We start from the raw sequence: 71,581 nt of genomic DNA, 5'->3' as shown, positions 1-71,581 counted from the left end.
TGATCAAAGGGAGCATTGTTGTTCCTTGTCAGCTCACAATTTTTCACAATTTTCTCCCTCCTTTATTCATGTTTTTCCCTTTCACACACACTTTTTTTTGTGTCATTTGGGTCTATAGAGACGTACATGTGTGTGTATGACGCATTTTTTTTCATTTTCATAAAGCTAGTGTTAAGTATACTTGAATGTAAACATTGTCGTACAATTCTACACACTATACCTTTAAGTAACAAAAGCTCATTACCGTGCAGCACATTCCATACATTAATAGGATCGATTGCATCTAAGAGGATCAGAACCTGTGGAAGGATCATGGATCATCTATCGGAATGTTTGTGTGTGTGTGTGTGTGTGTGTGTGTGTGTGTGTGTGTGTGTGTGTGGTGTGGTGTTTATATCCGTCCTGTAGCTCCAGAGCTATTCCTTGTACAGCTAAGATCAAGTTCATTTCTCCTGGGACTCAAACTCCAGTTCTCACGATTATCGGCGACTCCCGTTTACACACACACACGCGCACACACACACACACATGCGCACACACACACACACACACACACACACACAGGCAGGCAAACGGGAAAATACAGGCTCACAGACTGACAAATCACCGAAGCAGAATTCAACATCACAGTCAAATAAATTGTTGTGTATGGACTGCTGTGTGCAGTGACAACACATAAACAACTAGTTTACACTGAACCACAGCCAACGAGGAACCTGGACTGAAATAAAGTTTAAAAGATAGATGGAGAAAAAACAAAAACAAATATAATGATTCTGATATAAGTGATCATTAATTATTAATAATTGCTCTTCTTAGCTAATTTTAGATTAACGGATATCTTCGGCTACAACCAACGTTAGCAGCAAAAGCAAAGACCACCAGAGTGACTTATGTGCTATTTCTAGCTTTTTCATAAGCTTGCTTTGTCAAATAATTTTGGTTTACATATCAAAATACACCCTCTATTATGTGCAGAAATTATACAATTTGATCATACTTAAAGTTTTATTACATACACCTTGGTAATTATCCCAAGATGGGATATGGGGTAGGGGACAGGACATGACTTTAAAAGAAGGTTATATAAAAGGCAGACAAAGCAACAGAGTCCTTCGCTGCCTTTATATCAATGCTACGTGTTTATTGACTTAGGTGTGAAATAAGAAAACAATTCGTCTGAGCAGCAAAGAGAATGAAGCTGCTTTATCACTCGCATCGGTTGCTCACCTGTCACCTGATTTTAACGTCATCACTCCCTCCCACTTGTTCACTGAATATTTCCTGCTGTGTTCTCACATTGGCTTACCCCAAATTCAAACGGAAAAATGGGGACGGCAGAAAAAAATTCTGGGTAAAGTCGGAGTCAAAAATTAAAAAAAAAAATCCAGGAAGTTTTCAGGAGTTTTGAGCATGTGTGAAACCACCAACATAAAGCACAGTTAGCTTTCTTCTAATGTTATGAGAGAGAATAAGAAACCTGAGATGAGATCAGCTCAGATTTTAATAAAGCGCCTTCCAGAGTTGGACAACTTTTACCCACTCTCACCTACTCCAAATACCTTTATGCTCTGATAAGACGAATCGTCTCCTAGCTCAGTGCATTTCTCTCTCTCAAACACACACACACACACACACACACACACACACACACACACAAACACACACACAAACACACAAACACACACCCACACACAAACACACACACACACACACACACACACACAAACACACAAACACACACACACACACACAAACATGAGCACACACACACACAAACACACACCCACACACAAACACACACACACACACACACACACACAAACACACACCCACACACAAACACACACACACACACACACACACACAAACACACAAACACACACACACAAACACAAACACACACACACACACAAACACACACCCACACACAAACACACACACACACACACACACACACACAAACACACACCCACACACACACACACACACACACACACACACACAAACACACACACACAAACATGAGCACACACACACACACAAACACACAAACACACACACACAAACATGAGCGCACACACACACACACACACACACACACAAACATGAGCACACACACACACACACAAACACACACACACACACACAAACATGAGCACACACACACACACACACACACACACACACACACACATGAGCACACACACAAACACACAAACACACACACACACACACACACACACACACACAAACACACACACACACACAAACACACAAACACACACACAAACACACACACACACACACACACACACACACACAAACATGAGCACACACACACACACACAAACATGAGCACACACACACACAAACATGAGCACACACACACACAAACACGAGCACACACACACACACACACACACACACAAACATGAGCGCACACACACACACACACACACACAAACTAATCTATAACATCCCTGTGATTGTCCTGTGCCAGCTTGCCAGTGCGCATGGATGAACATGATCTGTGAACTGTGTGCCACATACGAGATGGAAAACTTTACTGTGGGATACCCCCCCCCCCAAAAAAAAAAAAAACCAAACAAACAAACAAACAAAAGATTACCTTCCAAATTTTGTCATTTTAAAGTCCATCTCGTGCGTGTAGACTGCGTGTGCACGCCAGCGAGCGCGCGTCTATTTACCAACAGCAGCGTCTCCTCCTCCTGGTAACATTTACAGTCTACGGTCTCCTCCTACGGATTCTCCATTCCGGATGTCCCACCGCCGCGTGTCCAAAACATGAACACATAAGTTCGACAGGGGGGGAAGCAACCCACAAGGGTGAACTACACACAACAACTGGACGAGTTTATCTAAAGTGGAGGGACTTTTTCTCTGGTCGAAAAGCGAGACATCCCGGTGAAGACACGCGTGCTGAGCCGCTGTTTGCAGTGAGGGGAAACTGCACAGGGCTTAGTTCCCAGCCTCAGATGTGTTCGCAGGATGTTCCGCGGGACTGGGTTTGTAACCCCTCCTCTCCTCTTCTCTTCTCTCCTCTCCTTCCCTCCTCCCCTTCCTTTCCCTTATCCTGCCTGATGATAACACAACAGCAAACAGCCAGCCCTCTCTACACTGCACAACACGACTACACTTTCCCCTGCCAGTTTACACCCATAACTGGCAAAACTGGTGTGGCGTTTAAATGTAATGAGAAAAAAAACAGACACTAAGTTCATAAAAAGGTAACTGCAGTTTTACAACCATCAGAGAAAATAATGTAAAAACACAAAGTAGGCTATATAATAATAATAATAATAATAATAATAATAATGATAACAGGCTAGAGAGGCTTATTTTAATGGCTAAAACACATGATTTTAAATACTTTGTGCATTTATGATATATGACTTGCGAAATATGTTTTCAAAGGGAATAAAACCCTGAATGCAACATTCATAGGGCAGAATGATTCTAAAATGCAAACATAGGTCTATTGTTTTTTTTTTACGATGTTCTTTATTTTTATGCTTTGTTTTCTGAGCCCGCTTAAAAGGTTTTGTTTTTCATGTCTTGATTTTCATATTTTAAGAGCCGCATCACTGTTTACACACACACAGATAAATCCTCTTCATTTTCTTTTGCTTACTTTCATTGGCAAACTTCAGTTTTCACATTAAAAATGCATGCAATGCTTAGCAGGGCATTGTGTTATTATTGATTGTTGAAAGATTATTTTTGTGCATTTTTTTTATCAGTGCTAGCTGTAAAATGACTCAAGTCTACAGGATCCTTAAATACACTTTTAAGTTACTTTTATTCCAAATGTCTCCCACAGTAGATTTTGACTGTTCAGTTTGAGTTCAGATTAAGAGTTTTAAAATGTTATGTTTGTAAAATGTAACATATTGTTAAAGATTAAACCAGCTCAGCTTTGTCATTCTCCAAACACATCAACCACCCCATTGAATCCAAGCACCAAAGTATTTCTATCAAGTCACATTTCCATGTTATTCATTTACACACACACACACACACACACACACACACACACACACACACACACACACACAAACACACACACACACACCGCTCAGACTGAATGGAAAATTAAATATACTCCAACAAAAACATCAGCAGCAGTGGCCCTGTGTGGCTCTGTGCAGCAGCTGTCTGAGACAGAACAGATACATCATGCAAACACACACACACACACACATCCAATCAAGTGTGCATGCTTGTAACATGTGTGTTACACATTCACCCAGGCTGTGTTTGGAGATAAGAGTCCGAAATATTAACGCCAGCGGCCAATGTAATGTGTGCAGGTGAATAACAGTGGCCATCTGCCATCCTTAACAGTACGTGTTACAGTATGAATGTAAAGTAAATGTCGATAAGTATGATTTTAAAAACATTGTATGTTATATCTTTAATTGATTTACTTTCAGTTTATTTGTCAGGGACAATGCATTTAGGCTTTGTTGCTGGGGATGAGAGTCACAAGAGGCCCCGAGATATGATATCATCACGATACTTGAGTCACAATAAAATATTATTGCGTTTTTAAACGTTTTGCGATATGTCGAAAATCACGATACAATATGTGGCGATTTCACTTTTTGAACTGGATATTATGTCCACAAAACTAAACGAACTCAATAACTGCTTTGTCAAATAAGGAAACATTCTCAGTCTACTCATCTCACCTCAGTCTTTTTATTTCTACACAATGTGAGTCGAGCCCAAAGACTGAGCCCAAAGTAAAACCCTGTAAAAGGAACTGTAAACTATTATCAGTCTTATTTAACTTGAGCATGAATTTTTAACAATGCAACTTGTTCAAAATTAATTGTGTAACCCCTTCAAAAAATGTAAAAAGCACATTTACTATTAACATATTAATAATATCGATACTTGGCGGCCATGAGACGATATAATATCGCCACACAAAATATCCCGATTCTATGCTGTATTGATTTTTCCCCCCGCCTCTAATTGTTACGTCTAATTAAAGTGCCACCGATGCAATGCATTTACTGGACTTCTAGCTGTGGCTCATTTGCGGACCTTGTCCCTGGTTAGGCTTTCGAGAAATAATACACATGATACAACAACACTGTAAAACAGACATAAGAAATGACGATTGCATCAAACAGGAACGAGCAGCGACATAGATGCATAAAAGCAAACAGTAACGCAGACACAGGCAGGTTAATGATAATAAATAAGAATGAGGATTAAGAACAATAACTGAAAGAACAGCTATGACCAAACACAAAGAAAAGAGGAGTAAAATATGCTGTGCTATACAACACGTGTAATTTAGTGTTTATAGATTTGCCTTGTTACTAAAAGCTTTGGAGTCAGTTCATGTTTTTTTGTTTTTTTCTGACGGGAGGGTATTCCAAATCTGTGGGCCTTTAACTGAGAAGGAGGAAAGGCTAAACGCTGTCTTGAGCTTTACTGGTCTACAGTCTCCACTTGTCATGGTTCCCTCACTGGAGTATTTCTGAATCATTTGAATGACCAGTTCTGGGGCAAGAACATTCACATGCTTTAAAAAATGGCTTAATAAATGAGACATTTATGAAATTGTCAAAGCTCTATAAATTATACTTCTGTTGAATTTTGCAATGGTGCCATTTCATTGGCTTTTGATCCAGTGCTTTTAGGGTTTCTTTGTATAATGACAACATAGGCTTGAGTGGAACCAGACAGTTACACAATACGAAAAACGTGATAAAATCATAGCGTGCATGTATAGCTGGGGAAAGCCTTCATGAGTTACAAAATGTGCTTTTCAGTCAAATAATGATGAAGTTCACAAACATGAACATTTAATTGATTTCACATTATTGCACCATTGTTTTTGTTTTTGGTTGTCCTCAAATAAAAAATCTTTAAATAGGCTTCAAATAAGATTTGTTTTAAAATCCTCTAATGTTCCTGTCCAGATAGTTAGTAACTTCTGTAAATTGTCCATTGCTAACCACCTTACCATTTCACCGTCATCATTATCATCATCATCATCATCATCAACATAAACATGAACTTTCCCTCTACCAAAGCAAGGGATGCATGCAGCTCTCCCTTCCCCAAACCTGGCCTCTGTCTGCCTGTCATGTTTATTTGGAGGCTCTCTGTCTTGTGTAAACCTAAAGGCCAGCAGCACACAGTGTGTTGGACCTCTGCCTGTGCTGACAGAGCTCTGAAAGAGAGGCAGTCGCTCGGTAATCCAAAAACAGTGAACTAGAGGAAAGGACACAGAAACACAAAGGCACAGGGACAAACAAAGAGCATAGACGTTTTCAGTTTAACAAAAATGATTTAGAGTTGGATTATTGAAGGCGGACACTGTGTAAATGTTAATAAGTTGGTTGTGTAAATAGTTAGTGCTTTGTTTGTTCTAGTCGTTATGTGTCTCTATTATGTAGGAATTTGCATATCTTTGAGGTTGTTAAAGTCTATTCTTAGAGGTTTGTGTATCTTTGTCGTTATTTCGGTCTCTTTGCAGTCTTTTATGTCAATGTGTGTGTCATATATAGTGATTCATGTATTTTGTGTCTCTCTGTAGTTATTTGTGTTCCTTTTTGATCAGTCAAAATCTCCTCTTGTGTCTTTATCTTGTGTCATTGTTGCCCTTTGTGAGTCATTGTAGTCATTTTTCAGCTCTGCCATCCTTATGAGTGTCGCTCTTGTAGATTTTATTAATATTAATCAATTAATTATTAATTATTTTTTTTCTCACTTTGTTGTGTTGTGTGTGTTTTTGGTGTGGTTAGATTTCATATCTTTGTTGTATTTTCTGCACATTTGTCCTTTTTTTCATCTCTTGTTCTTAAAATGTAACAACAAATATTCTTAGTTGTGTGTTACCCTTGTAGTCCTTTTTTTGTCTCTGTAATTTTTTTGCATCTTTTTGCCAACATTTTTAGTTCTTTTAGTCATTTTTGGCTTTTGCAAGTATTTATTGTATTCTCATCTGTGTGTCTACTTTTAGGTCGATATGTTTTCTGAAGCTGCTTTTGATTATTTTTCCTGCAGTTATTTTTGATCTACCTGTTGTCAATCTTTATTTTTTTTCCTGTGTCTATCATAGAACAAATATTGACTGTCACCTTAACCAGACACCTAAATCTAAGGGCACCCTGACCCCTCAGACCTCTGCAGGCTGTTCAGTGATCCTTGCTGTCTATTATAAAGAGACAGTATAATTATATAACAAAAATAGCGTTGTGTAATGTCTAGTTATTAGGTGTTCCTTGATTTATCAGATCATAAAGACAACAGAAGGATTGATAAAACTCATCATGGTGGACCTTTTATTCTGAGTGTAGTTTAGCTCTTATTCTAATATTTTAGATTTCCTTTTTACTGGAAATGCCATTAAGCCGATATCATTTCTGTTCTGAATCTGTATTCTCTATTTTATTAAGTTACATCCGCTACACAGTCAGTTTTCAGTCAGTGATCTAACAGTGCTGCTAAGCTGAAGACATTGAGTGGATGATATGTATCCATCACAATCTGACATGTTCAGACTCACACCCAAACAGGAATGAAACCATAATACAGGTCGACAGAAACTATGACTCACATGTTAATTACACATCAGCTCACTAACTGTTTCCTTCTCATCTCACGCATCAACTGTCCTTTCAACCAGATTCACTTTTGTATTATCTTTTAATACTCATTTCATTAAGATTGAAAATAGTCACTATGGGTTCACAATAGTGATGTTGCATTCGTGTTGCGGTTTTTATGCATTCGTGTTGTGGAGTTTGCGAAGCGTTTTTCTGAATGCATTCGCCTGACCCCTCCTAGCCTAGTTTTGTACATTCGTGGACTTGCGAAAGTTTCCTCACTGTAGCACCCCTAGTGTCAGAGATATGCAGGTTCTCTCAATTAATTTGTGCTATATTGTTACCTAAGGCTGACTAAGGACTGTTTAGTATTTTTACCATATTTGGTCTTTTTGGATGTACTCTTGTCCTTTGTCTTTTTACTGTCTTGCTGCCTTGCCGCAAAACAAATTGCCCTTTGGGGACAAATAAAGTTGAAGTTGAGTTGACTGTAATTTTAGTTTATTAATAATAATAATAATAATAATAATAACTTTATTTATATAGCACCTTTTAAAAACACAGGTTTACAAAGTGCTTTGACAAACAGCAAAAACAAGAACAAAACAAACTAAACAACAGCAAGAATATAACAAATGCAAAAGACTAAAAATAATTAAATACAATTCAACAGAAAAGAACCCAAAGTGCACGATACCCAACAGACATATATAACCCGACCATCACAAGAACCATCATAAGAACCCAGGCAACACAAGAACCCAACAACAAGAGATGAGACCAAGAGGACCAAAGATTTAAAAATATGTAAGAAACTAAAAGAGCTGAAAAAAATAAATAAAAAGATAACAGCAATAAGAAGGTAAGAGCAGTAAAAGAAATAGAAACAAGTGGTTAAAGGATCAAAAAACCTAAAACTATAATATTAATAAAAATAAAAAGTAAATATAAATATGAAACATAAATAGACTAAGTAAGATAAGAAATTACCAAGTTAAAACACAAGAGGAGATTAAGATATGAGCATAAATACGAGATAAGAGCATAAATAAAAGGACAGTAAGAAGTAAAAGAAGATAAAAATAGTAAAACCAGTAAGAAAAGACATTAAGAAGACGACATCACATAAAAGCAAGTCTGTAAAAGTATGTTTTAAGAAGGGATTTAAAAGAATTGAGGGAATCTGCGCGTCTTATCTGCTCAGGGAGGTCGTTCCAAAGTCGAGGGGCCCTGACTGAAAAGGCCCGGTCACCTTTAGTTTTAAGTCTCGACTTTGGAACGACCAGGAGGCCCCCACCTGAGGATCTAAGACTGCGGTCTGGCTCATATGGTGTCAGTAGCTCTGTTATATAGCTTGGAGCCAGTAAGAAACCTAGCTGCTGCATTTTGGATTAGCTGGAGGCGAGACAGTGACTTATTTGTGATTCCGGAAAAGAGGGAGTTACAGTAGCCAAGTCGGGAGAAAATGAGGGCATGGATGATCTTTTCAAGGTCTGGTTGGGTTAGAATTGTTTTAATTGAGATTGCAATCGAATGTTATTCCTAGATTTCTGGCGGCGGGTTGGACATTGGTGAATAAGGGACCGAGGCTGCTCTTTGAAATATGAGTGGAGTTTGGCGGGTTGAATACTATGATTTCAGATTTAGAATTGTTCAGTTGGAGAAAGTTTTGTGCCATCCAGAAGTTGATATCGTTTAGGCAGTTTCTGACAGCAGCTAGGCTCCTAGCATCCTCAGGTCTCAAAGGAAGGTATATCTGTGTGTCGTCTGCGTAGCAGTGAAAGGAGACTTTGTGGCGTTCAATTATTTGGCCAAGAGGCAGCATATAAATGGAGAATATACTCTGGCCTAAATCATATACAGTCAAGTAATAAAGTTGATTTAAATGGAGTGCAATAGCGACATCTATAGTCAGGATCTGACGTCAGCCCAACGTGGGGATATGGCGTCATCCCAACGTCGGGATCTGACGTCCGCCCAACTTCGGGATCTGATGTCCGCCTAACGCCAGGATCTGACGTCTGCCAAACATCGGGATCTGACGTCCACCCATTGTTGGGATCTGCCGTCAGCCCAACGTGAGGATCTGATGTCAGCCCATCGTTGGGATCTGACGTCAGCCCAACGTCGGGATCTGACGTCCGCCCAACTTCGGGATCTGACGTCCGCCCAACTTCGGGATCTGACATCTGCCAAATGTTGGGATCTGACGTCATCCCAACTTCGGGATCTGACATCTGCCAAATGTTGGGATCTGACGTCATCCCAACGTGGGGATATGACGTCATCCCAACGTTGAGATCTGACGTCATCCCAACGTGGGGATATGACGTCATCCCAACGTGGGGATCTGACGTCATCCCAACATGGGGATCTGACGTCATCCCAACGTGGGGATCTGACGTCCGCCCAACTTCGGGATCTGATGTCCGCCTAACGCCAGGATCTGACGTCTGCCAAACGTCGGGATCTGACGTCCACCCATTGTTGGGATCTGCCGTCAGCCCAACGTGAGGATCTGATGTCAGCCCATCGTTGGGATCTGACGTCTGCCCAACTTGGGGATCTGATGTCGGCCCAACGTCGGGATATGACGTCAGCCCAACTTCGGGATCTGACGTCCGCCCAACTTCGGGATCTGACATCTGCCAAATGTTGGGATCTGACGTCTGCCCATCGTTGGGATCTGCCGTCAGCCCAACGTTGGGATCTGCCGTCAGCCCAACGTGGGGATCTGACGTCTGCCAATCGTTGGGATATGACGTCCGCCCAAAGTCGGGATCTGCAGTCCGCCCAACTTCGGGATCTGACGTCAACCCAACGTGAGGATCTGACGTCGGCCCAAAGACGGGATCTGACGTCAGCCCAACGTCAGGATCTAACTTTCATTTTGAACTCTCTAAGGGTGTCACTTGGACGTCAATAGTGACCGTTTCAAAGACGATAAAAAACGACGTCTCTTTAACGTTCAGTATCGTCGTCTACAGGACTGCCTTATATATACTGCGGATTGAGCTTTTTTGTGACATCTTTCTTGGACGTTAAAAAGACGTTTAAAAAAGACTTCATAAAAACTTTAACTCTGGCTCCTCATTGGAGGTCTTTTAAATGTACGACAAAGACTTTAAATTGACGTCTTTTGGACGTGTCTTTGCTCAGTGGGTAATTTTTTGACAAATGTGTTTCCAAAACACAACTTACAGGTAGGCTATTCTATATAATACGTCTTTTTTAGATACAGATAAAAAAAAATTATATTTAATTGTTTTCTACAAATATCTTCTTTCTGATTTGTGGGGGCACTAATATTTAAAAATATATTATTATTATTATTATAAAAGTTGATGTTTTCATTATTGAAGGTTTGCCTTCACTTTTGTTTAACAAAAACCATTGACAATTTTATAAAGTATATACTGTATAACTTACACCATTTTTTTTTCATAAATGGGCCATTCTACCGAATCGGTTCAAAGTCAGGTTGGAAATATTTTTACATTTTTTAAGTTTTATTCCCAAAGTGTTTTCCCTATATATATTGAACCATATCTGAAGTACACATATCTAGTAAAAGAACCTTCAAATTTGATATTGTATTTTTAGACTGTTTTGGAATGTATTTCCTCTCCCCAAATTTGTCACTACCGAAACATAGTATTAAACTATGATAAAAACAATATTATGTTAACCTGTTAGTATTATGTTTACTTCCCTTATGTAAAGATTATTTTTTACAATTCTTTATTGAAGGTTCTCACAATAAAATCAATATAAAAGATTTTTTAAACAAAATTCAAATTTCAAATTTTAAAATTCTTCAAAATCTATGTCCAATCTTTCTTTCTGAAATGCAAAACGCTGATCAGATTGATTTCAGAGTTAATGATTTATGAGATGGAACATACAGTTAACCAATCAGTATTATAACATTTCAGTTGATAACTCAATATATATATATATTTTTTTAAAACAACCAGTGTTTCCGTAGTGACCAGTATTTTCTTTGTAGTGTTTTATCATATTCCTTCAACCTTATTGCTTAATTTTAACTCATAACATGCCTGATGTTGGGAACATTACAAGCACGTATGTTTAGTGGTCAATAAAATAAATTATTATTGAAGAAAACTGTTCATCCATGACCATATAGGACAAATATTACTGATCAATTGTTCATTTACTGTAAATAGATGATTTGAAATTATGATACTTAAAGAAACTCACTGATTCTAAGACTTTGGAACACATTTATTTCAAAATGATGAGATTTAACTACTAACCAGTCCATTTTGTCACTACCGAAATGATAATGCCACTACCGAACTTGACCATATGATTCGGTAGTGACTGTTTCGGTAGTGACAATTCTACCTAATTTTGAGCATAATTAAAGAATGCTAGCAAGCACATGGCAAGCAAACACATCTTTGAAGAAGCATAATAATAATTTGCATAAAACCCCAAACAGTTTACATAACTGAAGAGAACGTGTGTTCGGTAGTGACAATTTTTAAAGTTACACACTGATTTTCAGACTTTGGGAACACATTTTTTTTTTAAATTATGGGATTGAGCTGCTTATCATTCAGCCATGGGGGACAGGGATGCAATGTCACTTCCTGGTCAAAAATGCAGGGGTGTGGCTTAAATCTAGGCTCAGCCAAGCCACTAAAACTCTTGTGTTTCGGTAGTGACATAGTTGAGCATAGTTTTTTAATTTAAAAATTAAACCCACAATAAATCTAAGTCTTTCAACCTCTGTTTAAACTTAATCATAAAGATCTTTTAAATTACACAGTTGACACAAATCTAGTGGTATTTACATTAACTGAAATTTAGGGGTTAGGATTGGGGACAGCTACTTCTCAATAGAAAGTACCCTATAAATGATATTTTTTTTTATTTATTTAGCTTTTCACTAACTCATTTAATGCCCTGGGTTTAAATAGATCATAATATAATCTCAGTAAATATCCATGTCTGAATACTTAATTGTTTTTGTTACAACCTTTTTTTTTTTGTAATGGGACTGCACTTTGAACTACAAAATACCTTCTTTGAAATAATTCATAAAAAAGACAGATAACAGTCTTTCTTCAAAACAAAGAGTGTAGCAATATAAAACTTTTGGACCATAACATCAGGAAACGGAAACGGAAACGGCTGTTTTTCTCAGTTATCCTTAAAATGAGGCTATAAAAAAGAAAGTCAATCTCAGTTCCGTTTTGTCGAGTCATTGTGGACATGCGCCTATTTGAGCAACACGATGCTGTTCTAAATAAATGGAAAATACCTTTTAAAACATTGTTTTCACTATATGGTTGAAACAGTGAAATATATTTTATTTTTAATTGAGGATTTAAAGTTTTGACGGAATTTGCATGCACGTTCATCTCGTATGCTGTTTGCCTATATTGACGGTGGATGGCACTGTTACATCAAATCATGACTACTTTTTGTATGGTTTAGTCAAGTGTATGTAGAAGGAGAGCGTTTATTGCCCGTGGTTTTGCTCTTTTACAAGCCCAAAATATCAAACAACCAACACAACTAACTAACTAACAGTCGTAAACGGTAGATTAAGTTTTTCCAGAGTGAAAATTGCCACTTGTCACTGACACTGCCCTGGGTCTTTAAACGCACCACACGCTGCGTCTTTGGAGCATGCGCAGTAAAGGGGAAGCAGCCAGCCACAGCCAGCCCCTATGAAAAACAACAACAATCACTACAGCAGGCCAGGAAAAAAAAAAGAGAGAGATGGCTCCGTGAAACTCAGCGCGTCTGCACACCCTACACTATAACAGCAATCCCCCCCTCCCTCCCCACCACCACCACCACCACCACCAGCCCCGACTGCTGCTACTTTCGTCGGATTGTTTTTAAACGTCGATGGTGTCGAGCCCATGAACCTGGCCAGTCTAAGCGGGGATGCCGGCGGAAGCCAGCTCCTCTTCGCCAACTTTAACCAGGACAACACGTAAGGCTGAGCAGGGGAGAGTGTCCGGGGATCGGGTGGCCTGCTGCTGTCAGGCTACCTCCGACGTTAGCAGGCTGAAGCTGAGACTTTTGTCTGGGTGACGGGGCTCGATGTGAAATAACCTTTCACACACATTCTGACTTTACGGTTATGGCTCCTTGAACGGACAAATGTTATCTGGTGAAGTCAAACTGAAAGCCCCGCTGGCTTCACTGATATTTCAGCCGTTATTAGCAATAGCTAGTTGTAGCTAACAATGATGCTGTGCGATCCGTGGCTAACTTCAGCAACAATACAGTTACAGATTTAGTGTCATGTAAGCTTCTAAGGAGGTTAAAGTAACACTTTGTTATGATTAAACTGGCAGAAGGTAGACGTGAGGGAAGTTTGTGCGGTTTTGCGCCTGCGTTATAGGTGCTTTGTATTTGTAGGAGCACAGCTGGAGGAGTTTATTATGATGTAAAAGTCTGAAACTGGGGGTCGTTGTGTTTCTTGCTCTTTGTATATTTCAAGGTGTGTTGTCCTCTGAGTTGACCCACAAAGAGTTCAGAGCACAGAGGCCTTCTTCTCCTATTGCAAAATAGCCTAAAACAGCACATTCAGATCCCCTAGTGTCCAGTTTAAAACGCCTCTGTGAGCTGTAATAACAGCACATGAGTGTGACAGTTTTCTCTGTGTGTGTGTGTGAGATAATATATTGCTGATGTAATCATTGTGTAATGCTGTTCTTGTGTCTCTTTTTTTATTATTTTATTATTTACACAGGTCTTTAGCTGTTGGCACCAAGTCAGGATACAAGTTTTTCTCACTGTCCTCTGTGGACAAACTGGAGCAGATATATGAATGTAGTAAGTATTGTATTGTGTATATCAGGGATGGGTAACTTCGTTCACAGCGAGGGGCCGCATTCATTTTAATTCTCACTGCCAGAGGGGCCAAATTGTAGCATACAAAAAAATACAACGATTACAGTCGATTATGTCTCAAATTTAACTCAACATATATGTGATTAAATATTATTATGGACATATTTCTGGTTTTCATGATTTCATGGCAGATTTTGTCATGTTTTCTTCATGTTTCCAATTAATTGATATGTAAAAAAATTGACTTGAGGGTTGATGGGTGCCGCCAGTTGCCCCCACCCCTGGTGTACATAATAGACTTTAAAGTAACTTGCTCTTCATTAACAGCATCAATTCTCTGTTATATTTTGGCTCAGTCATATTTCTAGTTTAGACAGGATTCACATTCACTTCACCATTAGAGCACTGCTGTAGCTTTAAATATGTTTTACCTTTATCAGCACTCCTACCTTTTGATAAGCCTGTTGATTTTGAATAGCCAATGCAAAGCAGGTACTAGTGGGACACTGACGTGGTTTAAGTCAGAGAAAGAAAATGGCTGTACGTACTCATCTATTATTCACAAACAGAGCTTCAGACTATGCATGTGTAATTACAAATACATAAGTTAAAGTTCCCCAGCTTTAAGAAACAGTAAATCTCACGCAAAATGTGGCACCACTCTTTTTTGCTCTTTAGTTAAACCTTCTGACGAACAAGCATCGGCTATTTAAATCTTTCCTTTTCTGTTTCAACCCAGAGCAAGTTGATGAAACCTATGAAAGATGAAGCATCCCTCTGAGTAAATGCTGTGGGTGATGACTTCTGTTTGTGTGTTCCTGCAGCAGACACAGAGGATGTGTGTATCGTGGAGCGTCTGTTCTCCAGCAGCCTGGTTGCCATCGTCAGCCTCAAGGCCCCCAGGAAGCTCAAAGTCTGTCACTTCAAGAAGGGTACCGAGATCTGCAACTACTCCTATTCCAACACCATACTGGCTGTCAAACTCAACAGACAGGTAGCTGAACCATGCAGACATGTTTGTCGGTCTGGTCACACCTTTTCACCTGACAAACATCAAAAAAATCAAACACCAGGCGTCTTATATATCCTGTTATCTTGTCATGGTGTGCATATACATCAGTTAGAGCTGTGCCCGACTCGCAATTTTCTCAGTTGAATTAGATATGGCCATCGACATTCAATACCAGCACACATAAGTCTCATGTTTTATTTTATCAGAGCAGAGCAAGCTGTCATCAAAATGTTTCCTCTCAACAACTTTCTTATTATGTCAAGTCAGGTCACCATCCTTTTATTCTGTAATATTTAGTCAGCCACGCAGACTAGGAAACTCCTCCAAAGGGTGCCTGAGAGACACTGAACTGTAATTAAAACTTAAAGGCAGGGTTGGTTATGAATTTTGAAGGTAGCATTCCCTCAATGCTCCGTCTGAGCATTCAGAGCACATTAATTATTAGAAGACAGTTTGTGCCAAAATCTTAAAAAGTGTATCTGGAGGAAATTATCAACCCACCCTGCCTTTAAATCAAATGAATAGAACAATATGAATATTGAAGAATTTTATAAAAGAGAATGTACGTTATATCTTCTTGGTTTTTCTGAAAGAGAGAGGTGATCAGAAGACAAAGAAGAGGGTCCGAGAAACACAGTTTTAAAAAGTGAAAGTGATTTAATATGTTTAATCCTCTGGCCAGAAGGTTTAAGAGAGTTGAAGTCCTCTGGGAATAATACAGCTTGTATACCTTGTAATCAAAGACCACTGCAGGGTCATTTTCAGATTGGGTTTGTAAAGCTCCCAGCCTTATAGAGCTGATCCTCCTGCATCACTTTGTGTTCAGTGACGTGGATAAACAAACTGAAAGAAAGATGTTTAATTTAAAAATCCATGCCAATTTGGGTTGATCTCCACAAATGCAAACTATGCCGTCAGTGTTTGCCCTTAACAGTGACGTGTTTGATGTTTTGTCAGAGGCTGATCGTGTGTCTGGAGGAGTCGCTTTACATTCACAACATCCGAGACATGAAAGTGCTGCATACCATCAGGGAAACTCCTCCCAACCCTTCAGGTGAGTCTGATCTCATCATGGTCTACTGCATGTTAAGTGCGACACATACTAAGGTTAAGGAAGAGCAACAGTTTAAAAAAAAAATGTTTTGTTAAATGGCTTGCGCTTCTTTTGTTGCACGGTACACGATGGGCTCACACTGAAAGCAGAACACACCCACTCACTCCGTCAGCGCTGGTGCAATAGATTATAACAGTTGTACTATTTACCAGGCATTCTTCCACTTCCTATTATCCTCCTATTAATGGAGGAATCTGATTAATCTTCATTCTTTTCTTTGTCTCCCTTTGTTGGTGTTTTTGATCGTGTTTTTCCCAGGGTTGTGCGCCCTTTCCATCAGCAACGACAACTGTTATCTGGCCTACCCCGGCAGCACAACAATAGGAGAGGTTCAAGTGTTTGACACAGTTAACCTGGTAATTAAAGCCAGCCTTTTATATTCCACCTTTCACACCAGCTCTTCTCCTCGTCCGAACTCTCCTCTCTTATTTTGTGCTGTCTTAACTCATACTGGTTGCACGGTTGTACCGCAGAGTCACTGTTTATGTGCCTCATTAAATTGTTGTATAACTAAATTGTTCTGTGTGACTGTCTCTACCCTGACAGTCATTGTTTCCTGTCTTCGGTTGAAGCTCTCCGAAGCAGCGCGTCTCTTAACTCGTGTCTGTATTTGTTTCCCAGCGAGCGGCGAACATGATTCCAGCCCACGACAGCCCATTAGCAGCATTGGCTTTTGATGCTAGTGGAACCAAACTGGCCACGGCCTCAGAGAAGGTAAACACAGTTTCTTCACAGTCCATCAGCCCCCTTTTCGTCTCTGCGGCTTCTCTGCGTGGGCTTTTGTTGATTTGATACCGCCTGAGTAAGTGTTGTCCTCCTCTGTGTGTGTGTGTGTGTGTGTGTGTGTGTGTGTGTGTGTCTCTCTCTCTTCCTCTCAGGGCACGGTCATTCGTGTCTTCTCGATTCCAGAAGGACAAAAGCTCTTTGAGTTTAGAAGAGGAGTCAAGAGGTAGATTCTTTCCTGGTTCATGTACAGTACTATCTTTTGATTTCTTTGAGGCAAACAGGTGTTTCATTGTGATTTTAATCTAGGTCGTTATATCACCCGGCCCTAGATGGACTAGCAAAATTCTCTATCTGTATATACTAAATATGTGTGTTTTTGACCTCAGGTGTGTGAGCATCTGCTCATTGGCATTCAGTATGGAGGGCCTGTACCTGTCGGCCTCCAGCAACACAGAGACAGTCCACATCTTCAAGTTAGAGACGCAGAAAGAGAAATATGTGTACGTAACGTTCTGCCTCTGGACTCGCATGTCGGATTTAAAGAAGCTCCCGAGGGCTCCGTCTTGGTGGAACGCAGGCCTCTTAACGTTCTGTGTTTGCATGCAGGCCAGCTGAGGAGCCCACCACATGGGGAGGGTACCTGGGCAAGGTTTTGATGGCGTCCACCACCTACCTGCCCTCCCAGGTTACAGAGATGTTCACGCAGGGGCGAGCCTTCGCTACCGTCCGTCTGCCCTTCTGTGGACATAAGAACATCTGCGCCTTAGCTGTGTGAGTGCACACACACACACACACACACACACACACACACACACACACACACACACACACACACACACACACACACACACACACACTCTCACACATATCATATATTACAACTGAGACGCATTTGAATAACTGCTGTATCAGTCCTCAGTTAAGCTTGAGAGAAAGTTCTGCAGGTCATCTTTTTAACACAGAGTAGACAACACAAACCCTTTCCACTTTGAGATTCCCCAACAGCTCCATAACAAAGTTCTGCTCTCAGTACACCTTTGTACCGACACATTACACTGGTGTCCCAGTTTGTGGTTTCACATTGCATGAGAGTTTTGTGGAAGCCCAAGAGGCACAGCGTGTAAACACACAGTGGCAGCTTCAGACATGCACACACACACACTTGCAGCACTGTGTCCCCCCCCCCTGCTGGCTCTGACATTACACCATCTCCACCTTGTAATACCGCTGTTGGCAGATCGGGGGCGGAATGACTTTGCCCCCACCATTCTGCCTACTAGTGTTACAAATTGCAGACGAGGTTCATGTTTCATTTCTGTATAAATTGTGCAGCAATCTTGGAACCCTTGGCGATCATCACCTCTGATATGTTCCTCTGGGAACGGATGACAATTTCTCTGTAATTCCAGTGAAGCCAGCAGTTAGTGTTAAATGATTTCAAGCCAAGACTTCCTTTTTTTTTTTTTTTTTGTGCGGGTTTTACATCTGGTCTGTTACATCCCCAAAAGTAGCGCCTACTCATCTGTTAATCCTGAGTCTCAGTTCAACAGCAGACAATAGTTACACAAAGGGCTTCACTCTGACCTGCTTCAGCTGTTTGAACCTGGAAAAAAAAACAGATATTCATGTGATTTACTTCCAAATAACGGGTCTAAGATTTGCTGAAAAAGAAAACAACTTCAGCTTCTTTGTTAAGTGGAAGTCAGATCGATCATTTGTGACACGTTTCAGGTTGTCAGGGAATCTATACACTGATTGCTATCATGGCGTCAACAGATTGGTTTTGTTGCTCAAGTTCAATCAATCAATCAAATCATGATTTGTGTAGCGCCAGTTCAGTGTTATTTTGAGGTGCTTTACAGAAGAACACGTAAAAGACTCATTGTCAAGGAAAATGGGATGGGGGGGAGATAGGATAAGATGCAGGAAGGATTTCTCCTTTGTATTCTCGCGTTCCTGTAGTCCACACTTCCTTGCCGCTGAGGTGGTGGTCGGAAGCAGGCCGTGCATGAATGAGGACGGCGGTGGTTGTGGGGACGACTCAGTCCGATGGTGGCGGTTGGGCGTCAGGGACGTCGGGTGGTAGGAGAGCCAGATCACCTCGCTGAAGGTTGGGGGGAGCTCCGTCTACTCGAGAGCCTGGCTTCTGCTGCCGGGACACAACCTCCTGGGCTTCTAACACACTGACACAGAAAGAAGTTGAAATTGAAATGTTTGATTGTTAGCTGCGCTTTTATGCAGATATCTATTAAAAGAGATAAATAAATCCTCATCAAAATACACCTGATGGAAGCCAATATGCTAGCAAGTATTGTGTTACGCCTGCTTTTCTTTGGTGCTGTTTTTCCGGCATACACCAAAGCTTGCTGATACATGAATCATGATTAGTCAATAGAGCATAGACTACAAACGTACTACAAATAGAAACAAGAACACTTCCCATGCTGACCTCCAGCCGAGTGCACTTTCTGCGTCTTTCTGTAGGATCTATAAATAGAGTTAAGTAGTTCAGTGAGAATTATATTTGTATGCTACAGTTGAAAAAACGAAATCATTCTCAGCACAACATGAAACTAAAGAGCGATTTCATGTTGCAACATGCATACAAAACATAAGTCAGTGTTCAAAGATTTATGAGAGCTTCATCACAAAATGAGCTCTACGATGACGTTTTTTTTTTTTCTTTCTATTTTTAGGATTCAAAAGATTCCCCGGTTGTTGGTGGCAGCATCTGATGGTTATCTGTATCTTTACAACCTGGATCCACAGGAGGGAGGGGAATGCACGCTCATGAAGCAACACAGGTAACCAACAGCTCAACAGAGGAAAACCCCAGATGTGTGCATGTCTCTGAAGACTTCAGTGTGACGTTTTTTATGCAATCAGAACCCTGAACATTAAGTTTTAAGAGTTTCAGTAGCTGAATCTCTGCTGTCTTTAACTTCAGGTTAGATGGAAGTACTGAGCCACACAATGAGATCCTTGAGCAGGGGACACATGACCGCCCACTTGTGGCCCAAACCTACAGTGCTGCAGTAACTAAAGGTATGCCTCAGACGCATACAAATGGAACTTCTGATATATATATATATTTTTTTATCTTCTAAAGTCCTAAAGAGGTGATGTGTTCAGTAACTTCAGTTAAGTTAGTCATGTTCAGTTTATTAGCTGATTTATAAATCAAATTAACCTCAGAAGCTTAATGATAAATAATGTGATACATTGAGGATGGATTTCAGTAACAAGGTGTTTGTTTTCAGTCTATGATCTTTGACCTCTTGTTACCTAGGTTACTGTGATGAGCAAGGTGCCGTCGGAGGGGCCGGGCTCGAAGATGACCTCAACGACTTGCGTCTAGAGGAGGAGAACGAGCAACCGCCGCTCATCCTGGAAACTGACTGACTTAACGGACGGGTGTACCCACCAATCAGAGGGCTCCTCTGGTGCTGCTATGTGACACAAGGGGGGCAGGGGCAGGATCAAAGACTGGGAGTGTTTTTAAATGCTCAAAGTGTTCATGAGCCTGTCTGTGAGTCCGTCTGTGCGTTTGTCCGTTCACATACATTTCGATCTTTTTCCCCCTCTCCTTCCTGCGCTCACTTGTCCCTCGGTTTAGCCTCGTAGGCCGAGCTGAAGCTTTGCATGTACATGTGCCAACCGCTAAAAACATGCTCCAATGTGAATTCAAGTATCCGTGAGTGTGTGTTGGACATTTGATCAAAAAATTAATGTAGCTGTGTCTCCACTTAAGACACACACACACACTGACGCAAGCACTGTGTTAAATGAAAGTGATGTGTAAGTGCCTCGCTGCCCCAGTGTCTGGGTTTCTTCTGTTTGAGAGGGGGGGGATCTCTTTTCATTGGCTCAATAAAAAATCTGTTTTCAAGTTGTCGAATTTTAACCGAGGGTGTGTTTAGTATCTTTTATTTTTATTTTTTACCCCTTTTCTTTCTCACACACATTCACACAATCTGTGGCGTGAGTCCTCTGGCTCAACTTGACCCCTCAGTCGAGTAATATGAAGCCTTTGGCATGAGGCAGAAGTGTTTGCGGATTAAAGTGTGTGTGTTTGTGCGCTCTGGCTGAGACCTCATTTGTGTGTTTGCGCGCTGGGCATGTACATTAGCAAACACTGCATAATTAGTCTCCACGTGCCCCCCCCCCCGACCTCTTCCAAAATCAGGCTCAGTAGAACCCCCTCCTCCTCAGGCCTGCAGTCATTGGATGATTTCAAACACTGATATTAATGATCTTTTAAAATCTACATAACCAATCATAACCAATGATGTGTCATGAAAACATGCATGGTGGTGTTGCCATGGTACTTTGTCCGTACATCAAAGACGTTTGGGTGGTGATGATTTACTCTGTACATTATCAGATGTGGAACGATATCGCTGTACCATATTATCAGGTTATGACCATGGCTTGTACACTCTCTGCAATGATATGTGTGTATGTGTGGCCATGGAGTGAACTGTGGATTATCATTTGATTGACCTGGAGCTCAGGCTGAGCGTCATCAACTGGTCCAGGATGCTGCATGGTTCCCCATTAATCCTGTGGTGTCTGAAGCTGCTACGCAAGGATTAGCCATGGGATTTTGGAGTGTCAGGCATTTTCTAATGATTTTGTACAAAATGTGAAAGGTTCATCTGAAACAAATGAAAATAAATTCCATGTTGATGTTTGAAATAGATGCTTTTTTTTTTTCTAACACCCTGGAAACCATTTAATATTCACTACAAAAACAGTGGGTTAATTCATTTAGCATCAAAGCGAGTACAAGTGGAAAACTTCATACCATAGTTCGGCCGAGAGGTGGAACCTAACCGGAATACTTTTTTAATTTATTGGCACTCAAACTGAATAAGCTTTTGAGGCATTCTGCCCGAGGATTTTCACGAGGATGGATGTCCCACTCTTTGTCAGGAAAACTGTTTGAGAATTTCCTATTTTTGTGGCTTGTGATTATGGCAGACGAATGCCTCAGAACCCCAGAAGGCTCACAGTGGTTTACTGTATGACATTTTCTTTATGGTAAATTCAGTTCTTGCAAATTTGTGTACCTCAGGTTGCCTTTTTTCCCTTTTTATTTTCCTTAAACCTACTTTAGGTATTAATTCTACCACTTGGGGGCAGTGCAACTAGTTTTAAATGCAGCATTTACATATGAATCAATACAAATCTCACTTCCAAGATCTCAAACCTAGCAATGTCAGACACACCTAAGAAGTACTTTTGCTACATTTAGGTGTCCAGTGTCTTACAGATGTGACTCACCTCTGGTACATACCATAGTACGTAACATGATGTACAATGGTACCTTACATATTACCATGGTATGTACCATAGTATACAATAGTAATATGGGCATAACTATGGTATGTAGCATGGTAATATGTAAGGTACCATAGTATGTACCATGGTACATGTACTATAGTATTACCCTGGTACATGTACCATAGTATTACCCTGGTACATGTACCATAGTATTACCATGGTACATGTACTATAGTATTACCATGGTACATGTTCTATAGTATTACCATGGTACATGTACTATAGTATTACCATGGTACATGTTCTGTAGTATTACCATGGTACATGTACTATAGTACCATTATGGTAGAGTACCATGGTAAACTTTCTTATGGGAAAGTAGGTATTCAACTGTTCAACAAACTTTAAGCTAACATGAATTCAGCTTTAGAAAACTCTTTCAATTGTTTAAGCACGATTTACGATATTTCAAAAGTGTATCTTTTTTTTCTTAAGCATGCCAATCATATAAACTACTTTTCTACTTTTAGCCTTGTATCCATTCATTTTAGCTAACTGGTTATTTAAGAAGATTTGAACATTATGTTGGTTATTGACTATGACCTTAGGTTGTTTTTGTTTTATTTCTATCTCTTCAACTTACTGCTGCTACCCTGTGTTATAACAGTTTTTTTTGTTCTTTTTACAAATGGAGACATTGGAGACTTGTATAGAAACTTGTGATTTTAAAATACAACGTTTCTCTTATTTGTAAAATATGAAATTACAAGTTCCCTTCCCTACGTTTTCCCCTTCAAAAGCAGAAGTGAGAAAACTTTTTTGGCAGTTCCAAAGAAAAGGAAAGGGGAAACTGCCATTTTTTTCAATACAGTAATGTCAGAGCTGATGCTTTTTCGATGCTACATTAGCGGCGGCCTGACAGTAGCTAATTGTCAATCAAATATATATTTTTTCTTGATAAACGGCTCGATGTCCCAGTGGTTTTTCATTATCTACTGTCTTTTAAGCAACTAATCAATCTAGAAATTGTACATTATTTATTTACAATAATTTGTCTACTTAACAACTCTTAGATTACTTAGACTCCGTAAAACAAACAGCACTATGACAATACAACAGCACTAGAGTCCCCCCTAGTGATTTAAAAAGAAAATGACTTCTATGTGTTATTATGGCTGATGAAAGCTTCATTCTCATCTTTGACTGCACAGGAGTGCTTGATGTCAAATGTTGTTGTTTTTTTAACACCCAGGCGCTCCTTCTCTGGTAGAAATAGGAATGGCATAGGGTTATAAATTTGCTCCTTTCATGGCAACAGCTGTTGAAGAACGAGGCTAAACAATATAGAGTTTAATTTAATTTAAACAATTAATGTTTTAAGCGTAGTAAAGGGAAAGTGATTGATCAGACTGGTTAAACAGGAACTATTAGGCTTATTTCACTTGGATGCTCACCATGGCTCCAGGCGTTCAGACGCTCATGTGGAATATGGCCGTGTGAGGGTTTTAGTGGAATATTATCCTCGAGGCTGAAACTATCTCTTTTCCTCACCTCGTCACTGGATCTCAGGTCTCCCTCCTGCATGCTCTGCACTTAATGTGCATGTGTGTTATGTGTTTACAATTGGATATGTGTGTCTTATGTTCTCTTGTTGAGCAAAGACATTGACGGATTGCTGAGGCAAAGAGTCTGGTTACAAACCAAATGTGTCCAAGAAACTCACATGATGACACAACTCTGAGAGACTTTCAGGCCAAACTTTCTCCTTTAAACACCAGTGTCTTGATGTCACGCAGAGTAAAGCCTCATTTATTAAACCCATAACAGCTGTTGCGCTTGTTCTAAGACGGGGGATGAAGGAACACCAAATAGAAGTGTCTTTCAAAAAGTTGTCTATATATAAAATATAAAAGCTAACAGCAAGCCTTACAAGTTGCCATCTTTTTAGAAAAGATGTTAGTTACAAAATATGTTTTTTATTTGTTGTAAAACTGTCAAATAGCTACAGCAGCATTGCAATATTATTCCCATCTTGCTCAAATTATTGAGCAACTGGAAAGATAGTAGATAGTCTATATAGTCTATCGTTTTGCTGCATCATACTTTCAGACTTTATTGTAAGCTTGTAAGTGGTTGAATGCTAGCTGGTATTCTGTAGTTTCTAATGAATCAAAACAAAGATTCCAGAGGATTGCATGACAAAGAAATGTCAGTTTTCTGTTTATCTCGGCCTATTAGCAAACCTCAAACACAGCAGTTCATCAGTACAACAGCAGATGAGCTTCCCACCATGAGAGTGATGTCAGGAGAAAATGGCCACAGTTTGAATATTGGGTAGAAAGGATTTCCCAATGTTTGTGTTCAATGAATGTCGTCATATATTTGACGTGTGTTTGTCTTAGTGGAGGCTTCACTGAGATGGTCACTATGATTTGTTGTTGCTGTGAACACACTCCATTGGTGCAAAGGGATCCAGCCACATTTTGAATAACACACAAACAAAATATCATAATCATACCAACAAGTGTACATGAGTATTTTGGGGGATACACTGATGTGTGTGTGTACATACATGTTACAAGTTGGAGTGAACAGATGTAGTGCTGTTGTTTATAAAAAACACTAAGAAGACACTAAGAAATTAGTTGTAATAACACAAAACCAATACATACATATGATATAATAACCTTTATTTCCTGTCAGTTTGTGTATGTGTGTTTGTTAATATATGAGAGAAAAGCAGTTTGTTGAGTTCAGAAAGCCGTTTCCCTGCTTATGTGGATTTACTGAGTCCTGTAAACAGGCTGCTGACAGGGTCCATTGTTCTGTCAGCTAATAAAGCGGCCATGCAGCTAACCCCAATGCTGCTAAACAGCCAAATCCCTCCAACCATTATCCCTGCCATCCACCCAACTCTCCTTAACCTTAAATGGAGCATACCTGTTTTTCAGCCCACTGTTTAGTATATAGTATTCTGCACATTCTGGACAAAAGCACAGCATATGATTTTAGATAAAGTAATGTATCTTCGATAAGCACTGACAACAACAAGTGAAAACTCAGGTGATAAAGGTAAATCAAAGAATGAGACTAGCTGAACTACTGTTGAGGAGTGTAGTTAAACATTGTAAAACTCTGAATTCAGATTAGAAATGGAAAACAGAAGTGTGGGAGGGTTCATGTATGCATGTGTTTTTTTTTTAGAGTATGTGGGAGGAGAAAATAATAATTAAGATGCACACATATTTAACATTCATGCATACTGTACATTTATCTTCCCATTTAAACACTTTTATTTTCTGTAAGGCAATGTTTGGAGAGCTTGAATGAAGACAAATAGAAATAATCTTTTAACAGTGTTTATCCAGGATCTATAAACATTTTTAAAATGTTTCGTTTGTAATGAAAAACAAACATAAGAGCTTTATAACGTGTTTTTGTTTATATTAAATAAATAAATAAAAAATATATATATATAATATACAAATATATATATATAAAAAAAATATATATAATATATATATATATATATATATATATATATATATATATATATATATATATATATATAGTACGGGTAAATTTTATTCGTGATAAAAAAACGATACACCACCTAAAATAAAAACAAAACCCGCTTCAGTGGAATAATTGGCTGATTCTCACGGGCACGCCCACGCTTCTAAGACGCGAGCACGTAAGGTTATACCCGTTAAGGACATGACGTCAGTACGTGCTTGAGCCTGCCCGAAAATGTTCTCTCGTGTTGTTGGATTTCGAGGGAGCGCAGGACTTTGCGATGAAATAATACATTTTAAACCGTGAGGAAAACAAAAAACGAACCGCATGTTTTTAAACTGAAGTTCTTCGCGTTCCCATTAAGTGGTGAAACTGGTGTTTTTTTTTTTTTTTGGAGGGAGGGGGGGGGACTCCAAAGGGAAGTTTGTGTGATCGTTTTCTCCCGGAGTGATGTCGAATCCTGGGACTCGGCGGAACGGGTCCAGCATCAAAATCCGACTGACAGGTAAAAAAAAAAAAAGAAAAAAAGGAGACCGAAAGAAAGCGCTTACAGTGCCGGTTCTCTTGTGTTATATGTAGCGTTAACTGTTTAGTCTTGATGTAAACACACAGATAAAGACACAGCGTAACGTCTTTAAGACTCTCAGTTTGCCCAAACATCCGGTTTTTGTGTGGCAAACACACAGTGCTAGCTTGTTAGCCGAGATGCTAAAGCAAATAACCGAGAGGGCAGTCGAGAAGCTTTTGCACTTTTTCCCCTTTTGGCTTTTTTTTATTATTATTATTATTTTTACAGTTTTGACACCCGACCTGTCAAGTGTTTTCGGGGTCATTTGAAACATCATCTCTGTAAAGTCAGAAACTTTGTTTTACTCATGGCTAACGTTGGCTAATAGTAACACTGCTACCAGTGTTGACCGCTAACGCTTGCTAGCTACACCCATTTTTTTTTTTTTTTTTTGGGGAAGGGAGGGGGGCAGGGCAGACCACCAGTCAAACTCATCGCTTGACCTGAATGCGACAAGCCCCGTGCTGGTGAAGAAAGCAAAAAAAAAAAAAAAGAATCGACCTGCAGCCTGTCTGGAAAGCAATCTGTCGGTAGATTTGACATGCTAGCCTCAATTAGCTTTGAGTATCGACTGGCACTACAGTATCAGCTGCGGCAGGATACATGTCTGTTCAACTCATCCAGGATAAAGCTCAACACCTTTTAGCTCTTTTTTTTGAGTATTTGAGTATTTTGTTGGTTTATGAGTCAGATTGGTTTCTGTTAGGCACACACAGGAGTCTCTTTCTTCTCACACACACACACACAGGGACACAGCTGGAACAATGGTTCTTACTGTAGCTAATGTTGCTCCGTTGGGCATCCAGGGGCGTCTATTCAAATGGAAATGACCTCCCCCTGTGCCGCTGGGCAGACGCCATGTCCTCCACCTGATTCAAAACTACGCAAATGCACACCAAAAAAATGTTCCTGCTGGACAGACTAGATATTTCCTAAACTGGGCTGTATGCATCACTGAATGATAGCACATGCCCATGTTTAATTGTGATGCATGTTTTTTTTTTTAAGTGAAGTGCTCCTCTTAATGTTGACTTCACACGTCTGCCACATGCTGTTTGTTTTCACACTACCCCCCCCTATTTCTGAATCTGGCTGCAAGAATGCAGCACATGCAAACGTAACCCCATGATACTATTAAAAACAGTACGTGACATGGGTACTTAAAAGAAAACAAAATACTGAAGAAAGTCAAGGGGGGAAAAAACAGACAAGATGTTGATTTAAAAAAAAAAAAAATTCCAAACAGCTTTAAATTGCTGATCATTTTATCAACCATTAAGTTGTTTTGGTTAATCAGTTTTAACAATATAGTTAATTGAAAATGGAGATTTTCTTTTCAACTTAGTCCGCCACTTGCCTTGGGTTCCTGTAGTTCAAATCCCCCCATATACCTGGCCCCAGGTATATGGCAACAGTCACATTGAGCTATGCTCTGCCTCATCTTAGACTTTCTTTATTGTCATTCAAACTTGTACTTTACAGTGCAGATAAGAACGCAATTTTGTTGCATTTGGCTCGTTGTAGTGCAGGATAAAAACCGCAGCATGTATTTACATAGAAAAAATAAGGTGCAGATATAAATAGATATAAAAAGAAAAGCTATGTATAAAATTACTATACAGATAAATATATTGCACGTTTGTGATGTATGTTATATTGTATTTTACAGCCCAGTGAGGTAGTCCTGTGTGGGGGTTTGAGGGATTCTTTTTTTGTGTTCAAAAGTCTTATGGCCCGTGGGAAGAAGCTGTTACAGAACCTGGAAGTTCTGCTTCGGAGGCTGCGGAACCTCTTTCCAGAGTCCAGCAGCGAAAACAGTCCTTGGTGGGGGTGGGAGGTGTCTCTGCTGATTTTCTGAGCCCCGGTCAGGCAGCTGATTTTTGCGATATGACCTTTTACTTTTGCTTAAGATTTAAGTTTATAGCCTGCATTTCTCTTTCACCCCTAAAGAGAAATGCAGGTTACTTTATTAATCCTCCAAAGGGTTTCTTTAGGTAAATTTTATTGAAAAAAAATGAAAGCAAGAATTGTTTTTAGTCATTTCTTGGTCATTTATAGTTTCTCGTGCAAAAAACCCCCAAATTAAACAGTCAGTCTAGGTGTGTGGGAAACTATCTGCTTTTTTGTTTTGTAGGCCATATCACGCTCAGCCCTTGGTTAAATTGTCTATTCGTATGCATCACACCAAATATATATTCTCTTAAATGAAATTTCTTTTTTTCAGTATTTAACTGATTTTGACAGAAGTTGGCATTTAATTGTACTCTAAGCATACTTCCTATTCCCAGGCAGAGCTTCTGGTGAAAAAAAAATGATGTCCTCCTCTTCAAAAATTAGTGTTGTGGCTGAACAGAGAGGCTTAAAGTAAAGTGATGATCAAACTACTGACATAAAAAGGTAACATGACATCGTGGTTAGAAAATCAGATTAAATCCAGATTAAGAAAGTTTGCCAAATACGTCTGTTGATTCCAACCAAGAAGATAAACATACAAATCCTTCCTAAATAAAATAGTATCAATGCAATGAGCTTCAGTTGATCGCTTAATGGTTGAACTTGGACATGTAATTTATTCTAATCAACAACGTTCTGTCCAAATTAACACCATTACTTTAAAAATGTCAGTCTTTTCTTGACTAGGCTACATCTTGAATTTGATGAAGGATTTGTGAGTGAAACAGTTTAAGCTGATGTTTGCAGGAGCTTGGCTCACAGCCCGTCCCGATGTCCTCTGTCCATTCAACATCGGAGAAACACAGATTTTTACCATAACACTTCTTCGTCTTCTTCAGTGTTCAACATGGCTTAATTATTTAGTTTTGTTGCTTGAGATAAGAAAAAAAAAACAACACATAATATGGCTAAATAATAAAGATTTAAGGAAATATGTCCACAACACTGCGTTAAAGAGACTGAGATGACATTGGAAGGGAAAGTGCTTTATTTAGTGTTTTCAATTATTTTCAGTGGGAAAAAAATATAGCTTTATGTGCAACACATCTTAATCAGTTGTCCTAATTAAATGTACTGTAATGTAATGTTATCAAGACAATAATGACAAGACAAATGAATCAACAAGGAAATCCCTAATCAACAAAACATCCGTAGCATAATAAATAAAGTAGTTGAACAAAAATCAGCCAGTTTAATAATACGATCAGTGCTCTAATGGTAAAAATGGTAATGGTAAATCAAATGTATGTTTTCATGTTAAATGACTCAATAGATCCCCTGGTGAACAGACAGTGGTGTTTCTGATGAGTGGAGACAGAAGGAAACAGAAAGTGTTTGGATGTTTCAGACAGCTGGGAGTGTGTGTGTGTATGTGTGTGTGTTAGTTATGCGTTTGGGTGTGAACCAGTCACTGATTATTTCAGCCTGGATGCAAACAAAGGTCATTGCCCCTGACTGTGCCCCGCCCCCTCAGGTATGAGTGGAATTCTAATTGGGTGAGGAATGTGCGATGAGCCAATGGGAGTGCAATGCTGCCTGGCTGGCCAGTGCTGTGTTTAGTCTGTCAGTGTGAGGCCTTGTTTGGCCTACATCAGAGATGAGTGTGTGTGTGTGTGGCAGGGACAAAGACACACACCAGGCAGGTTTGATGCTGGTTTAGACTGCACTAGGTGTACATGGACATGTTTTAGCTGGCCACGAGGTAATTTTGTGTCTTTCTGTTGCTGAACTGTAAAAAAAAAAAAAAATAGACTTAGCTGTAGGAGATGGGCTGTAGGTGTTTCTCAGCTGCATGAAAGAAGTCAAACGAGGGGAACAGAGCTGAAAAATACAGCTCGTATCATGAAGAAAATATATTTTAAGGCTTATTTGAACACTTCCCAAACACTCGCTTGAAGTTAGAAATAATCAAAAAATGTTGTTATTGCCTGTTAGAATGTCTATCATGTGATGAAGTGTTGCTCTTTTCAGTAGTTATTATATATGATATATGCTGCATTTTTATTTGCGAAATCCTGGGAATGAACAAAGTACGTCTTGTAATCATATAAATAATGCATGGTTCATTTCTGGTTGTGGTCTCTGCTGTAATCTCCATTTCCATGCCGCTGGCAAAGTTTGAATCCCAGACTTGGTCAGGACACGCACATTTCTGGATAAAAGGCTTGGAAAATAGAAAAGAGTGTTTTTGTTTGGAAAATGAATGAGCTTTATTGTGTAAAAAAAAAAAAAAAAAAAATCCTGTCTAATGAATGAAAGTCTCAGTGATCCAGACGGATAATGTTGATTTGTTCATGGAAGCAACACGTGACACACACGTTTTGATGCCAGGTAGTCTTATTAAATGCTGACTTGCGAAAGAGCCAACAAAGGGCTACGTCAGGTACCACAGCCTGGAAACTCACAAGAGAGATGTAAACGTATATGGATACAAACAGCAGCTCGAGTGAAAGAGAAAGAAAAGAAGGGAATCCCTCTGACTAAGAAAGCAACATAAGCACTTCTAATCCTCTCACTTACTGATCCAGCAGCATGTCTGCTAACCAACACAAACACTGTCACAAAAAGCTCATAGGGCGCCCGTAGAAACTGACAATATTGCTCATACAAGCAGATGAAAAAGCACAGATACAGTATTTGTTTGTCTAACCACTGCCCTGCAAGTTCCTTGGAACTATTAAACATACTTTTTGCGTTTGTTTGGCAGTGAGCACACAGATCCATTTGTCATCCTGCGTGTGTGTTTGGATGCTGGTGCAGGGCTTGTTATTAAGTAGGTGAGATATTTGCTCTTGTGCCCGCTGGCTCTCTTTGTTTTTGGAAGCTGAGAGGGGAGATTACGTTGCAGTAAGAGTAAGATGGGGATCTTGGTTGTATTAATTCTGTCCGCCAGTTCGTATAACTTCATTTGATATCAGTTCAAGATGCGGAAAGGACAACAGTATGCAAACTTTATTAATAAACACAAGTCATAAATAGAATAAAACGCCAGGAGCTCAACGTAAAACGATAAGAACATCACCTTGACAAAGAAAGAAAAATAGGATATGCTCTAAATCCTAATTTCTGAAATGATGCAGACAGAGTCTTAGTCGTTATGGCTCCAACAAAAAAGCACTTCAGATGCCATTTATGAAATGAATGGGGGCTTTTTAGAGTTTAATATAACAACTTTAAAATAACTTACAACGTATTCAAGGTAAATCTTTGGTTGACACACTTCTCTCACTCGTCTGCTTAAGAGACTTTGGAGGGAAACTCAATATTAAGTTGAAGCTGCTTTACTCAGTCATATTACCAGTTTACATTGTCATGTTGGTTGGTTTTAGAGAGGTGGAGACCTCCATGGCTAGTTGTCTCCTATTTACAACCCTTTCAACCCAAACCAGAGAGGAGTCATAACATTACAACAAGACGTACGCCTACAGCCTACACAACTAATTTAAGTGGCAGCTCAGCTCACTGCCCCTCATAGACAGGCTTTGTTTAAGCGTTGGATAAAAACTGTTTATATTTCTTCAAATAGCTACTACTACTTCCAACTTACCGCACATCTGCTTGCTAGCACTACATTGTTTATGTTTGCTTGTCACAAGACAATAAAAGGAAGTTTTTTTTTTTTTTTTTAGGGGGTGGGGAGGGGCTTTGAGTAGTTAACAGTGGCAGCCTTAATACCTTCATGGAGGTAGCACATTGCAGTTTGCTGTGTAGTTGACTGTTTTGGACCAGATTGGTGAATAACTGGCACATTTGCTGAAGCGGGATTCTAGGTTTTTTAAAGACGGAAATGGAGGATACTGGTATTTAGATTGGGACAACTCAACCTGAAAAGTCTGCTGTCTTGCAAATGACATAGTGTATCAGGGTGTAGTAATACATCACATTGTTCTCTGCATTCAGTATTTGACACACATTAATGGGAACAATATTTCTTCATCACTCCAATTATAAGGAAGTAGTGGTTGTGTATGGTTCACTCTGAAACATTGCAGTCCAGTGTGACCTAGAAGGATCGAAGTGAAATTTGTGATGGCAATATATTGATACCAATGAGCAGAGAGTTCGCTGCATCCTGGCATTGTTCTCCCAAAACATGACCATTACCTTTGATTGGAGCAGGTTCCTCATGTGCCTCTAAGCGTTACCAGTTCTATGGTTGCTGTCATCACCAGAGGAGCAGTAGCGTTTCCCTCTGATTAAGATGCAGGAGTGGCTAAATTGCAACCCCTCAAAGAGTTCAAGGGAGCTGGTTGATTGTGCGAGAAACATGATGTGACTTTAAATTCCTAGAGGAGCTGCTAGCGTGGCACAGAAGCAGCTCAGTGTGTCGTCGCCTCCCCCCTGAACTGTTTCTGCTTGTTCCCTCAAGATTGCATGAAAAGGATTCTTTCCCCCGCTGGCTCTCTCCAGCGCTCAGGTTTTTTTTTTTTAAAGGAGGGGAAGTAAAATGACAAAAAAAGAACACTGCAGTGGGGAAATTGAGGACCAGCTGAGCTGTATCTCTGTGTGTCTTCACTAGGCACGACCTTGGCAGGATGAGGTCTTTCCTGAGACGCTGGGAAAGGCTCAGTCACACACTCGATGCCACAGAGGAAGCTGGTCAGGCAGTAGATAATGGAGGGAGAGAGAGGGTGAAATTAGGGGGGGGAGGTCCCTCGTTTCTGCCAAACAGATTGGAGGGGTGTTAAGCAATGACAGTGGCAGAGGAAGTCATCCTTTAAAAGCGGATGCAGGGGTAAATTGGAAACTTGATTCCCCCCTCTCCCCCTCTGTGTGTCTTTGATTGTGTCTGTGTAGAAACGGTGAGGTCTCAGTGAGGAATGTGTGAGTCAGGAGGAGGAGGAACACACAGGGTTTGATGAGGAAGAGGAACGGATATCCTGCAGCCAATCTAAACTGGTTAATCACAGCAAATAAATGCCAGACAAATGTACATCACCACACAGTTACCACATCCTGAACCAACACCTAACTGACTAACTTCCTCACTGACTGTCTGGGACAAAACAAATCATGCTGGATCTCAAAGCTGTGATAATGTTTCAGGTGGAGAAAATCAGTTAGGAAAGTCTGATGGAGCACGGTCAGCTGTGATCTGTGTCTCCACTAGCTGCCACGCACAGGATTTAAAAGTGGCGGGTGTATTTTCTATGGTCATTTCCACTTCAACATCAGACTTTGTCATAATGGCAGCTGCTCTGCATCTATGTACCAGGGAATTATTCAAGTAGACAGAGCCCCGCCCGTAAAAATTTGACGGAAAAAAAGATGTGGCTAAAGTGTCGCTCACATCGACCTTGATGCTGAGATAAGATCACCACCCAGCGCTATAAACCAACCTAAAGGTAATACATAATAACTGAGTGATATCACATTAGTGGCATGTCATAATCAACGGCTTTGCAGTAAAAGTTTGTCTTCATTGTAACACAAACAGCAGTAACGCTGCATGTCGTCTACGGAAGAAAAACAGTCCTCTGCAGGGCTTCAGTCGTTCAGTGGCTGTTTAACGTTTCTTCCTCTCGTCTGTGGGAAGTGAACATAACATCAGGAGCATAGATTCAATTAATTACATTTAAGTTATTAACAACACTGTATGAGATGTTCTCCATTTGGTTTCATTTTTACTTGAACTTCAAACAAACAAATACAATAATATACAGGATGTTCTCATGGAACATTTAAGATTAGATTAATAATCAAAAATGGAGCCAGATATTGCAGTTACAACAAGAACAACAGAGCAGCTTTTATTACCCACACTACGGAAACCTTTGCCCCTCAATAAAGTCAGTCTTAGTGTTATATTGATAGCTTTGCTATGTAGCCCTGTGGAGAAACTTGTACTTTATAAAAGAAAAAAATCACTGAAAACCAAGTAAATTAGGCTAACCACATGTTAGAGAAGTATTTGTCCTTCTATCTTTAAACATGACCAAATGATGAAATCAATAATAGTTGACTTGTTTTATTTGTCTCTAAGGCCCCGTTGTGTCCACCTAGCGTCTTTTTCCGGGCAGAAAATCGCTGTCTGTGCGCCCGGGAGCGCTTGCATGAAGCGTTTTGTGCGCTGAGAGGAAAAGTACTGCACGTCCATCCTGTCTCTATGACAACAGTCTGTTGACAACCGCTGCTGTATTACCGACACGGCTCTGTTTCTTATGACTTCATGTTTTTTTTATTTTAGACTGTTTATTTCGGGATCAGACACGGAGGCAAGAGGATGTACTGTAGGTACAGTGAAGTTGGAAGATTTTTAACATGAGCGTTCAGAGTGCTCGGGGGGGAAAAAAGACTGTTATACATTAAACCCAGTTTAAAGCCTTGGCAGATTAGCACAGGAGGCAATCAATAATTCATGCCATCGTGGGGGACAACACTCCTCCCCCTTCTGTCTCGCCTCTATCCCAGTAACTGTCGCTGCTCTTCCACCTCATTAGTCAGCCTCGTCTTTAAAAAGAAGAGCAGAGGAATGGAGACGGGAGGTTTTTTGTTCCTGTCACATTCTCCCTCTTGTTTCAGTCCACTTGACAAGTCTATGGAGATATAATGGACATGACCCTGTGGAGCTTTCGGGAAGGGGTCCAAATGACTATGTAACAGTGCTGGTGAAAACAGTGCATTCAGTACACGTTCTGTTTTTATGACACTGAGGCATAACTTCTAACGTCAATCATCCATTCATGATCAGTAGGCTGTATCATCAGAATACTATCTTCTACTCACAACAATACACAGGGCTGTCCGACCAGGAATCACAACTCCCTAAAGAGCTCACCTTTTGTGTCTTATGAAGAGTTTACACCTAGAGCCAATTCTTTCAGATGTTTGTGTTCATTCTTTGACCACATGCGGCTCCAGTAGAAGGGTTAATGCACCAAATTATGACCTGCAGTGTCAATATTATGATCCTCTTTCTGTTATTTGCGCCTTACAGTGTGTCCGTGTTTGAGTTCATAACCTCAGGCTTGAACACAAACACAAAGGTTGTTTTTGCTCCGTCCGCACACCGCAGTATAATGAAGACTTGTGACTGGCTGTACAAAATTGTGCGTCTTACAATGAGTGTGTTGTGGTGATGTCGTGTTCGCTGATCTGATTCTAGAGTGACATATGCCAGCTCTCTCACACCAAACAGACTGCCCCGACGAATACAAAACCAAAAATGTACACTCACAGCCAAAGCACGCACACAATAGACTCAATACTTAGCACACATTTACAATTTTCACAAAGTGTTGGTCAGTCTGAGTTTGCCTCTCTGAATCCACAAAGATGATGTGGCAGCAAAGGCATTCTGCCACTCTAAGTGTGGGCGGCCTGTGTGTGTATGTGTTTGCGTTTCTCTGTGCGTAAGGATCCCAACCTTAGCCTATACTTTACTGCTGTCTCCTGTCTGCATGTCACATAACTTCTCCTGCTCATTTCCATCCTCTGGCATTCATATATTCTTCTCCTCACACACTTTCTATGTTGGACTACATGCCTCTGTAGCAGCCTACACACTGTAAGATCATTTCCATATTTTTCTCTGTGTGGCATTTTGTTCATAACAGTTTTCTCTTTTACAGTATTATGTGCCAAAAACCTCGCAAAGAAAGACTTCTTTCGTAAGTACCTCTTTAATATGTGCACAAATCTTTAGACGTGAAACATTTCCATGTTTGGTATACACAATGAGATGATGTGTGTCACTGAGGGCAGCAGGGATTCAAATCCTGGTTTTGAAATATCAGTACCACCCCAGTAAAAGTCAAGATCATGGGACCTTTCTTCAGATCTTGAGTGAATTAAATTTTGTCTGATACTTAACTGTTATCTTCTTTGTGATTTAATGTAATGGATGCAGACAGTTAATTTTTTTTGTGTGCCTGCAGGCCTTCCGGATCCTTTTGCCAAGGTTGTTGTGGACGGATCAGGTCAATGCCACTCTACAGACACAGTCAAGAGCACACTGGACCCCAAATGGAATCAGCACTACGACCTGTGAGTCTCCTGCAACCCTACATCCATTTGTAAACATTTCATTATTTAATCCATCTTGTCACTTTTCGAAAAGCTCTTGTAGCTCAGAGGATTTTTTAAGAAATGGACTGAAATTCATACAATGAAAAAAATGTATGCATTAATTTCAGATGTTAATCACATCAAGATGAAAGCATTAATGATGACAGCCCTAATTCTAACAAATAAAAATGTACTCTGGCCATCAAATTAAGGGTCTTGAAGGCCCACTAGTACTTGACTATTTAAGAGAGCACTCACACTACGCAAAGTTGCTCCTCACAGGGCTTAAGCACGATTGTCCCCCCTCCCCATTCTGTTGGTTTGGTTACACTTTCTAAAAGGGATGCACGGTAAAGTCTGTGTCCGCACATCAGAGAACAACACGGAGAACCTGACTGTAACTTTACTGACTTTGTGGCTTCTTTTTTGGTAATTTAGTCAGAACACTCCAGGATTTCTCAGTCATGGAAGGCTGTCCACATTTCGTGCCCGTCCTTGTGCTCTTGCATGAGTCAGAGCACACCTCATCCAACTGTGCCAGAGCCAAAGAAGTGTACCGGAGCACTCACACTAGTCCAATGAACTGGACCTTTGGGGGTCAAACGTGATTGGGCGCGGTACAGATTGCCCATTGTGAGTGCGTCCAGACAGAAATTTCTCACTGTTTCAAAATACTGTCTGTTTTTCAGTTACATTGGAAAGACAGACTCCATCACCATCAGTATATGGAACCACAAGAAGATCCATAAACGACAGGGGGCGGGCTTCCTGGGCTGTATAAGACTTCTTTCAAATGCCATCAGCAGGCTAAAAGACACAGGATGTAAGTCTGTCTTCATTTTCTCCAGTCAAATGAACACAGTCACACACAAGCTGACTGTTTGATGAAATGCTTTTTCTTCCAGACCAGCGTCTCGATTTATGTAAACTGAACCCCTCGGACAGTGATGCAGTCCGGGGGCAGATTGTCGGTAAGGCTTCACACCAGGACACAAGAAACCGAAATCTGTTTTGCTTCGTTTTTGAGTTGAATTCTGTCTTCTCTCTGATCCTCTCTGATCTTTACTACCTATCTGTTTCCAGTGAGCTTACAAACACGAGACCGCATCGGTAGTGGAGGCCCTGTGGTGGACTGTAGAGGACTGTTGGAAAATGATGGGTGAGTAATGTAATAAATACAAATACAGTTTCCAGCTAAAAACAAGTGGTCTTGTCTGTTCTGCAGCTATAATAATAAAATCGTTTTCCTATCTCTGAGCTCTAAATAAAAAGCAGTTGAGTAAATATTTGATTCCAAATAATGTGAAAAACGGCCATTCAGCATTATATGTGTATGTGTGTGTGTGTGTGTGTGGCTGGGTATGTAGGCCTGTGTTCGAGGGATGCTTCAGTGAAGAGCCGCTGCCCTACTCAGACCCCACCGGTGCAGCGGGGGGTGGGAACTGTCGTCTTGACTCGCCCAGTCAGGAGAACCGTCTTCAAACACAGCGAATCAGGGGGCAGGATTCGCGAGGCCATGGGCACACACCCCAGAACAGACCCCATGGGCACCAGCCGCCTGACCTACCAGAGGGATACGGTCAGTCAAACAGAATTTATCAAATCAAATCTGTTCTTATTTTAGTTGCTCAGCTGATCTCCTTTATTGCCTTTCTAAAGCCTTATTACGTCTGTTCTTTTTCAAAACAGAGCAGAGAACAACAGTACAGGGCCAGGTCTACTTTCTTCACACACAGACGGGTGTCAGCACCTGGCACGACCCCCGGATACCACGGTATGATCACACCCCCCTTCACCTCTGTCAAAGCTAAGCACCACATAGAAAGGAGACAAGCCTTGTACGCACTCTGTTCACAAACTGGGTCATTTCAGCAGCAGAGGAGGAGGACATGAAGAAGAATTAAACTAAAAGACGACACAGGGTCCCCCCCCCCGCCCCCCCCAAGGAGACTTTAAAGGCCCCATTATAAGCAGCTTATTTGAAAATGTATGAAAAATCACTCTACACCCACAGCAACTGATCTCACACTTTTGTTTTCCTGTACTGCATTCATGTTAATACCAGCCTCTAGAACCATTCTCACTGGACACGAGTGAGCAAAAGTAAGAAATGAAAATGAAAAGCCATAAATTGGTGGAAAGGAAAATGGAATTCACCAAAATGAATGAAATAAAGTATACATGCTCAATTTTTCCTGAGGGAAGACCCCCGGGCCCCCTCTTATTATACTCTTATGTTCCCTGTGCTGGGTATCCGTAGTTAATCTAACGTGATAAAACAAACTATCTACTGGCATTCCCAGAGTAGACACAGTTTAGGGTGCAGGTTTTATTACACTTAGAACATAAACTGCAGATTAGACCGTTGTGCAGTTAAAAATGTTGATATGTGCCCGTCCTGCTCTGCACTCTGTTTATTTTCCTGCTTGTTTTGTTCTTTGCATATTGCATTTTTGTTAAATTAAAATTAGTGTTGAAATGATTGTTTTTCTTTTTCTGGCAATTTTCATTCATAGTGAGACATGAATGGAAACGCTTCCCTCCTTTAAAACTAAACAGAACACAAATGACAAAAACTCTCCATGCTGCTCCCAACATCTGTCCTGTGTTGAGTATTAAAGTCCATATTCTCTTTGTGTTGTTCTGCAGTAACTACACCAACAGATTTTTTTCAGTGTCTGAGGTCAGAGTTTAGCTCGGTATAAGGGGTTAAGAACACAACAGTTCAGTTGACAAATCAAAAGTAATGTCCACCTTTATGAAATCAAACATTTCACTTTTTTACAGATCCTTTGAGCTGTTTTTATTTAGCGTTTCAGCTGTGAAAAGTTCCTTTTCCTTCTCACTACCAGAAGGTCCTTGCTTAATTTCAAAATAAGAGCAGGGTTGAAATGAAACAGCACTTAAATTACTCCCAGCTTAAGACAGTAAAGAAAAGTCAAACATGTGATTGATCACAATCAACAATTGAAAAGTTGGGATTAATTGGGATAAATAACATTTTTGAATAATTTGACCGCCCTTAATTACAGTAAAACTTGTGTTTAATATTGATCTTTTAATTTACTAAAAATACAGCGCTCTAAACAGTGTCACAACTTCATAACTCCTCATTGATGACATGAATGAGAGTTACATGAACAGATGTGAATCATCCAAAGAAGAAGTTGACACAGGAAAGAAGAAGTAATCAGTGTTTACCACACACAGACGATACCTGGGCGGGCAGAAAAGTATTTGCAAAACTTTGACAGCCTTAGTCTGCTTTGGAGTCTCACTGTGGTTACGTATTGCCCGTGCAGGGATCTGACCAGCGTGAGCTGCGAAGAGCTTGGGCCGCTGCCAGTTGGCTGGGAGGTCCGAAGCACCGTGTCTGGCCGGATCTACTTTGTGGATCACAACAACCGGACCACTCAGTTCACAGACCCGCGTCTACACACTATTATCAGGTACAATGTTCCCACGCTCTTGACCTTTCAAACTCTTTCCTGAACCCTGCATCCCTCCCAAAAATAATCCACCTACACCTGAGTGTAGACATCACTGGTACATTCAAAATAAGTGGTTTCAAGACTAATCTGTGGTTAATCTAATCTCTCACTGGACTCATTCTGCTTCTAACATGACCTACTAACAGTCAGCTCTGTTAATGATGCAGAATCGTCCTGTTCACAGAAACGTGGCTTCGGATTACTTTTAACTGCTGTTGGCAAATGTAGTGAGTGTAATCCTGCCTGCTCTTTTTCTTCCTAAACTCCCTCTCTCTCTCTCTCTCTTCCGCATCCTCTTCTCTCTTCCCTGCCTTCCCTCCTTCAGCCAGCAATCCCAAGCAAAGGATTCCTCTCAAGCCCCCCAGATGGAAGTGGGGGGCGAAGAGGTGGGAGGTGGAGGAGTTGGCGGCGTCGGAGGAGTTGGAGGAGGAGGGGGCGAAGGAGACGTAGCAGCGCGATACGAGAGAGACCTGGTCCATAAGCTAAAGCTGCTCCGACACGAGCTGTCCCTGCAGCAGCCTCAGGCAGGACACTGTCGCATCGAGGTGTCCCGAGAGGAGATCTTTGAGGTGAGCGCAAAGGTCAAAGCAGGAAGGAAAAAGAGAAAACACAGCATTTGTCTAACATGATCAGTACATAACCAGACAAGGATCTGACCCTCTCTTACACAGATACATATCAGACGTTAGCTCCAGGGTGTTTACAGTCCAGGGGACCCCTCATTTGGATGAACCCTCAAGAATAACTCGGATATTTATTAGGGTTTATAAATCCCAGAACACTGAAGTTATCATTGGCAAACGGTTCAAGGACTTTTATAGAAAAACAAGAACAACTTTCTTTGAAACTATTCAGATGCCACAACTCCGGTTCCAAGTAGAAAAACCTCTACTGGTGGAGTTCCACTTTGAATGGCCTACTGTTTTCTTTCATCCATTTGACTTTCTGATGAAATCAGAAGTTTGTTTTTCAAGGTCCACATCGCCATGCCATGAAAATAAAGGCATTTAATAATAACTTTTTAGAAGAGAGGGCCTTTTAATACTTTTATTTTTGTAAACAAATCGAAACAATACGACAAACAGTTCGAAGCTTGATCCGAAGGCAACTGGACTTGGTTCAAGATCTTGAGGACCTTTCACCTCTCCTCTGAAAGGCTTCTTCAGTTCTAAACTATCTGGTGGACGGAGCTAGAAATGTAAGCCTCTGTGGTTCATGAGTATGCAGGCGTTAGGGCATATGCAAGCGTTTAATTAAAATGTTGGTTCACTTTTAAGCAAGTAAACCTTGTGGGGTGCTGGTTTGATTGAAAACACTTCAAGTTGAAAACAGGTGAGCAGCACATCTCAAGGCAAGTTAGTTTGGGCAGTCGGTCTGTTCTTCACAGCTATCAGTGTTACTGTAGGCCGAGAGCTCAGCTACAGTACTGATAGCTAGCAGGGTTACAAACTCCACATGTTGAAAACAGATGTTACTAGAAAGAGCTACACAGCTGCACATAAACTGCTGGGGACTTTGTTGAACGCAATGGATATCATCACGCAGGAAGACCGTTAAACCTTTTTACCCTCTCAGAGATCCCGAAATACAGACTGCCTCTTCTAGTCCGGATTTGAGGGTAGTTATAAAAGGCAGCTAACATTGTAATGTCAGAGGAAATCTGGTGTACTATGTGAAACTGAGTCCACTGTGCTTTCAGAAGTCACAGATTAGGTTATTTCTCCTGGAGAGATTTGAGCAGTTTCTGCAGAACATGTAGATATATTTTTTTGAACTTGTTCGTAAGTCAGAGGAACTCTTGACCTAAAGAGGCCTAACTTTTTAGAGATATTACTCAGATTCTCAGTAAAGTTACAAACACCCTTTGAGGATTTGTATAAGCTCAAGTTAAAAAAGAGAATGCTGAATAGAGATCCTCCATCAATTTAATCATCTCTCTCTCCTCTATGGATAAAATACTTCAAAAGAATAAGTGGGATGAAAACTGAGGAAAACAGGATTGCTATAATCACATAGACTTAACAGAGTCTTTTTTTCTGTTTGTCTGAATCTCTCTGCATACATTATGTTCTGTCCCCGTGTTTCTGCTCTTCACTGATTATGTTGCCACGTCCCCGCTCTCATCTGCTCTATGTTCGCTCACAGTAAACATAAAGTAAAAAATCAAAGTGTTTGCAGTGGAGCTATGAAAGCAGTGTGAACTAAGTGGGTAGTTGTGAAAGTTTACAGTTCATACAAACACATCCACAGTGTTTGTGACACCCACAGTCCCAACTACCTTCACTTGTATTACTTTTCTCTGGAGCAGCAGGTCGCGCTAATTAACGAACAGTCTAACAGAACATCATGGATCTAAAGGGCCAGGGCGTTTGGTCACAAGTTCTTTCTTTCTGTGGTAAATTGTGTGTCCTTGGTTTTGTATTAACGTTGTGTTTTTGTGCAGGAGTCATATCGGCAAATAATGAAGATGAGGCCAAAAGACCTGAAGAAGCGTCTGATGGTGAAGTTCAGAGGAGAGGAGGGTCTGGACTACGGTGGAGTGGCCAGGTCATTTCTTCTCTTTACATCTTTGAAGAGTTCGTCTCCTGTGTGATGTCATTGCCATTAAATATCCTGTTTCTGTCTGAACATCTGGTCCGGAGAGAAAGTTAAATTGGCTGTGACGCTCTGAGTAACTTGAGGACAGATGCAGGCGTACATGATCATATCAACTTAGATTTAAGACATGTAATCTGTGTTTCAGTGACATTTTCTTCAAATTAAACCATGCATTTAGTATCACTGTATCAGATCAATGTTTAAACCTAGAAGGATGAGGATAAAATGCAGTTATTGAACTTTCCCTGGTTCAGGCTGTGACTGGTTAACTTCGGCTTTGATTAAGCTGCAGCTGAGCCTCCATATAGGAGACACAAGATAGCAATATTTATCGTCCTACTCCAATACACTGTACCTCTTGTACATAACATCCTAATACAACACATGCATGGCTATACGTGATCAAAGCGTGCTTAGTTAACAACACAGGCAGACTTGATAATATTAATAATCTAGAGATTTTTGGTTTGACGTTGTTTCTTGCGGCTTCTTTTGTGACTTTGTTTCTCTGTGTGTCTTGAACATGTGTTAACAATGTGTTGTTTTTCTATCTTCAGGGAGTGGCTGTACCTGCTGTGTCATGAAATGTTGAACCCTTATTACGGCCTGTTCCAGTACTCCACAGACAATATCTACACACTACAGATCAACCCTGACTCCTCCATTAACCCTGTGAGTACACACACACACTAATACACACAACGTACTAAAGGGGACTCTCTCTAACCGAACGCCTCAATTCTTCTTTTGTTTCTCCTTCTTTCAGGACCACCTGTCATATTTCCACTTTGTGGGACGAGTTATGGGCCTGGCAGTTTTTCATGGTCACTACATCAACGGGAGCTTCACTCTGCCCTTTTACAAACAGCTACTCGGAAAACCCATCCAGCTCAACGACCTAGAGACCACCGACCCCGAGCTGCACAAGAGCCTCGTCTGGATACTGTGAGTGAATGCACACCTGACTGCAGATGAACTGCTCTTTATTTCACCGTCTCATTTTAGAGAGAGAGAGAGCAATGTTTTTTTTAGTTTGAGTTTTTAAGTATTATTTTTTCATACTTGTGCAGAGAGAACGACATCACTTCAGTCCTTGACCACACATTCTGCGTGGAGCACAATGCCTTCGGGAAGTTTTTACAGCATGAACTCAAACCCAACGGGCGCAACATCCCCGTCACTGAGGAGAACAAGAAAGAATATGTCAGGTAAGAACAGTTATTTGGTTTGTTTATACCCCTCAAACAAATTACAAACACAACATAAAGTGCTATTGCAAGTATATATTTATAACTGCATCAACTGTGTTTGTATTTTTCAGACTCTATGTGAACTGGAGGTTTATGCGAGGAATTGAAGCACAGTTTCTGGCTCTCCAGAAGGGATTCAGTGAGCTCATCCCCCAGCATCTCCTTAAACCTTTTGACCATAAAGAACTGGAGGTACATGTGCTGTCCCTGGAAAAACAAAAAAAAAACAGATTTTGCCTTTTCTTCATCCATCCCTTCTTCCTCTTAACACCTCCTCCCTCTCCCCAACAGCTCATCATCGGTGGTCTGGGGAAAATCGATCTGGCGGACTGGAAGACGAACACCCGCCTGAAGCACTGCACGAGTGAGAGCAACGTGGTGCGGTGGTTCTGGCAGGCGGTGGAGGCCTTCAGCGAGGAGAGGAGAGGACGCCTCCTGCAGTTCGTCACCGGCTCCACCAGGGTCCCACTACAGGGGTTCAAAGCGTTGCAGGGTGGGTCATGGACTTGCTTAGAAAACACACACATACTCACACACAGTACACGCATTACATAGTATGTGTGTGTCAGTAGTCAGTTAAAAAATACTTGGGTGATTTAAAAAAAAAAAAAAATGAAAGAAAGGACTGGGATGTACGTACGTTGAGAAAGGGAATACAGTTTGTATCTAGAGAAGTAACACTTAAAACAAGTAGTTATAGACTGCCATCTGTTGTAGAAACCGCCAGATGTGCCTCTTAAAGAGCAGTTCATCTTCTCTAATGACAGAAAAGAAATTAAATCAGTCTGCCAGGCTTTGTTTGGTGGTAGATAAGGGCTTTTTCCACTTTAACAGGATACGTCCACAAGAAATAAGACAAAGGCTAAAACATCAGAATCTTAACTATGTTGGACTGGAAGCTGCAGGGAGGACGCTGAAGCAGGGTTTGAGTTGAAATAATACTTTATTTGTATAGCACTTTTCTATACAAGTAACCAAGTGCTTTACAACAGAAAATAAAAGCAGAGAGACAATTAAAGCAACAGGCAGAGAGTAAACAAGCAGACAACAAAATCAGACTAATAAAATAAAAATAAGAACAGTGAACGAAATCACACAGTAAAAGCATTTTTATAAACGAATGTCTTGAGTAGAGATTTAAAACTAGGGACTGAATCTGCAAGTCTGATCTCCTGAGGGCTGAGGTCTTTCCCTAATGAATAGGATCCTTTAGAATCCCCTGATGTGTGCTTTGAGTGTATAAAGACTGATGTGAGTAGAGCAGTGATAACTAGAATGTATGTGTGTAAGGTTCTACAGGTTCTGCAGGACCAAGACTCTTCACCATTCATTTGATAGACGCCAACACAGACAACCTGCCCAAGGCTCACACGTGGTAAGAACACACACACACACACACACACACACACACACACACACACACACACACACACACACACACACACACACACACACACACACACACACACACACACACACACACACACACACAAAGTTGCTGGAGTATTCAAGTGTCTGATTTTTGTTCACATTTGCCAAAAGTTTCACGTATTCTCCTTCTTGGTCTGCAGTTTTAACCGGATAGACATCCCTCCCTATGAGACTTATGAGAAACTTTACGAGAAACTGCTGACGGCTGTGGAGGAGACCTGCGGCTTCGCTGTGGAGTGATGAATCCAACAACCGGACCTACATACACCAGTTACGCTTGCACTTGCACACAACTATTTGACGTTTTACATACAGTATATAGACAAAAAAAACAAAAAAAAAACATCAACAGAATATCAAGTATACAGAGAGTATACGGAGCAGCCAAGCATCACAAGGACCCACAAAAAGCCCCTCGCCACCTCTTCACCGCTGAACTGTGGGGGGTTACAGGAGGAAGCACAGCAGGAGGGGGAAAATACAAAAAAAAAAAAAAAAAAAAGACAGGAAAAAAAATAAAGAATTTTGAAATGTTTTCAGATGTTTTGAAGAAACATTTTTATCCTTCAGTTTTAACAAGCTATGATGTCATTCTTCAGAATGTCTGTTCCTGGACAGAATCAGCCAATCACACACAAGCCCTGTGAACTTTGAAAAACAGAAACGTGTGAAGAACAAGGCGGAGATCGATTGTCTTTCTGTCTGACAAGCTGATTGATTGACGAGTATTCATGCATCATGATTAACCACTGTTGTGTATCAGAATGTGTGTGCATGTTTGTTAGGTTTCAGTATGAAAGTGAGACTCTATTTGTGTCTGTGTGAGAGAGTGTGTGTGTGTGTGTGTGTGTGTGTGTGTGTGCCTGAGTGCGCGAGTGCGCCCGGTTACGCTGTAAAAATGATCAAATGAGCCTGCTCCTCTGTTTGGTAGCTTTTTGTCTCCTGTTTGTATCTGCGACCACTCTGATCCACTCTGATATTTTTATTATTTATTACTAAGTGATTACTGACCAAGCTGCTATGTGCTCCACAGAGAGCCCACACTAATCTCTTCATCCCCTCCCTCAAAACAATTAAAGAGGTCAAATTCACTCAGAAAAAATCGAGTAATCCAAATGAGCATTAATGCATCTTTTAAACATTTTAAACATTCATATTTTTATAGAGAAATACTCTTGTCAGTGTATGAAAACTGTATGTGTTTTGGTGTTTTAAATGCCATTTTTGCATTTATTTCATGTGAAAGGGATTGATCTCCCCAGCCCTAATTTTCAAATTCTAACTCTTCTTAAGTTATGGAGATGGAGAGGTCAAAAGGTTTGACCTGGTTTTTAAACAAAATGAGCCATGAGGAAAAGTAGAAGGAGTCACCTTCAGGAATTTTTTTTTGGTTGTATGTGACATGTCTAATAAAATCTCACAAGCCTTCATACATGTTTCATCATCCATTTCAACATCTTTTTTTTTATTTTTTTCATTCTTTGTGGCCCTGATGTTTCATTGCCTCTCTCTCCTTTTCTCCATAGCCTGATTGTTAGAGAAAGTAGTCTTTGTTTTGAGACCACCATGAATGAACAAAATTCTCTTTGCAGTCATTAATTCCTCTGTAGAAGTGAATGAAATCAAAGAAACAAAAATGTGGAAGGGGTTATGATCTGTTTTAGAATGAGTATTGAAGACTGTTAACGCAGTATCGATTCAATCTGCATTTTATAGGTTCTGAGTTCACTGTGTAATGGATGCAAGAGTATTGTAACTTACTATGTACTAAACATTTATGAAAAAATACAATGTAAATAAGATTATATTAAAAGAAATTGAAAATACACTCCTTGTTTTATGTGCATTATTTTCTGTATCTATGTCATTATTTAAATTAGCCAAAAAATGAACTGTATAAAATGTATGTAATGAGTGTTAAGTAATCTAATAAGTAAGTTAATAAGTGTACTGTGCAGTTGTGGTTTTATATTGCTGGATATTATGGATTGGGGATATTGTCACCCTTTATAATTTGATATTTTAAGTTATTTATCAATTCTCCTTACACGTTAAATACTTTACAAGATAAGATAATCCTTTATTTATCCCACAACGGGGAAATTTACAGTGCTACAGCAGCAAAGAGCAAAGATTGCAAACAGAAAGTGAACAAAGTACAATTTAAATAAAAAATTAAGTATGTACAAAAAAATAGATTTAAAAAAAAAAAAAAAAAAAAATTAGATCAGCTGATCTGCAGTTTTGACAAAAATGTAGTCAGAATATTCCGTGTAACACAGACTGAATCCTGGATAATGTATACTATCTTAATATATTTAAATTACACCATAACACCTTTTTAAAGCAGGACGTTATTCTGTCCTGTCTCCATAACCTTCAACGATTCCACAATGACGTTGCTTACTTTACAAAACATGTTGGAAAAAAAGAGCATCTCCTCACATTTAGGTCCGGGGGCTCTTGCAGGACTACATTTCCCAGAGGGCCACCGCCGTTTTTACGTAGCGGAAGGGATTGTACGCGTGACGTATCTTCTGTTCTTGTTTTGGCAGTTTGTTTCGATATTCACGGATTGCTAGTCCACCAACAAGGCGCTTTGTACTGGCAAATCTCCACGAAGATGCGGTATTTAACATTTCTGCATGCGCATTTGACACTCTTAGCTTTCAGACTTTACACGTTTGTTCCGACGCAGTGTTATAGATAAGAATCCTGACGGCGGGCAGCTTACTGTGTAACCTACTAGCTCGCCAGCTACCCTAGCAAGGCGAGCTAATTGCCTTTAGCTTAGCTGTGAGCACAGGTTTTTTTTTTTATTCTGTATGTTTTGCTGCGGAAATTATCGATTTAGCCTCTGATGTGTTGGTTTTTTTTTGCCACATCATCTTAAACGCCGAGCTTATAAAACAACATTCATTCCGATGTCACGATCATGAGTGAAACACAAGTTAATATAGAAAGTATTTCAACATAAGCAGCAGCTCAGTGCTAAGTGTTAGCGTCCACTGTGATTACAGAAAAGTCTGATTCACACTGATTTAATGTCAGCTTTACTTACATCTAAAGGAAGCAGGGCTGGGTTAGTAAGTTAAGGTGACGGAGTGAATGTTTCATATTCATGTTGGATCGTGTTTCTCAACAGCTCCAAGTTAACTTTCGGTAAAAAATAGGTTTCGTCGTTTTTAAGTTGGTGACACACATCCTAACTCCTCTTCAATCTGCTCATCAGGCTTTCAGTTAACTCTCCTGTTGCTTACATGTTTGTTTGTTTGTTACAAGGAACGACCAACCATTCTCTAGTTTGGTAAAGTGACACTATTTGTTGATACTCTAGGGGGATTTTCAGGTCTAACTGTGTGTGTGTGTATGTATGTGTGTGTGTGTGTGTGTGTGTGTGTGTAGATGGTATTAAATGAGCAGTGACTGTATGTGTAAGTGGGCTGATTCAGGGAGCTGCTAGGTGTGGGTTCAACATGGCAGATGGAGGCAGCGACGACGAGGTCATTCATCTGGCGAGCTTCAATGTCCACCGCAGCCAAGGTGCGACACCACCTCATATCCACACTCACATTCAAAAAAAAAAAAAAAAAAAAAAAAATCTTATGCAATGTCCTGCTCCACTTTCAATTTCTCAATCAGTTTGAAAATCAGCCGCTGTGGTGGTAGCAGACTATTTTGTATGTCAGACCTGTTTCATAGTTGTTGCTCCCATTGCAAACCATGTGGGTAGACATCCAAACCTCATGGATGCACAGGTATTTAAAGTCCAGCATGTCTTGATCTTGTTTACATTAGGGTTGTACATTACATTTTATGCACAATAAAATATAACATGTTTTTATTTATTTTTAAATGATATAATATTTCATCACAATTTTGATTAGATTGGATTGAAAGGCCTGCAAATGAGTTGGTATCATATTCCAATATAACAAAATTGAAGCAGAACAGAAGTTACACTGGTATGCAAAAGGGGTTCAAAATAATGTTTATCATATTTGTTTTTTTTTTTTTGTTTTTTAAAGATTTATTTTTGGGCTTTTAATGGAGAGATAGGACAGTGGATAGAGTTGGAAATCAGGGAGAGTGGGGAATGACATGCGGGAAAGAGGCCACAGGTGGGAGGTGAACCCGGGTCGCCCGCTTGAGACGACAGCCTCCATACATGGGGCGCGCGCACCAACTACTGCGCCACCAGCGCCCCCGAGATGATGTTTTTAATAGCCTTTCACTATGCATTGAGGATATTGGATCGTTGAATATCGAAAGAAAAAGTTATATAAAGACTGAAGAAACCAGCAATTATGAACCTCAGGTTGTTGACAAGATGTTTTTGTGAAAACAATTCTAAGTATTATAAGATAACCTACTTTGCATTGCAGTTTCTTCAATTCGGAATTGTGTATATAATGTCACTATAAGGCAACTTTTACTTCCGTTTATGCAGAAGTAATATGTCACTCAACACAACCTTGTATACCATTATAAAGATTAAGTACAGGCTCAGACATGATTTTCAGTTTTTCCTATCTCTAAATGTTTAAAATATTCCACAATTTCCCAGTTTGGGATCAATAAAGTAATTCTATTCTATTCTATTCTATCCCAGCAAATATCTACTGTTTGACATGATACTGCGTCTGCACAGGTTCTCGTCCCAGGAAGAGGGAGCTCATCACTATTTCTGATGATTCTGACGAGGAGCCTGTAACTTTGGTACCCGGCAGCCCTGTTTTAGTTCCAGACGACGCAGATGATGATGACGTCAGCATCCTGGAGGTAAAATATAGACTCTGTGTTCAACTCTGTAATTTGCACACACAGAGACTTTCCTGTAAATAGAGGTTTGTGGTCTCAAGTTTAATTAATTTCTCAGTGTTGCGTCACTGCAGAGCTGCAGATATATATTTACAAGTTTAATCTATGTCCATTCATTTTTGAATGTATTGTTTTTGTCCTCCTGCAGGCGCTGACTCCCGCACGCAAACATGTGATTCGTCCAGCAGCAAAATGGAGCGGAGCCTTACACAAACCAATTCATGATACAGGTCATAGTAGCGCAACTTCTGGGGTTCCCGTGGGGGACCCTGGTTCTGCCCCCTCTACCTCCAGAGATGCCAAGGCGGCTTCCTCCGCAGTCAGGCCAGCCATACGAACGCCAGTTCAGCCCAGCAATTCTGCACACACACAGCCGCAGCCGGGCTCTGCGTCACACACACTATCTCAGCCAAAACTTCACGCGAACTTTCAACAAATGGACGGTACATCTGCACATGCAAAAGTGGAGCTCCATGCAGTTTCTTCTTCAGTTCAAACGCTGTCTACCTCCACACATGCCAAGGCCAGCTCCATCGCATCAAGAGCACCCGTACGAGAGCTCGTTCAGCCTAAGCCCAGCACATCCGGACTCGTGCAGCAACAGGCCGGCTCTTCAGCACACTTAATGGCGGAGCCCCAAGCAGGAACCTCCACCTGTGCCTCACAATCTTCTTGCGCCGTGGCAACAACCGCGTCAAGTTCTTCTACACAGACTCGAGAGAAGGCTGGTACAAGTACTCATTCACAAGACAATCCTCAGGCCAGCACTTCTTCTGCACAGTCCCACACACAGACTCAGTCTCAGCCCGGTACATCTACACAGATCCAGTCCAGTGGGACCACAATCCTACAGCAACACCAAGTCATCAAGGTGAAGGGGATGAATCTCGTCGTTCTTCCCCATCAGCCGAGCATTCAGGCCTCTGCTCTAATAACCCAACCCCAGCTGCATTTCAGGCCTCAAAACCTGCTGCATCCGGTGTCCTTCAATCACATGCAAGGCAACCTCATTCAGATCGAACCTAAGCCCTTTGCTCATACCCCGGCCCAAACCCCAGTCCAGGCCGCTCAACCACTTCAGGTGACATCGGTGATCCCCCCTGCGGTCCTTGTAGCCACAGCCCCAGAGAGACTAGGCCCTCCAGAGGCAGGGCACCGGATCATCTTGGGAAGCCAGGCACCTGGCGGGGCTGTTCCCAATCCCCCGTCAAATTCTGCCGGCTCCAGTGTGGGTGCAGCACGAGCAACCGGTTTCAACATCAGGGTGCCTAACATGGACTCAAACCCTCCTGTCCCTCCAGCTGCCGCAGCTTCAGTCCCGCACAATGGGGAAGAGGCTCGTCTTGTTCTGGCTCCAGCTCTTAACCATGAAAGGGTCAATCCAGCTCCTGGTCTGGTCGCCGTCCCTCCTGCACCAGAGGAGATTCCTCTCATAGAGGACGCAAGACCTGGGCCCTCTGCACCTCGAGAGAGGCCGGAGCATCAGCCCCACATCAGAGCGCTGATCACTGGTGTTGTGAGTGTCACATAAATGTGTGCAAACAGTAGAATCACCCTTGTCTCTATTACCAAAACAGTTAGATGATTTGAATTGTGCTGTTTCTGTTATTGTGCCCACTCCATTAACATGCTGGAGGGCCGCAAAATATTAGGAGCACCTTTCAATATAATGCACTCTAGTACACCTCCACCTCCCACTACAACTTTGAAAATAAAGTACAAGTATCACCTTTCTGATTATGTCAACAGATACTGAAAGTGTAGAAGCTTCTCTCAAGTAGAGAATGTGGTAGAGCTATTGTATTTTGTATTAGATTGCATTGGTGGTCCTCATGTTATGTCTGATAGGTGTAAGGAGGTTTCTCATCTCCTCTATCCTTGCTATATTCAGTCTGCTCACCTCTTTGTTTGTCCTCCACAGTTGGATCTCCTTCCAGATGTCCAAGAAGCCTTTGTAGCAGAACTAATCCAAAAGAATAATGTGAAAGACTTGAATGTGTAAGAGGCATAAATCCTTTCATTGTTTTACTGCAAGCATTTTGTTAAGTTCAGGACTACTGAATATCACTATCAAATTCCAACCTGTCAAATATAACTGAAAGCGTGATATTACTAAAATATAGAGGTGTACTGCAGCATTTGGTTTGGTCCCTGCAGTGTTTTTATTCCTTTATCTGCAGTGTGTATGTGCTTTATGTGTCACAGGTACATTATTGGTACAATAGTGAGCATCATTTTACATTTTATTGGCTTTAATGTCCGTTTTCAGACTTGATCTAACTGTTGAAGATTTCTGATTAAAATTCAGGCCTAACTTATTGAGAAGTCACATGTTGGTTTTTGTAGTCTGAACTACAAGCTGTACTTTTATAACCCATCTGAAGTGTTTTTAGGGAATTTGTGTCTTAACTAATTCAGGTATAGTCAACCTTGGTTGAACTTTTGTCATAGTTTAAAGCTGTCTTCCTTTTTTCATTGTGAGTATTTATTAAACCATCAGAATACGTGAATAAGAAGTTGAAGTCTACAACCTTGTGTTTAAAGGATAGAAATCAAACTGTATTGTAATAAAACTGGAGGTCATATGTAGTATTAGTTTTGCATATTTTATCTCAAAGACTCTTTATTTGTACATATGTAAAATGTTACATGTTACACTTTGTACTGTAAAAATGTGTACTGTGTTGTACTGGTTGTGTTAAAGTAACTGTAGAAGTTTGTTAACACACAGTTCCTCTCTGCTGTGTTTGCAGTATCTGTAACCTGCTGTTGGAGAACCCAGACTATCCCAGAAGAGAGACAGCAGCCACAGCAGCTCCCACCAGCATCCTACTCGAATCTGGAGACAACCAGACTGAGGTAAACGGCTGATGTTTATCCAGATTCACGTGTTGCTTGTTTGTCAAATTGCAATTCAACAATGGAAATTCTCATGTTTCTTTGCGTCTGTTCTGGGATCTTTTCAGGTGACAGAGGACCTCTTTGACTATTTTAATCTGGGCACGGTGGGGCCTGAAGCTGTGATGCAGGCTGCTGACTTGCTCATGGCAGATTTCAGGATGCTCAGCTGTCAGGACATCAAATGGGCCCTCAACGCTCTCAAGGGACACTATGCAATCACACGCAAGGTACCTGCTTGTTGTTTTTTAGTCCATTGTGCATTTTAGCAGTGTAGAGGCTCATCGAAGTACTTAAGTGACTTATCCCAAGAAGCACTCAAGGTACACTTAGCAGAAAGGAATTAAACCAATGAAAAACAATCAGACAAACAAGGGCATTCCGCAAGGAGCCTACCTGGGTCCCCAGACAGCTTTTTAAAGGTAGATTACAAAACTTCATGAAAGATGATGGATTTCAGACTTCTGCTTTTCCCAACTGTTGGTCAGACTTTTAGAGGGAATTTTTAACTTGAATGACCCAACAACAAAGACAGTCTTGGCTGCAGAAGTCTAGTTTGCAGGCCTAATTTTCTACAAAAAAATGATGACATGAAATTTTGACCTCATTTTACCGCAATGCATTCACTCTCATTACTTTTTTTGCTCTTTTCTTTAAAATCTCTCCTTACCTCCCACTCTGCCAGGCCTTATGTGAAGCTCTGAAGAAGTGGCAGGATTCAGGCGACCCCTCAGGGAAGAGACGACGGAGCAGAGCCTCCTCTGAGCGCTGCTACATCGACTTCCATTTTGAGCGTGGTAAGGAAACTTTTAAAACTTTTCTCTCCAGGTTCATGCAAATTCATGAAGCAATGCCTTACTTGAGCTTGATTAAGTCTTTTCCTTGTGCCCTTAATGTTTGTGTCCCTGTCTTGGGTAATTATTCTCTTTTTTTCCCAAACTCAAACTGGGGTTCTGTCTTTTCCTCATAAAATACATTTAAATCTTAGGGGACTTCCTGATTAAATTAAGGATTCATGCATAAATAAAAAAAAGTGTTCTAGAAAAGTGATGAATGTTAAATCTCTTGCCACATGCTGCCACACTCAGTCAGCTCTCTTCTGTCCATCAGGCTCAACAAAGTTTGACAAGAGGATGTATTTCTTGGAGAACGACCGCCGCTACTGCCGGACATACAGCAATTTGGAAGCTTCTCTGCAGAAGGAGCTCTCATTCTACCAGCAGAAGGCCAAGGAATGGGCAGAGGTACACATACCCAAAACCACATACACACATGTTTTTGTCACTTGACTGTATTAGATGAGTCATCACTTCATTTAATTGTAAAATATTTTATATGCAGACACCAAAGTCTAGTTCAGTTTTATTAGCGTAAGACAAAATGTGATAACATTATGACTTTTCAATACAAAGCAAATAACATTTGTATTACCAGTATGTTAACTGCTGCTTGTATAACTGGCAACATGTAAAGACTTCTTCCTGTTTCTGCAGCACGAGGACTTCCTCCTGGCTCTGCAGGTCAATGAAGACGAATACAAAAAGGTGAGAAACACACTGAGGCCTAGCAGGTCTTTGGTTCTTGTTCAGTCAGATAGTCGCTGAATGTGTATTTAAAATAGCTAAATTGTGTTTTTAGGTCACACAAAATGGAAACGACTCTCTTTTGTTTTCCCAAAAGTCAAAATCCAAGCCTTAACATGTGTTTCTTCTTTAGGTTCAACATGTAGAAGATGTGTTAGAATGGATTCCTGAATTCCTTGTTGTAGCTTTAGAAACTGCACCAAGTCTTAAGCTGATACCTGAAACTGATAAACGTTTTAAAGCCTCTGCATGTCATACAATGTGTTTGTTTTTTTTCAATTATTCTTTTCTTTTTTTTTTTTGCAGGACGGCCAGCTGATCGAGTGCGGATGCTGCTTCGGGGAGTTTGCATTTGAGAAGATGACTCAGTGTTCAGACGGACATCTGTTCTGTAAAGAGTGCCTGATCAAGTACGCTCAAGAGGCAGTGTTTGGCACCGGAAAGGTAAGGACACACACACACACACACACACACACACACACACACACACACACACACACACACACACACACACACACACACACACACACACACACACACACACACACACACACACACACACACACACACACACACACACACAACTATAAATGAATAATTATATTAAAACTGATGTTTTCCATTTTCACCAGTTGCTTATAAGTTTTTTTTAAATCCTTTACCGTTAAGTGCAGTCACACACAAACGTAGAGAAATACATTGATGAGTTATGGTAGGCCTGTATGATTCATTGCAATCCAACAAAACATCCCTGGGATAGTTTATCTTTCTCTGCTGATTTGTCTTTATGAAGCCATAGTTTCAGGTCAATGTTACTTGATTAGGTTTGCATTGTAAAATTCATTGTTTCAAATTTTTGATCAGATTGAATGGCTATTTTAATATTATGATTTAAAAAAAAAAATCTGTGTTTCTTCACTCTTGAGTTTTGTCTGAATGAACCTGTGAATGTACTTTTGTATTTGGAGTCACTCTTTTGTGTTCATCATCTCACAGTCGGAGCTGAGCTGCATGGAGGGGGGCTGCCCTTGCTCCTACCCGGTGTGTGAGCTGGAGAAAGTCCTCCCAGAAAACATTCTGTGTAAATATTATGAGAGGCAGGCGGAGGAGGCCGTCGCCGCCACCTGTGCTGATGAACTTGTGCGGTAAGTGTTGTTGCAGTTATCTCGTATGAACCGAGTTCATGTGGTTTAAACTTGTTACACTTTGTAACTTACTACTTTAACTTACATCATGCAGTGGACAAAAACGTTCAGTTCCATAGTTGTTACATCCTTTATAAAACACAAACAGTTGTCGGTTAAAATGATAATTCAATAAACCAAAAAGATCATCTTATCTTTTTTTATTTAACATGCAAGGGTCCAGACATTCCTCTTTTTGCATCTCAGATGTTAAGATAAGTTGATTTTCTTTGTAGGGTTGGGATTGAACATTTTTCAAGTTTTCTAATATTAGTTGCTGAATCACATTGTGTACTCAGGCAGGAGTGGGGGAGCAATCATGCTCGGGCACGGTACGAAACAATCATGCCTGGAGTGAAAACGCCCTAACAGACATTTATAAATGAAGGACTTAGTGAAGCTCTTACATTCAGATTCTGCACCATTTGTGTTTTCAGGGTATCTTAACTCTCACGAGGGACTTAAAACAGTGATTGTATTTGTCTGGAGCTTTGTGTGTCTGGCATTCAGCAATATCATGCATTTCCAATAATCCTCTTTCCTCTCCGATCTTTCCAGGTGTCCGTTCTGTAACTTCCCAGCTTTGTTGGACAAAGGCATGTCTCTGTTCAGCTGTCCCAACCCTCGGTGTCGCAAGGTCAGTCCTACTCTATGTATTCATGGGTTATGGGGAGGTTCTGCTTTTGAATTACGACATTCTTTAAACACTTGCCTGGTCCTCTAATGTAATCACATATGTTAGAGGTTAATCCGGTGCAAACACACAATGAATTTTTAGTAGAATTCAAGTGGACACATCATGATTAATTCAGTCCACCACGACTTGGAAACCTCACAAACTCTGAGTGCGTCGTCCACCTCAGCATGAATCACATCAGTGCATTCCAGACATGATACAGAGATCAGAGTCCGGGACAGAGGACAGATTGATGACCAGTGTTTCTGTGGAGGTGATTAAATGGTCCCAACTGGTGAGATCGCCACCTCTGACTCCCTCCCTGTTTATCTGCAGCCTCCTCCCCCTGTCAGAGGAATGCAGGGGGAGGCTTTGCTTTGTGTCTGCCAAAGCCGTCACATGAATTCCAGCCTGAAAATCTCTGTTATTCTGCAGAAACTCTCAAACACATCATACCAACAATCATCCCTCGCTCTTACCAACACAAACATCAACCCTCTCTTCGTATTCTTTGTGTGTCTTTGTTTCTTTTCTTTTTTTTTTTGTGTCTGTTCTTCTATTCTGCCACAGCACCACACTCCCTGTGTGACTCAAAACAAACACAGACACACACACACACACACACACGTGGTTTTGATGTATTCCCAGGAAGACAGAGATGTGGTTGTGTAAGCATCCTGAAATAAAAAAATAACATTTATTCACGCTGTGGCATGAAGGCCTCAAGTAAGAATGAACTAAACATCTGGAGGATAAGCCCACATTATGTTAAAACAATATATCAAATAGGGATGCAGTGCTTACACACTAAAACATACGTTGATCAATAAAAATTAAATCATCATTTAAAAGGAACCGCAATGCATTTTCCTTAATGTGAATATATGCTGGTCTATATTATTGTAAAATTAATTATTTTGTAATTTTAAAGGGAGAGCCAGTAGAAATTGTAAACACAACATTCAAACTCGGCCCCTCCTCGTTGGATCATCGCCCCCCCCAGAAGCGCACACTCAATGCAGGACGTAGTGTTTACGTTTACTGCTTGTACCTACACTGCATCTACTGGCGCAATCTAGCACAAGCTAACCACCGGTGTTTGGTCCCTGTTGTCCAACAGAAAGCAGGCTAACTCTGTGTCCGCGGTTAAAGGGCCAACTAAAGGTCCATACTCGTTTTGGAAAAAGCTTTATCCGCTCGGCGTTTCGCCTCACCGTGATTACATTTTCTCTTCTTTGCCGCTACATCCACATCCGTCATATTCTCTGGTCCGAATCGCGTCCAATTCCTGAATTGTATCTACTCCTAAACTTACCGGCGTGCCGTCATTAGCCGGGGGAAACACCAGCTTTATGCCCAGAAAGTTTCTTTTGGAAAAAAAAACATGTTTGTGTGCCGGACTACTCATTTTCAGAGTAAAACAGCGTAAATGTTCAGTTAATCAGACATCTTGAGGTATCATAATAAACGATTGTCTTGTAATAAATCGATCATCGCAGAATCCCTGTTTTGTGACATCATTGTTATTGTGAGCCATGTTGGCATATCGTATTGTTTTGTGAGTTACTCTGCGATTCCCACCCCGAAATAAACCTGTTACACATCTGACTGTGCTGCCTTTTAAATGGCAGTCACAAAAGAGGCAGACATCACCATCAAAACAGAGGACTAACATGTGGAAAGTTCCTCAGCGGTAGCGTGGCAGCACATTACTGAACATTTGTTTATTTTTAAGGGCGTTTCCATTGCATGACCCCTTTGAGAAACAGGTGAACTTACTAACCTACACAATTGTAGTTCCTGTTCTATTCTATTCTATTTTTAACTGCAGAGTCAGGGTCTGGATGGTCTATTTGTCAATCAGAAACCCCTTGGAAACTTCTGCATAAGTAGAGCGATTCATTCACAGAATAAGTCATTACTGGGTGCCTCTATTATCTTTATTCACCAAATTCATGGTGGCCATTTTCCTCTGATACCAGCAGATGGGAGCTGTAAGTGCTGTTAGATGGCTCTATTTGTACAACATGCAAGTTGCAACCAGCAGAACATTATTCTATTTGAGCAAGTGTGACGTCGTGTGTATATAAGGTAAATATAGGCATTCTTGTGTGAATTAAATGTATAGCTGTGTTTTAGCTCCCCAACTAGACGGGTTATAACCACAGTTGTAGTTCTATCAATGCGCCAATAGGTGGAGCCAGAGGTTCATAGTAGCAGCTCTAAAGTGACGCCGCACCGCTGCATCACATCACATTCTCATACACACCCAAGATTGAGCAAAAAAAAAAAAAAGAGTTGCTCGTGGTTTCTCCTGGTGTGATTCTTTTCTGATTTCAGAACCGAACAACTGCAGGGCTTGTAAAAATGTTTTTATGTTTCATGTTTTCTGGACCTTTTTAAACTATAAAAGGAAAACCACATATTGATCTATTTCGACAGAAAGTTAACACAGCTGGTTTCCTGGTTAATGTGAGTGAAGAATCAGGATGTGAGACTGTGGCTGCTTTGTTAAGCGTGTTCTGCAGAGTCCCCACTTCCTCTGCCATATACACACAAATACAATGAATATATAAATATGACATATTTTTTTAATCCTGTTTCACATTAGTGGAAGAACAGTTGAAGACAGTTGCCGTACAGTCGACCCACAGACCCACTCAGTCCACGAGCAGGGAGGGGCTTCATTATGTAACTGACACACTTCTGTGAGCCCACCCTGTCTTCTCTCACACTGTCGCCTCATTGGCTGGCTGCCCTGTCCACTCCCCTTGTACTGGTCCCTCACTGGTCCGACACACTTCCTCCTCCATTTCAAATGTGGTTCAGATCAAGTTTGACCCAGATTCTCCTCCCCCCCTCTCTTTTCTTTTCTTCTGCTACCCTTCGGCTCTGTCTGACCTACACACACACACACACACACACACACACACACACACACATATTTCTGCGCACAAGTAGGGACTTACCAATATATTCCACATGTGGTTATGAGGACATTTGGACAGGTTTGTTTTTGTGCTGTGTGTGATTACTTCATGAAAGCTGAGGAATGTGAATGTAGGCCACTGGAAGGCTGTCATGGTGTAAATGAGAGCTGGAAAAATGCACAGATGTGTGTGTGTGTGTGTGTTTGTGCATTTGTTGCACCAGTTGGCATCTTGGGACATTTTCACATCTGCTCCATATCTCAACAGATCTGAATGGACTCATGTTACACACATCTCTTTACTTCTCCTAACCATGTGGTGTGTACTCACATTTGATTGCAGTAAAAGGCACCTCCCTACAATAAACAGGCTTGGGCACACACACACACACACACACACACACACACACACACAAGCTCAATGCAGCAATCGGAAGCTCTGCATGCTGCTTGCACTGCCTTATAAGGGCTGCTGCAGACTGCAATATAACAGAAGAGACAGAATAAGGGGGAGATGCAGTGGAGGAACGGGACGGTGTGAATGAAGACGGAGGAAGGGGATGATGCAGGGTGCAAGAGAGCAAGGAAGGAGGTGAGGAAAGAGGATAGGACCCAGGGGAGAGGAGTGCAACGAAGGGAGAAATGGAGAAACGTTAAAACAGGATGAACAAAGGAGGAAGTAAAACAGCAGTAATTGTGTACATGTGTGCACATGACCTTTGTCACATACCAGCGTCACATAATTATTTGAACTCGACACCCTTGGGGCGGGGAAGTCACACCCCGTGTAAGGGTTGTCTGCAACGTCACCGGCTGTATTTTTAGCCTCGCTATAAGAGCTCAGGTGTGTTCCTGCCTTTTCGACTTCTTGTCAAGCAAGTCCCGCGGACGCTCGTTCTCTCTCTCATGCTCTCTGTCACGCTCTCTCACATGCTGCGACTCCTCCTAGTCTCTTTGTCTGCCACTAGGGGGCGATCTTCCACCACTCTGCCTCCCTGTCTTTGTGTGAGCCAGCTTTTACTGACACTTGAGTCCTCTTCTAACTCCTCCTTACCTCCTGTACAAATCACAAATCAGGGTCCAGAGTGTGTCCTTGTTATATATATTTTTTTGCACTTCACACACACTCTTATGTTTCACAAGTATGTTTCATTGCATGTCTTTGCTTGGACGCTCCTTTTTAAAATCAGAAATACCACAGAAATGGAAAAGTAAATATGGTCCACTTTGAAGAAAAAGGCTTCTCTTCAGTTTGAAGCGGCCACATTATGATTGGAAAAGTCCTTGTGTGACTTTCAGAGAGTCTTCAGTGTTTCCATCGAAACCGCTCCAGCTCCCCCACCCTCTGGCTGACCTTGCAAACACAACCGTCTCTGAGAACTGAGCCTGTGGCAGCTGAAGCACAAAGCAATATCAGACAAGAACAGACTGCAGGATGTGTAAAGAGGGTGAATAACTGTCGAGGGTGTCTGTCTGACGAATGCAAGGTTACTTTCCCTGAGGTTGAAGGTCGGGGGGGCGGGCGGGTTGCTGGGAGATGTATTGCTCATATTGTGCTGCATCAGCTGTCACATGCCACACTCTTTAATATTTGATGAAGAGGCTCAAATATTTATGGTGACACCACTTAGCTAAAGGTTAGCAAAGGGTGGCAATCCCTCGCTAACGTGTGTTTCTGCCCCCGCACGTCCTTTCAGCTCTCAACTATCTCAGACTGCCGGCTGGAGGATGGAGTTGCTGTTTCTAGGCAACCGAGCAGTCAGCTAGCGAGAAAATCCCACTCTCGCTGCAGTCACACACACACACACACACCCACATTTTGCAGGGAGAGCCACACCTTGCTGTGTCTGTGCAAGTCCAAGTTCCTGCAGTGGCAGCACCAGCAGCATATAGAGCAGGACCAGAATCCAGACCTCGTGGCTCCAGTGGTAAAGCGAAAGATGGGGGGGGGGGGGAGGAAAGTCAGAGGAGGAGTGATGGATGAATGTGGTGTCGAAATATGGGATCATCTCTTGTAATTATAGCATATTTAAGGAACTCTGTGATTAATACATGTTACAAGAAGATTATTTAGGTTTCCTTTTTTTTAATTTTTTTTTTATAAACTTCTACTGAATCCCTCTTTCAAGCTCCTCACCACTGAGATCTCATTGAACTTTTGTCTTTCTCCAGGAGAGCTGCAGAAAGTGTCACGTCCAGTGGAAGCAGCACGTGGGGAAGACGTGTGAGCAGGTCCTGGAGAGGGACGAGATCCGCATGAGGGTGCTCTTGTAAGTGTGTTAAACAAAAAGAGACAAGACACAAACAGGACTCAGTTGGACCCCTTTTGTCAACACACCGACACTCTCACGCTCATCGTCTGAACAGTTTAGTCATTTTTTTTTTAAGGAGGGGATTCGTAAAACATTGGTTAGTAAAGATCTAACGTTTCATTTTTGATCCAAATACATATTTTATTGAGTCATAGCAACCAGCAAGTCTCTTCTCCAGTGTGAGTGCGCCCAAAGAGAATAATAACGTCACATATACAGTAAAGCACCTTAACAAAGGAGAGTTACAAAGTGCTTACACAAACAAGTAAACTAAACGCCCAGTAGACAAGAAAAGGTGAAGTCAATACGACGTTAAAGGGGCAGTAAGCAACATGATTCTTTCAGTCGGGGGGGGGGATCTTCCGCCTCTCCTTCTGCTACCTCGATTCATTCATTCTGCTACGCCCATCCCACCAAACGATGCTCCAGACATGCGTGGCAAACGTTATCACTGTTACTGTTTGTTCCAGCAGGTCGGTTATGTCAGACTTGGAGGTCAAAAACACTGACCGGCAGCCGATCAATACACGTCCAACAACAAGTAGCAACAGGTGTGTGCCGCACAGCTGCTGTGCTCTCTGCAGCACCGTGGTGAGGAGAGAGAGAGAGAGTCATGTAGAAGGCAGATTATGATAGTTAGTAGATTGTCTCTCTGATTGGTTTCTTATGAGCTTATCTGTTTGATTTCGAGTTTAAAACAAAAAGTCTAAATACAACGGGGCAGTGCTCACAGATCAGACATCATTTCTATTTGATTGAATTAGTGATGGGCAGTGATCAAGCTTTGTGACCCACAATTCTGATTAAAATCATTTTGCCTAGTGTAGCTTTTAAACCAAGCAGACAAAAACCCAGACGAGAGGAAATGAAAAGAAAACAAGTTACGATTCAGATGCATGTCGTTTTTGTTTAACATTAGAACACTCAAACAACAGGCCTCCTTATAACCCAGAGAGGATGCTGGGTAAACAGTACACAGGATGACGCACCAGGAAGCGGACAGGCCCGGCTGCTTCCCGTGAAACAGCTGGCCCACAGGCAAGCACGTCCTGTTTTGAGCCGTTCACGGATCTTCTCACTTCCCGGTACTGAAAGAGACGAGAAGCAGTCTGGTAGAGAGATCAAGAAGTGAGGAGCACGGACCTGATGGTTATTAGATCCCCGAAGCACCAGCATTCTCTCTCTCCCTCTCTCGCTCTCTGGATCATGTGGGCGTGGCTCTGACATTAGAAAGAAAAACTGGACTCTGCACTCATCTGCAAACTTTTTCAAAACAGAGCTATAAACATTTCAAATGAATATTATTGGTTCTTAAACTCCACCTTTTAGATTCACTGAAATGTAATGCTGCTATTAGTGTTCTGGTTCTCAAAATTGGTCTTTGTCTCAAGATCCTTTTGAAAGTGATGCTAAGATCTTACAATGAAAACATGCACGAGTCTAGGATAGTGTTCATCTGCAGAGTTTGAGACATACTTTTACGATACTGTTCTGAACTCAACTTAACTTTCTTTCTTTTTTTAAATTATTTCCTCATCTTTTTTATTTTATTTACCTCTGTGATTCAATCCCTGCATTTCAGCGAGGAGCGAATGACGGCGGCTCGAGTCAGGAAGTGTGTGAAGTGCGGGACGGGTCTGGTGAAGTCGGAGGGCTGCAATCGGATGTCGTGCCGCTGCGGCAGCTTCATGTGCTATCTCTGCAGAGAACCAATCAACGGCTACAACCACTTCTGCCAGCACGCACGCTCGCCCGGAGCTCCCTGCCGCCACTGCCGCAAGTGCTCACTGTGGACCGACCCCACGGTAACTTCTTAAGTGTTTCTTTGGCAACCATAAATGAGAACTTTGACACCAATGCCGTGAAAATAAACAATATTGATGCCTCCAAGGTACAATAAGTAGAGTCTAACTTTTCTCTGATCAACGGCTGAGTTCTCAATAACAGTGCTCGCTCAGTTCTCTTGCCATCTGTCGCCTGACCACTTGTGCATTTTCTTACAAAAAAAAAAAAAAGTAAAGACACATCTCCCTGCACTTTGACCCCGACCATTTGAACGCATGGCATCACACAATGACCCGGCCACAGCATCACTGCCAGCCAGACCAAACAATTAGTGCCTGAACACTTAATGAGCTGGAGGTTCTCCAGAGGCGCAGCAGAGCCAAGAAATGGACAAATACTGAGAACCCGAGGACTTTTAAAGTATTTGTTAAAGTGAACTGAGCTGCAGGGTTTGTTTCAGGTCTTCCTTTTCTAGAGGCCAACCAATACACACACACACACATCTTTGTTCACTTAACTCTTTGATGTAAAAAGGATCATGGCAGGGGCCGGTTTGGCTCAGTGGTCGGAACATGTGCAAAGGGTTTTGCCTCCAACCCTCAGCCCCGTGTTGCAATTCATTAATTGCTAACGTTTTCTGTGTGTTTGTGTGTTTCTGCAGCAAGATGACGAGCGGATCATTCAGGAGATCCAGAAGGAAGGCGAGGCCGAGCTGAATAAGAAGAGTACAGGTCAGTTTTCAAAAGATGATGTGAATGATGTTCCTTCGCTGGGAAATGTTTCACTGCAGCAGCCTCGTTGTTCCTCCTCTCTGCTGCCAACTCTTTGTCTTTTAAGACATGTTGGATGTTTACAAGACATACCAGCAGCAGTAGCAAGCGGGTTTCCTGTGTTTTGTTTGTTTGAGAGTGTTTGTGTTCATTTTTTTTTTTAGGGGAGGAGACAGTGAGGTCGTGCGAGGTAACATTCGACCCTCAAAAGAAACTCTGACATGAAGTCGTCATTATGGTGGCCAACAAGGGCAATCAGCAAGCAAGAGCCCAAAAGATTTCCAAATCGAGAAGTTATGCAAAAAAATGTTTTTAAACGTGCAGTAATCCAAAGCAAATACAAGAACACAAGAAGTCCATTAAACAAAAGCATAAAATTTTTTTTTTTTTTTAAATGGAAGAGAAGAGCATTAAGAGGGTACAAAAACATAGATACCGATCCAAATCCAAAAATCACATGCAACAGAAAAACGCTGCAAATACAGTCATTTAAAACAAAAATGATCCAGGCCTGTAGGGGGCGCTAACTTGGAGCATGTAGAGCAGGCTCTACATTTATTGATTACTATGATGTGATATGGAACAGACAAAGACACGGAGGGGAGAATGTATAAGGCAGTTATCAGTAGCAACACCCAAATGTGTCTGAGAAGCTGTTTTCAGTGCTGCCAGCTGAGGTGGCCAAAATCAACTTTCTTTATTATTTTCAACATAAAAGAAGTCCCACTGAAATCCAGTTCCACTCAGCGCCCCCTTTAGGTCTGGAGCACTTCTGTTGTGATCATTCTATATGCAGCGCTGTTCTTTGTGTTTTCGTTTATTTTCACGTCTTTATGTTTCCATTGTTATATTTGTTTTAGACTTTACATTCTTTAATTTAGCATTCTGTTTCCTCTGATAAAAATCTGCTGGCTACTTGCAGCCTGTTGTCCCTTGTCAGCTGCCGTACCTTACTCAATAAAACCTGAAGAAGATATCAGACAACACTGCTGCTTCACCATCGATCACAGTTCCCTTTTTCCTCCTTCTTTCAGATAATTCAGGGAAGAGGGTCGGCCCTCCGCCCGAGCCAATCACAGAAGCCAAGAGGCCTCGCGTGGGTCCGCCCCCCGAAAACCCACCGAACCCACCGGCCCCTCCCCATCCTCAGGCGGTTCAAGCGCCCCTGTTTGTCCCTCCACGCGGCCGGTACCCACCTGGTCCGCCTCAGGCCCAGATGTACCATCAGGTGATCCTGCCCCGGCTGCCCCCGGCCCCCTATGTGCCCCCCCTGCAGCCATTGCCCATCCTGAACAATAACAACAACCATCACCACCATCACCACCACAACAACGCTCCTGTTAACCCCCATCACCACAACATGGACATGATGGACCTGCCCATGCACTACGGACCCCCGCAGCGCTACTACAGACGCTTCTAACACACTCTCTTTGACGAGTGTGCGCATTCCAGTGCAGTCGACTCGTCCGTGGACACACACACACACACACAGACACACACACACACACACACACACACACACACACACACACACACACACACTCACACATAGACATGTACTTTTCATTTCAGGCCTGTTATTGAGACCGATGTTATTTTGTCTTTCAGTTTATTACCTATCGTCATAGCTCATGTGCAGATTATTCAATTCCTTCATCTCTGAGTCTGTAAAACATACTAAAATGGAAAGTACAAACACATTTTGGACTTTGCCTTCTCCCGCTTAATTCGGGACCTGAGTAGTGAAGTGGATCTGTTCTTATACTCATCATTTTCTGTTCGATGTCGACGCTGAGCTGAATGACAGTTTAGAATCTTAAGACAATTGATTTCCGGTTTATACAGATATTTTTAAGTACAGAAAAAAGAGCGTTAGCATTCCCTTCTGTATCTTTTTTGTGTGTGCGACCACACATTTTTCTAATAAAACATTGAGTCACATGTCTGAGTTAAAAATGCACCTCTTTGCAGCTTTGATTTTTTTCGAATGAAACGGTCATTTTGTCTTCTTCCTTGAATCTCTTTTCACTTTCTGCGTCTCTCTGTCTCGTTCAGTCTGTCTTGCTCCCCTCCTCCCTCTCTAAAGGCTGAAAAAGGGGCTGACTCATGATAACTGAGCCCCCCAGGCTATAAACCAATCACCTGACAGAGTGTCTGCTTTCCACCAATCATGATGCTGCAACAGCCGTGCTTTGTGATGTTGCAGAGAGAGGGGACTTCTTTGTTCAGCCAAGTGTGCTGTGAGTGTGACAAATCACTTTGCTACACGCACTCATTCACTGCCTCTTGTCTCTGCATGCAGAGTATAAAAGTAGCACAGAAAACGCCCGTTTTAGCCCAGGGGTCCTAATGGTTTTAGTCATGGGTGGTACGAGACAGATTGTGTCTGTATGAGGGCCAGAATTAGGCTTTAATCACATTCAGGATCTTTAAACACCGGCCAAGATTGTCATGAATGACATGATGTATTTAACAGAGATTCACGATGACGTGGAGGGGATCCATTGAGTCTTCATGAATCTCAGCAGCAGCGTTAGAGCAGCTTATTACAGTAGGCGTCTTCTATGAAATGAATATGGACGCAGTTTTATTATGAATTCAATGTTTTTGTATTGAATCACAACAGATTCTTGCATATTGCTCACTGAATAAGGTAGCATCACTATAGCTAGACAACTGTGACAAGCTACACGAGCCATACCGAGCTTTGTCCTGATGGTTACATTCATCAACAAACATTTTAGTTTTATTATTTCTTTGGTTAGTTTTCATTAATGAGTATAACCACGGTCCAGACTTTTTATTCAAGTACAGATTCATCTTTATGGTTGCACCAGAAGAAATTAAAGGCTTGAAGAGGTCAGAAAAGCTCCAGCAGCACTTGTAGTATGAAGATCAACTTTGTTAACAAATTAGACTGACGCGTTTCGGCTTGTGGCCTTGATCAGGTTCCCGAAGAAAAATGTTGAATCAGGAATAAATCAATCAAATTTGAAAAGGCTTTTATTCTTTTCTAGATCTCAGAGACTCTCTGGGGGCTTCAAGACGAGTGTGTGGGTCATGGATTACAGCTGAGTAGAATAATAGAGTATAATCTGGTTATGATTCATTTAAGACCAAAGAACTGGTTTAAGTGACATGATAAGATTCAATAAATCAGATGATTTAGAAGTCAAATAAACAAATGTCCATCAATAACATGGAAAATAAAACTTACAAAGCATATTTCGAACTAAGCTTGTAAACGTGGTAAAAAAAAGTTATGCCTGCTAAACATCAATATGCTCATCTTGTAAGAGCGTATTAGCATGCTACCTTTATGGTGTTGGTCTTTCTTGTTATCTCAGGTATTCAATTGTTTAAAAAAAATATATATATATATGTTTAATAGTCATTGTTTATGAAATGTAGCTTTCTGCCCTCATCTTATCTGCCTCAAGATACAGAAAGAGTAAATCAGTTAGATACATAACTGCAGTGCTTTGACCTTTTCTGGCATTTGGAAACAAACGCTCAGCCCTTTCAGTCACTAGCTGATCAGCCGGTGTGGACTTTTACGCTTTGAATGGGGTTTTGATGAGATACATTTGAGCTGCAGCTTAAAAAAATATGAACCAGACATGACCTGCATATCTGCTGGGAAACACACAACCTCTGCTGGAGCTTGTTATTATGGATTCATGTTTCAGTCAGAGCTTATGTGACTAGAAACGCTCCAGGTTTCCCCCACGAACATTTTACATTTTTGCATCATCTGTTGTGACCGAAACAACCTTCACACCCTGAGAATCACAAATTCTTTGTGTGCATGTGTGTGCATGTGCGTGTGACTGTGTGTGTGTGTGCGCATGCATATTAAAGACCTCTGCTGCCTCATCCACAGGGACCACTGGTGTCTGGCAGCATTTGCTCCCCTGGCGTTTCTTTCTGCTCAACCTCCGCTGGCTTTGTTTGTGTCTGTTATTGTTTGTGTGTATCTTTAATGAGTGGATATAATTTTAATGAGTGTGTGTTTTTCAGCTGTGGCCTTAGGACAGCTGCTCTTACAGCATTTTAGGATATTTCACAACTGCTCTGCTGCTGATATTCACTAATGCGTCCTTTAAAATCATTATTTGTTTGTTTTTTAATTTAAAACGAGTCTTTGAATGTAAAAAAAGAAAAATAACGAGAGAATGTGTAAGTAATTAAACAGTGCCCCTTTAAAGGCTTTATATGCAATTATTTGATCCAGCAGATGTCGCCCTTGAGCACCAGCATGAAACCAAAACAACTCGTGGTGCATTGTGGGTTAGCATGCTAATGCTAGTCATCTTTATTATGCTCCTATCTTCACACAGCATGTAAATTTACCTGAAATGAGCGTGATCTAGAAACACAGTTAAGCAGTGAGTACAGTATGTTATTCTTCTTTTCTCTAGTCCCTCAATTAAACAATTTTTATTCGCGAGGGAATGAGCCGGCCGTCCAGGCGATGTAAACAAAGTGAAGATAGGACTCGGAAAACATCACAGACAGTGGGACTCGTGTGTTACACCCATTGTAAACAGTCATTACTCAGAGTTATTTTCAGAGGATATACTTGATTTCTATTATATTTATTATATAAAGCCTTCAAGTCTGAGGAGCATTTCATACTTTATGATGTTCTCTCAACATTTGAAGTTTAACAAGCTTTTTGACAATAGCCTACAAACAATAAAATGTGCAACCCCGTTGCTGGACAGATATAAACTGAGTTAACCAGCTAATTAAGGTTTTAATAGAATGGGAAACGCTCTGAATTCTCGCTTAGCCACAACTATTACTACGTCACTACTGTTAGCTTAACTAGCAAGCAAGCGGGATTGGTTTGCACACCCGATACACTGCACTATCTGAAGTCATCAAGACCAAAAACAAACCTTAGAAATAAATAAAACAGCAAGTATGCTACATCCAATAAAATCTGCCACTTTCAATTTTCTTTTCAGCTCACCAAAATGTGAATTTGTACGAACGTGTGAAAAGCTACGCTAAGTAGCTTATCAAGGTTTTATCAAAATGGAAAACGGTCTAATTTTTCATTTTGCATTACAATATCTGTGTTTTTTCAACTTACATAGCTACTTTTAAATAAGTGAGAAAGCTAGCTAGGGTATAAGAATAGACAACAGTCCTATTTTTTATGTTTCCTTACTGTATTTCTGTGATCTTCAACGGATTGAGCGACAATTAGCTCAATTAGCGAGCTCGCTACAACCTATTTAATTTGCTAGTAAGGTTGTTGTTTTCTTCAGAATGGACAACAGGCATTTTACTTTTTCTTGATTTAATATTTGTATTTTTCTTACCTATGTTGCTACTTTTGGCTAAGTTAGCAAGTCAAAGTCAACTTTATTGTCAATTTCAAAATATGCCACACATACAGTGGAATCAAAATTGCGTTTGTCTGGAAGCTGCAAGCTGGACCACCCATGAAATCTGCAAGTGAAATGTTTTTGTTTCAGCTGGTCTTGTTTTTGATCTTCGTAGCGAATACTTTCTCGTTGTCATTTTAAGGTATAGAGTTGTCTGTGTAACACGCACATTAAATGTGAAGTACTGTACGTAAGTTCCCTCTGATCTGTCACAGTGGGTCAACCTGCTATTCATCCTCCACAGACCCATGATGCTCATTCACATCCCCTAAAGAGATTAACGACTGACCGGGTGATCTATCGCCCGACCATGTGAGTGATGATATTTTTTTGAACGGATGTAGATGTGATTAGAGCGAGGAGAGTCAGTCGGCAGATGAAAGATGGGTGAGGCCGTTTACACAATCCCTTCTGTCGGGTGGATGGGAGGGATGCACAAAAAAGTAGTTCAGCTGAGCTTGGCCTTGTGCTGTTTCCTAAATGATGAGGTCTCTTCTGATCAAAGGCAGATGCCCCCCCCCCCCCCCCCCACCCACCCCTTCACCTCCTCCTGCTGCTCCCCAGGGCTCCTCATCTTAACCCCCTCAAAGCTTTGTGCACCAACGGCCTTCCTCTGCCTGTATCAGCCTACTTTTTGAATGTATAATTAATAATTTTTTTCTCTCCACAATTCTGTTCCCAACAATGCCACACACTCGCTCACCTCTTTGATACAGACCTCTCAGCTTCTGGCTGCCAGTGTTCCCATGGTAACAAGGCGGTGGAGATGGCGGCCATTCCGCCTCTCCTCCCTCCCTTTTACCCTTCCCCCAACCCTCCCCTAATTTTCTTCTGCATGCAGCCTGACACTCTATCCACAAACCACTGCATCCATTTCTGGGGCTTTGGTCATATTGTGAGTGACTCATCTTTTCAGCAAAGTAGTGAGAGAGGGATAGATGGTTGGGAAAAAAGGTCAAAGCAGAGAGAGAGAGAGAAGTGGAAGAAGGATAAGGTGGGAGGGGACACCAGACAGCAGAGGGGATGATATTAAATGGAGGGTTGGTGTGTGTTTGTTTTGCCATGTTGGGTGTTCCTCTGGGATCTGAAGTGGGGGTTAGAAACCTGCTCCAGAGGCTCCATCATTACATTACCTCCCTGAGTGATGTTCATGTGCATATGTGTGTGTGTGTGTGTGTGTGTGTGTGTGTGTGTGTGTGTGTGTGTGTGTGTGTGTGTGTGTGTGTGTGTGTGTGTGTGTGTGTGTGTGTGTGTGTGTGTGTGTGTGTGTGTGTGTGTGTGTGTGAACAGAGAGGGTTACCCTTTCTCCCTGCTCTAGAATAAATGTTCGAACACAAAGGCCCCATTCATGAGACAGGAAAAAGTGTGTGTGTTTCTATAAACGTGTGTGTAACTGGGACAGCACATGGAGCCGCCGTGGTCAAAAACTGGCAGGAGACCAAGCATGAAGCGCTACCATGAGGCCATATGAGAAATGAGCAGCGTGAGAAAAGCCTGCGAGTGTGTGCAGGTTGAACTCTGATCATAATAGTGTTTCGTGGTTACTAAATCAAGCAAGAAAACAGATTTAAGGCCTCTACTTCATGACAAAGCCTTTCCTTTGTCTGTCATGCCAGATTTATCTTTCTTTATTTGGAGTTTAATCTAATATTAAAGAGAAGAATGTCCATGAATATATAAAAGGACATTTTTAAGTGATCGCTATCAAACGTTACAATCAAAACATCATTTTACTTAACTTTAAATGTATACAAACTACTAAACACTGAATTTAATATGAAGGTCTTGATACACTGATTTCTCTTTTTGAATATAAAACCTAAATTGAATG

At 41.1% G+C, this 71,581-nt stretch overlaps 4 protein-coding genes across 6 annotated transcripts in view; 3 read left to right on the top strand and 1 right to left on the bottom strand.

Moving 5' to 3' along the window:
- mmd2a (monocyte to macrophage differentiation-associated 2a) overlaps positions 1–3,047 on the bottom strand; it is a 13,932-nt gene extending 10,885 nt beyond the window's left edge. Inside the window, exon 1 of the mRNA XM_020651321.3 lies at positions 2,633–3,047. Within this exon, the coding sequence (XP_020506977.1) occupies positions 2,633–2,661 (29 nt within the window). The 5' untranslated portion in view covers positions 2,662–3,047. The remainder of the gene's footprint in view (positions 1–2,632) is intronic.
- A 10,245-nt stretch (positions 3,048–13,292) lies between these two features.
- wipi2 (WD repeat domain, phosphoinositide interacting 2) lies at positions 13,293–21,988 on the top strand. 2 transcript variants are annotated; one of them, XM_020651327.3, is made up of 12 exons: positions 13,293–13,572; positions 14,338–14,420; positions 15,263–15,432; positions 16,408–16,504; positions 16,823–16,920; positions 17,186–17,278; positions 17,443–17,513; positions 17,677–17,790; positions 17,897–18,061; positions 19,987–20,094; positions 20,238–20,335; positions 20,580–21,988. In XM_020651327.3, the coding sequence occupies exons 1-12, from the start codon at positions 13,499–13,501 to the stop codon at positions 20,690–20,692; spliced, it is 1,284 nt and encodes a 427-aa protein (XP_020506983.1). In that variant the 5' UTR covers positions 13,293–13,498; the 3' UTR covers positions 20,693–21,988. The 2 variants fall into 2 exon arrangements, with proteins under 2 accessions (XP_020506983.1, XP_065820922.1); XM_065964850.1 differs by lacking the exon at positions 13,293–13,572 and adding an exon at positions 13,713–13,888.
- A 4,316-nt stretch (positions 21,989–26,304) lies between these two features.
- smurf1 (SMAD specific E3 ubiquitin protein ligase 1) lies at positions 26,305–47,218 on the top strand. 2 transcript variants are annotated; one of them, XM_020651314.3, is made up of 18 exons: positions 26,305–26,597; positions 36,185–36,223; positions 36,491–36,599; positions 37,310–37,443; positions 37,526–37,591; positions 37,704–37,779; positions 37,988–38,199; positions 38,310–38,394; positions 39,923–40,069; positions 40,437–40,680; positions 42,555–42,658; positions 43,267–43,381; positions 43,476–43,654; positions 43,780–43,917; positions 44,031–44,151; positions 44,251–44,452; positions 45,259–45,334; positions 45,531–47,218. In XM_020651314.3, the coding sequence occupies exons 1-18, from the start codon at positions 26,543–26,545 to the stop codon at positions 45,628–45,630; spliced, it is 2,202 nt and encodes a 733-aa protein (XP_020506970.1). In that variant the 5' UTR covers positions 26,305–26,542; the 3' UTR covers positions 45,631–47,218. The 2 variants fall into 2 exon arrangements, with proteins under 2 accessions (XP_020506970.1, XP_020506969.1); XM_020651313.3 differs by having other exon boundaries at positions 45,250–45,334.
- Positions 47,219–47,915: 697 nt separating this feature from the next.
- Positions 47,916–66,311, top strand: rnf216 (ring finger protein 216). The gene is made up of 17 exons (XM_020651318.3): positions 47,916–48,018; positions 48,796–48,933; positions 50,042–50,172; positions 50,360–51,727; positions 52,133–52,209; positions 52,965–53,070; positions 53,178–53,339; positions 53,795–53,906; positions 54,220–54,353; positions 54,603–54,653; positions 54,999–55,136; positions 55,689–55,837; positions 56,435–56,513; positions 61,654–61,751; positions 63,376–63,598; positions 64,240–64,309; positions 65,383–66,311. The coding sequence occupies exons 2-17, from the start codon at positions 48,867–48,869 to the stop codon at positions 65,769–65,771; spliced, it is 3,354 nt and encodes a 1,117-aa protein (XP_020506974.2). The 5' UTR covers positions 47,916–48,018; positions 48,796–48,866; the 3' UTR covers positions 65,772–66,311.
- The last annotated feature ends 5,270 nt before the right edge of the window (positions 66,312–71,581 follow it).

Source organism: Labrus bergylta, chromosome 16 (assembly GCF_963930695.1).
Source record: "Labrus bergylta chromosome 16, fLabBer1.1, whole genome shotgun sequence".
NCBI lineage: Eukaryota > Metazoa > Chordata > Actinopteri > Labriformes > Labridae > Labrus > Labrus bergylta.
The sequence above is the reverse complement of the archived record's forward strand: the minus strand, read 5'-3'. Positions and strand labels throughout refer to the sequence as shown.

Excerpts from the sequence above, each read along its gene's own strand:
- rnf216 (XM_020651318.3), top strand. The coding sequence starts at position 48,867 with ATGGCAGATGGAGGCAGCGACGACGAGGTCATTCATCTGGCGAGCTTC. Across the intron at positions 54,654-54,998 it reads ATGAAGACGAATACAAAAAG|GACGGCCAGCTGATCGAGTG; the intron begins GTGAGAAACACA and ends TTTTTTTTGCAG. Across the intron at positions 61,752-63,375 it reads ATCCGCATGAGGGTGCTCTT|CGAGGAGCGAATGACGGCGG; the intron begins GTAAGTGTGTTA and ends CCTGCATTTCAG.
- wipi2 (XM_020651327.3), top strand. The coding sequence starts at position 13,499 with ATGAACCTGGCCAGTCTAAGCGGGGATGCCGGCGGAAGCCAGCTCCTC. Across the intron at positions 15,433-16,407 it reads CTGTCAAACTCAACAGACAG|AGGCTGATCGTGTGTCTGGA; the intron begins GTAGCTGAACCA and ends ATGTTTTGTCAG. Across the intron at positions 18,062-19,986 it reads AACATCTGCGCCTTAGCTGT|GATTCAAAAGATTCCCCGGT; the intron begins GTGAGTGCACAC and ends TTCTATTTTTAG.
- smurf1 (XM_020651313.3), top strand. The coding sequence starts at position 26,543 with ATGTCGAATCCTGGGACTCGGCGGAACGGGTCCAGCATCAAAATCCGA. Across the intron at positions 43,382-43,475 it reads CTGACTCCTCCATTAACCCT|GACCACCTGTCATATTTCCA; the intron begins GTGAGTACACAC and ends TCCTTCTTTCAG. Across the intron at positions 45,335-45,530 it reads CTGCCCAAGGCTCACACGTG|TTTTAACCGGATAGACATCC; the intron begins GTAAGAACACAC and ends CTTGGTCTGCAG.